Below are 60,073 nucleotides of genomic sequence, written 5' to 3'. Positions count from 1 at the left end.
AAGGCCAGGCTGTCCCCGCTGGGGGGCAGGAGGACGCCTGGTCAGGCGTGACAGTCACGAGAGGGTGACACAGGCCCGGCTGCCCCTGAGCTGGCCTCCCCTCCAGCCAGCCACATCCTCTTTCTTGTCCAAGTCCCCAGCCCAGCACTTCCCCTTTGTCCTCCCAGCCAGACACTTCCGGTGCCCACACGGGTCCACACAAGCCCAGGGCTGAGGGGTGCAAGGAGTCAAAGCCAGGAGGGACCTGCACACCTAGTACACACCCATTGGTAGGAACAAGGGGACTGAGTGGCCCCCGGTCCCACAGCAGACGTCAGAATTCGCTTCCTCGGCCCGAGACTCCAGGAGCCCCTTCCCCAGCGGCATTTCCAAAAGTGTTTTGCAAAAAGCCAATCTCATATAATGCCTTTTGCGAGGGAATAGGGTGGATGTGTGGACAAGGGAGAGGACCCACTGGTCAGTCCAGGAAGACCTGGGGCTGATACCCCTGTCTCAGGACACCCCTTAAACGCTGAGGACTAAGGGGTGAGCAGGAACCTCAGGGAAGATGAACCCAGCAATGCCTGTGTGTCTGCCTCACTGGGGTGCCAGGGAGGGCTGCAGATGAGAGCCCCCCTCAAGGGCACACAGGAGAGGGGGCCTCTAGCCAAAATGAGGCTGGCTTGGGATCCTGTCGCCTCTCGTGTCACTCTTCCCAGACAGCAGTCCTTCGGTGACGAGTGTCGACAGGAGACTTGTCCATAGATAGGTAGAGCATTCGAATCCACAGTAGGTCTGAGTGAAAGCAAACCCTGGCTCCACCTCCCACGTTTGTGCACCACTGTTCACCGGAGCCTCGAAGTGGGGACAGCCCAGTGTCTGCCCATGCAAGGCAGGAAAGACTGCCACAGGCTGCCGGTGAGCCAGGGAGCACTGAGCTGAAAGAGCTAGTCACCGGGGTGTCTGGTTTGACCCTTTTGTAAGGGCTGTCCAGAAGCCAACCCTTGGGAGCTGGGCCTGGGGCAGCAGGGACTGGGGTTGGGTTAGGGGCAAAGTCGGTTCTGACTAGTAGCAGCTCCACCACAGCAAGACGCTAGCCGGTCCTGTGCCATCCGCCCCTTTGTTACCTTTGAGCCTTCTCACTGCCCCGCTACCAACATGACACTCCAGGAACTGGACGTCGGATGCCATGTCCAAAACACCCAGGCGAAGTCTTGCCATCCTTGTAAGGAGCACTCTTGGCTGTATGTCTTCCGAGTCAGCCGTGTTCTCGTGGCGCTCCAGGGCACTGCTAGTGACTCGCCAGCAGCATCATTCAGGTCATCGACCGTTCTTCAGTCAGTGCCCAACCTTCACATGCCCATGAGGCAATGCAGCATCCCAGGCCTCGGGTCAGGCACACCGTCTTCAAAGTCCCGTCCCGTCTTGCTCTTCAACACCTCTAAGAGGTCTTGCGCAGCAGAGTCACCCAGTGCAACGCATCCTTTGGTCTCTTGGCTGCTGGATCCCAAGCCAAACGAAATCCTTGACAACTTCAACCTCCTCCATTTATCACGATGCGACCTATCGGTCCAGTTGTGGGGATTTTGTGGTGGTTTTGATTTTTGGTTTGTTTTCACTTGAATTGTGATCCATACTGAAGGCCTAACATTTCATTGTCAGGTGATGGGAAATGTTGCAGCAGCAGATGGAGGTGGGGGTTGACCACCACTGAGAACACATCAAAGGGCCCCATACTGCTTCCTTGGATAAGGTCTCCTTCAGAGGGTGTGAATTTCTCCGGGTAACAGGGGACCCGTCCTGCTGTGATAACCTGTCAGTTGTGTGAGCTGGAACACCATTTTGAAATAAATAGAAATCTATCTTCACATGTCTGAAAGGTATTGAGCACCAGTGTCCCAGGCCTCCCTGGAATTGGCGCCACGAGCCCCTATCTGCCATTTGCTGAGGACCCTCAGCTTCCAGCCTCAGCCCAGCTGCCCACCCTGGGCTCCCTGTGACCCCGCGGGGTCAGGGATTCACAGAGGTGAGGGGCAGCCTCCCCGCTCTGTTTTCCAGGGGTGCCGGCCACAGTTCAGGCAGATGGGCCTAGCTGAGCCCCGCACTTCCAGTGCTGGGCCCAGGAGCCAGGCCACACTAACAGCCAACTGCAAAGAGGCATAGAAGGGTCACCCCGGCCCTAGGCCTCAGGGTGCTGGGGCCCCTGGATCCCTGCCAGCTCCCCATCCCCAGTGGTCAGTGGGAAGTGTTGTGTACCCTCACCTCCCCCAAGAGAGAGGGGATGCTGGAAGTAGGGAGGGTGCTGGGGAGACGCATGTATCCTACTGTGTGGGTGGTGCAGGCCTTTCCCCTACCGGGGTCTAAACGGGCGCCTGGCGCTGGCCACAGATCTGCACTCACACCCACGCCAGGTCACCCTGGATGGGGTGCCCCGAGCGGGCTCCCAGCGTCCCCAAGACGGGCTCCTGAGGGTCAGAAACACAGGCACCTCCCCGGGTCGCAGTGCAGCTGCTTCCTCTGGAAACCTCGACTTCCTGGTGGGGCGGGGCCGGGGCGGAGGGCGGGGCCTTGGCTAGGGGCGGGGCGGGGCCCGGCCGGGCCGCTGGGGGCGGGCCCTGGGCGGTGCAATCCCGGCTCGGCCCCGCCCCGTCCCGTCCGGCCCCGCCCGCGGCCCGCAGTTAGTTGTGTGGGCGGCCGCCGCCGGGAGCACCCAGCTAACTGCCTGTGGCCTGGCCGCGCCGAGGGGCATCCTGGAGCAGAGCGGCCCCGCGTGCTGCCGACCCGAGGGTGAGTGTCCCCTCTGCACGTCCCCCGCGGCCCCCGAGCTCCAGGAAGCAGATCCGGGCGACCCCCCTAGTCGGTGAATGGGGATGCAGCAGCAGCGCGGCACCACGCCTCGTGGGGGGCCCGAGGCGATGGGGACCAGGAAAACGGAGTGATAACCGCAGGGAACAAATACTGAGCCCAAACTGGGGCGCTCCGCAGCCCCTGTTGACCCATTCTACAGATGAGGAAAATAGGGCGCATGCAATAGGAAGTGGCCGAGCCTGAGACAAGCTGGGCCACCAGATTCCAGCGCCCAGGGGACCGCGTGGGAGGAGAGCGCTTTGGGGTGGGCTCCCGAGGGACCAGGAAGGGAGGGGCTCAGGGTGAGGAGGGTCTGGCGGGACCCTGTAGGACCTAGGCACCTGCACCCCATGCTGCGGAGCGGATCCCAGGTCAGGTCCACCTCGTGGTACTGAGTTGAACTCCACTGGGTTTCAGGGAAACAGGTAGCCCGGCCTTTCTTCTGCCAATCTTTAGGGTAGTAGTGCAGTCCGAACTGTTTGCAGCCGATAAGGGACGAGGTGCTTTCATTTGCTCTGAACCTGGCTGGGATGACTGACCTCTGGCTCAAGCAGGGGACAATAGGGGAGCCAGAGGAGAAGGGAGAGGTGCCGAAGGCCTGACCTGCAAGGGAGGGCCTGTGGAAAGGCCTGGTCCCTACACAACCCATGCCCATCAGGGGTTGTCCCACTCTTGGGGGCTGCCAGAATCAAGGGGAGCCAGCCCGATATCCCTGTGAATCAGACCCTCTGCATCTCACGCCGCTTCATTTGTCCAGCCAGCCCTGCAAACCACCGGGGTCAGAAACAGGCCCTTCCCCGGCTCCTCCCATGCCCGGGGCTCCGGAGCCTGGCTTGGTGACCTGTTGTTCATGTGACTTCCCCAAGTCTCAGTGAACTTATCTGTAAAATGGACTGTAGTGCCCCCCTCCCCCAGGGCTGTGATCAGTGGTTAACAGATGGCGCTGATGGCAAGATTCCTGGGGGCTCTGGGTGGCCAGCCCCGTTCATCCAAAGAGGAAGTGGAGTCCTGGAGAAGCCAGAAACTTGCCCAAGGTCATGGCTGCTTATACCCCAGCAGGACCCAGAGCCCAGGTCCCTGGCCCTCTGCTGTGTGGCTCCAGCCATGTCTTCAGCCAATGGGACCTGGCTCATCCTGCCCAAGGTCGTCCCCGCTCCACCACCCAACTGGGCTTTCACCTCTCCCAGGCTGGGGTCAGGGCTGCGGTTCTCTCCCTCTCCAGAGTGAGGTAACCCGGGGCCCAGGAGAGGAAGTGACCCGCTGGGAAGGTCCCAGCTGGCCCAGACAGCAGGCTAGTTCCAAACATCCCTCCACTCTTGCCTGCACCCCCTAAGGAAACTGCCTCCAGAAACCCAGAGTAGCTTGTCCTGGGTCCTGGGCCCCCGGCCTCAGGAGAAGGGCCACCCATGCAGGCACTGTCCCCGCCCTCCCCGCCTGCAAAGCCTTCCTGGTCTTCCTGGTTTCACTTTCCCATTTCGACACCTGGGAGGCTGCTTCCATTCTGACAGCAGCACCGTTTGCTCACGGGCACTCCTCCCTCCCTGCCTTCCTCCTGGGGCCTGAGGCCAGCCCCACCTCCTTAGTCACACAGACCCCTCCCAGCACTGTGGTCTCTGATTGTCACAGCCCCTGGGTGGAGTAGAACTGGGCCGTGAGGGAGGGGACCGGCTGAGGACCATGTGAAAATACCATGGTGGCAGCCCAGAGCCGATGGATCCCAGTGAGGTAAAGGCCAGCCCCTGCTCCAGCCTCTGTACAGAGCCGCCTCTCCCACAGCACCCCCACTTCTCTGCTGGGGTCCACAATTGGTGACTGGCCACACTGAGCCCCAAGACCACACTCACGACCTTGGGGTTTATTGTCCAAGCCTCAGGGTACAAGTCAGGCCGGGGATGAAGTAACAGGCATTTCGGAATACAGTTCTTACGTAAGGACAGTTTCCTCTTAGCCTCCATCACGGGCTCCCAGCCCTCCACCCCTGGCCTCTGCCCTGCTGGGTGCCCCACTCTGCCAGCAAGCCTCCTGCACAAGGGCACTCAGCTGCCTCACCCGGGGGGTGGGCACACCTTGCCTGCTGGTCCTGTGCCCCTGCCCTGGCGTGCCGTCTTCACTGTTGCAGCTCTGTCTTGAAGAAGTCCTGCTCTTGGGTGGAGTGAGGGCCCTTCCAATATCTGGGATTGGCTCCCTGGAAGCCTAGTGGGATGGCAAAAGTGACCAATCCATCCAAGGGGTCCATGCACCTCATTTGCATGAGCCAAAACTGCCCCATCACCTTGGTGAGGCGGAAGTACTTTATTTGCATAGTCCCACCCAGTCTGGGTTTTTTTAGGAGTCATAAGATCATGCCTCTCACTGACATCAAGTCAATCCCAATGCGGAAGGACCCTACAGGACAGGGTAGAACTGTCCCCTGTGCGTTTCCTAGATTGTAACCAAAGCCCCATCTTTCTCCCGTGGCTTCAGACTTCAGACCTTGTGGTTAGCAGCCCATTGGGTAGCCACTAAAGTGACCCATTGCAGTCTCCATAATGTGTGGAGGTAGGCAGAGGGCCCAGGCACAGTGAGCTGGGGAGAGAGGGGGAGGCTGGGGTCTGTCAGCCCAGCCCCACGCCAGCCTGGGTGGCCCTAGTCTCCCCATCCATCTGATGGGCGTGGTGCAGGGCTTCTTACCGAGCTGAGGTGTGGGATGCCTCTGACTGAGCCCCCTCCCCACCTGCCCACAGGACCATGGGTGCCATGTTCCGGGGCGAGGAGGTGGTGCTGACTCAGCTCTTTCTGCCCACTGCTGCGGCCTACACCTGCGTGAGCCAGCTTGGTGAGCTGGGCCTCGTGGAGTTCCGAGATGTGAGTAGACGCTGCCAAGCTGGGCTGGGGGGCTGGGCTTCTCCGCGGTGTCCCTGCTGAGACCGACCAACAATCTAATCTGAAGGTGGGCCCCTGTGTAGGCCGGGGAGACTAGAGAAACAAATCCAGAGACACTCATATGTGTGTGATAGAGAACTGTATATCAAAGAGTCATTGTATAATAAGAAAACATCCCAGCCCAGTCCAGATGACGTCCATGAGTCTGATATTAGCCCATATGTCCAATGCCAATTTATAAGCTCCTCTTCAGACTCATGCAACACATGCAATGATGCCAGATGCAGGAAGATCACAGGCCGGTGGGTGGACGGTCTTGTGGATCCAGTGGTGGTGGAAGCATCTCAGCGCTGGCATGGGTCTCCACTTGGCCCCTCCAGCTCCAGGACTCTGGTTCCCAACGGCATAGCTCCATGTGGCTTGCCAGCAGGAAAACGAAACAGAGTATGGGTCTGGCCTCCAGTGAGCTATTTCTCTCCTTAGCGCAGTGGTTCTCAGCCTTCCTCATGCCACGACCCGTTCATACAGTTCCTCATGTGGTGGTGACCCCCCCAACTATAAAATTATTTTCGTTGCTACTTCATCATTGTCATTTTGCTTCTGTTATGAATCGGGTAACCCCTGTGAAAGGGTCGTTCAACCCCCAAGGGGGTCGAGACCCACAGGTCGAGAACTGCTGCCTTAGCACCTCCCAATGAGGTCATCATGCTGCGACCTGATTGACAGGCTAAACGTCACCCCTTCGCTCTTATAGTCTCAAGTTGACACCAGATGATGTAACTACCACAGCCCCTTCTGCAGAGGCCACCTCCCCAATATTGAAGGCCCTCTGACATCCACAGTGAAGCATGTGACGACCAGTCTAAAGATGGGCGGTTCAAACCCACCGGGGGCAGCTCAGAAGAAAGGCCCGACAGTCTGCCCAGAGCCCCAGGGGGCGACTCTGCTCTGCACCAGGGGCGGCCCCAGGTCAAGAAGTTTCTCGATGGCAACTGACAACTGTCCCTTGGGGCCTCCAGCCCTGCTCGAATCAGGCAGCCCCTCCCATCAGGGACTCTGTTCTTGGGACATCCAGAGGCTACCCTGCCCTGGCCCCAGCCAGCACAGAGGGCTGACCACCCCTCCAGTTGGCCGCCTGGACACTCAGCATCTTGCTGGAGGACCTGGCCGAGGCCTGAGCAGAGACACACCCCTGCCCCCTCCTGGGTGCACTGACTCCTCTCTGTGGCCCGCGCAGCTCAATGCATCCGTGAGTGCCTTCCAGCGACGGTTCGTGGTGGACGTCCGGCGCTGCGAGGAGCTGGAGAAGACGTTCAGTGAGTGGAGGCCAGGCGGGCTGGTCGGGAGAGGGGCTGCTTAGCCAGCAGGGAGGTGGGGCCCTCTGGGGAGCGGGGCAGCCTTGAATACCTGGAAAAGGCCTTGAATACTAAGAGGGCTTGGACTTTGTCCCATGCAGTGGGGAGGATGGAACCTCCGTCCCTGTCCAGCCCCCCTAGGAGGAGGCACTGGCACCGAGATAGAGCACCCACCTGGTTGGTCTAAGGAGCCCTGGGGGAGTGAGCTGTAAGCAAGCGCTCAGCTGCTTACCGAAGGGTCAGGAGTTCGAGCCTGCTCAGGAGCTCCTCGGCAGTGGGGTCCAGTCAAGATTTCAGTCAAGGAAACCGTCACCCCTCCTTATGGGCGTGGGGACCAGCTCAAGGGCACCCAGCAAGGAACTCACTGCAGTGGGGTCCATTCAGAGTCCGAGTGACCGTGGTCTGAGTGGGTGCAATACTGTCTCTGTGTGTTTGCCTGTATTTCGGGACTTGCTAGTCTGTGCCTTGGGTGCCGGTCACCACACTGTTTTAATGATTTAAGTTTTATAAGATGTTCCTTACACTTTTATTTTATTCACATCTTTTTAATTCTGGAAAATTCCGAGTAGTACAAATAGGACACATTCCTTATGTCTCTTGTCACAAATGGACACGCATGTCAGGGCCGGGATAAAAGCCATGCCCAAGCCACACCCACTGCGGTTGAACTGATAGGGATTCTGATGGAGCCCACAGGTGAGTTAGGGCAGGACAGAGTGGCCCCGCCCCTGTGGGTTTCTGGGGCTGTAACTGTTTTAGGGAGCAGAGGCCATAAACCAAACCAAACTCACTGCCACTGCGTCATTTTCCAACTCAGGGCCCCTGTAGGTTTCCGAGACTATCACTCTTTACTGGAGCAGACAGTCTCATCTGTCTCCCACCAAGCAGCTGGGGGTTTCGAACTGCAGGCCTTGAACACAGCCTGACACGTAACCACTATGCCATCCAGGCCTCCAAGAATCAGACTTGTTAGACATGCTCACCCTGGGCTGCCTGCTCGGGAGACTCGTGACAGCTGTGGGCCCTGGGCCTGGCCAAGCCATTGCCCGGGGGCTGTGCAGAGGGAAAGCCACCCCACCGGAGCCCAGAGGGACGGCAGGGGCCTCCTGGGATGGAAGTTCGCCCTGTGAGTTTCAGGGCGCTCTGACTTGTAGCCTTAGTTGACTGGAGGCAGATGGGAGTTTGAGGATGAGACTTGGGGTCCTCAGGGGGCCCACTGACCCTGTTCTCCGGCCCCCCAGCATTCCTACAGGAGGAGGTGCGGCGAGCCAGCCTGGTGCTGCCTGTGCCCGAGGGGAGACTGCCAGCGCCCCCGCCCCGAGACCTGCTCCAAATCCAAGAGGAGACCGAGCGGCTGGGGCAGGAGCTGCGGGATGTGCGGGGCAACCAGCAGGCCTTGCGGGCCCAGCTGCATCAGCTGCAGCTCCACGCTGCCGTGCTGAGCCAGGGCCACGGCCCCCCGGTCCGTGCCCACCCAGGTGGGGGAGTGGGAATGGGAAACCCCTGCACCCAGCTCACAGTGCCTTTCACTCCTAGGCCGAGGCCTCCCAGCCTGAGGGACTCTCGGAGAGGGTCCCACTGCTTCACTCCTCCGGGGGGCCACACCAGAACCTGAGGGTCAAGTGAGTGGGGGCAGGCCTGCCAAGCTGGCTCCTGGTCCAGGGCTTCCCCCGCCTGCAAGCCCCTGCTCTGGGGCTGCTCTGTCCCCCCTGGGCCCTGTCCCGGGTCTTATTCTCGCCCTGGGGGCCCTCTGCTTTGGCCCTGGCAGGGCGGGTGGCATGAGCAGTGCCTCATCCTTGCAGCTTTGTGGCGGGAGCGGTGGAGCCGCACAAGGCTGCTGCCCTGGAGCGCCTGCTGTGGAGGGCCTGCCGCGGCTTCCTCATCGCTAGCTTCTTGGAGGTGGAGCAGCCGCTGGAGGACCCGGTGACGGTGAGTGGCAGGGCTGGCGGTGGGGCTGGCTGGGGTGGGGCTCAGGTGGGTGTATGTTGAGCGAAGGCTGGGGTATGTGGGTGGGCCAGTTGCCATGAGTGGTCAGAGTGGGGCGCCTGGGACTCAAGATCAACCTGAACTGGCTCTGGCAGGGGGAGCCGGCCACCTGGATGACCTTCCTCATCTCCTACTGGGGTGAGCAGATCGGGCAGAAGATCCGCAAGATCACCGATTGGTGAGTCCATGCTGCCTTCTGGCCAAGGATGTTCAGAGCTCTGTGCAGCCAGGCACCGGTCTCTGGGGGACGCCATCGCGCCCAAGCCCTGCCTGCCCACAGCCTTGGGCACAGACCACTTCCCCAACCCAGAATGCAGCTGGCCCAGGTGCCCTCAGCACCCCTTGTCCCCGCCAGCTTCCACTGCCACGTCTTCCCGTTTGAGGAGCAGGAGGCAGCCCGCCGTGGGGTCCTGCAGCAACTGCACCAGCAGAGTGAGGAGTTGCGGGAGGTATGACCCTCCCGGGCTGGCGGAGCAGGGTCCCCTGCCTACCGGCCCCCCTCAGCTTCTCCTCCTGACTTCCGGTTCTGGCCCCAGGTCCTGGGCGAGACCGAGCGGTTCCTGAGCCAGGTGCTGGACCGCGTGCAGCGGCTGCTGCCGCCCTGGCAGGTGCAAATCCGCAAGATGAAGGCCGTGTACCTGGTTCTGAACCAGTGCAGCGTGAGCGCCACCCACAAGTGCCTCATCGCCGAGGCCTGGTGCCCGACGCGCGACCTGCCCACCCTGCAGCGAGCCCTGCAGGAAAGCTCGGTGAGCACCCGCTCTGCCCGCTGCCCTACCCACTGACCTCCACCCTCCCACAGCACACCTCGGGCCCGCCCCCACACCTTTGCCTATCCAGGTCCACCCGGGCCCCAGCCCCAGCAAGCTCTGCCACCCCGGACTTGGAGCCGCTGGGGCGGGGTCAGTCACACCTGGGGCTGTTGAGGCTGTGGGACAGTCAGGTGAACGGGTTTAAAGCCGGGCTGTGAGGGCAACCTTGGGGCCCCAGGTGGGTCCTGGGTGCGCATTGGTGGTAATGGGGCGCCCTCTCCTGGACACTGACTTCCAACACCTTTTTGACGGGGTCCCCGACAGGCAACTCAAGTGTGTGTCTCTGTCCCCCCCCTCCCTGTGCCCTCCGGTGCCCCAGAACGAAGTGGGTGTGAGTGCCGTGGCGCACAGCATCCCCTGCCGCGACATGCCCCCGACGCTCATCCGCACCAACCGCTTCACCGCCAGCTTCCAGGGCATCGTGGATGCCTACGGCGTGAGCAGCTACCGGGAGGTCAACCCTGGTGAGCTCCCCATGTCTTGGGCCATGCTAGAGGCCCCGCCCCGCAGGCCCATCTCCTCATGTGCCTGGGGGGCAGCTGGGCCATCAGACCCACTGTGGAGCATTGTGGTCTCCGTGGGCCAATTGTCCCGTATTCCTGACCATAGCGCCTCATGGGCAGGTCACAGCCCATCTATCAGTTGACGCTTGCTTGTGTGTGGCTTTGATACCAAATGTGTTCCAAAGTGTTCCCAGGGTGAGACGAGGAAGAAAGTCCTGGAAACACCTCAGGACCAATAATGAGAGTAGCGGTACCAGGAAGGGAAGGGGAAGGTGGGGCAGAAAGGGGGAACCAACTGGTCACAATGATCTACATATAACCCCCTCCGGGGGGGACAAACAACAGAAAAGTGGGTGAAGGGAGACAGCGGTCAGTGTAAGACATGACAAAAATAATAATTTATAAATTATCAAGGGTTCATGAGGGAGGGAGGGAAGGAGGGTGGGGGGAATGAGCTGATACCAAGGGCTCAAGTAGAAAACAAATGTTTTGAAAATGCTGATGGCGACCTATGTACAAATGTGCTGGACACATTGGATGGATGGACGGACTGTGTTAAAAGCCCCAACAAAATGATTTTTAATAGTAAAATAAAATAAAGATAGCCCCCCCCCCCAAAAAAAGAGAAGGGCTGGCGATCTGCTTCCAGAAGTCTGCACAGCAGGAAGGAGGGCTGTCCACAAGGGCAGGTTGGAAAGCTTGCTGGAAATTCCCACCTCAGTGTGGATCCCCCTCTGCCTGTGGTCCGCGCTGCAGCGGGAGGCGCTGCGGCTGGATCCTGGCCTGGCCCCACAGTGCAAGGACTACTTCAGGAAGACTGCAAGGCCCACGGGCGCTTGCCTTCCCACGGGGAAGTACGTTGACAGGGTCCCAGAGTTAGAGAAAGCGTGAGCTATTGCAAAAGTGCGCCAACTGACGCGGCGACAGGGAGTGAGCACACACGCAGCTGGGAAGATGGCGCTGGCAGGGAGTTGTGGGCACACGCAGGGTCTGACGAGCACCAGGAAGTGCAGTGACCTGAGCTATGCCTGCCTGTCCGTCCATCTCAAACGCACCCAGAACCGAACCGACGCTGTGCGGCAGAGAACGACCCGTAGGATTTCTGAGCTGTGCTCTTAGCAAGCAGACGGCCCATGGGGGTGTGGATGGGTTCCAGCCATAGCGTGCTTAACTGCTGTGCCACCAGGGCCCCTTTTAACTCACTACCATCGAGTCCCCGCCCACTCATGGCGATGACCCTACAGGGCAAGGTAGAACTTTTTACAAGAGTAGAAACTTGTCTCTCTCCCTCTGAGAGGCTGGTGGTTTCGAATTGCTGATCTTGAGATTAACAGCCCATAAATCCCTAGCGACTGAGGCAGCTTTTAGAGGGAAATGGCAGAGAGCTTAACGAGGGAGCCTAAGTTCACCCAGCTGCGAGTGGTGGGCGATTACAGGCCGGCGGCCTCAACATGCAAACGCCCCTCTGCACCGTCTGGGGCCTTAGACCTCGTGCCCTGGCATGGACCCACCCGGGGCCCAGCTGACTGCCTCTTCCGCCCCCAGCGCCCTACACCATCATCACCTTCCCCTTCCTCTTCGCTGTGATGTTCGGCGACGTGGGCCACGGGCTGCTCATGTTCCTCTTTGCGCTAGCCATGGTGCTGGCCGAGGACCGGCCTGCGGTCAAGGCTGCGCAGAACGAGGTGAGGGTCTGGCGGGGTCCCAGGGGCGGAGGGGCGGGGCCTGGCAGTCCCTCTTGGTGCTGAGCCTTCCCGCACCAGATCTGGCAGACCTTCTTCGGGGGTCGCTACCTGCTCCTGCTCATGGGCCTGTTCTCCGTCTACACCGGCTTCGTCTACAACGAGTGCTTCAGCCGCGCCACCACCATCTTCCCCTCCGGCTGGAGTGTGGCCTCCATGGTCAACCAATCGGGTTGGAGGTGAGACCATGACACTGCCCCATGCCTGCACGGTCCTGCCCTCTGCCCCCTAGGCCTCTCCGCAGCCCCATAGCTCCACCCTGTGACTCACCCATGGGCTCCATCCAAATCACGCTTGCCCACAGTGATGCCTACCTGGCCCAGCACCCACTGCTCACACTGGACCCAAACGTCACCGGCGTTTTCCGTGGACCCTACCCCTTTGGCATCGACCCCGTGAGTCCTGGGCCTTCTGAGGCAGGTGGTGCCGCCCGAGGGCGGGAGGAGCCTGGGGGCTCTGGACCCACAGCTCTCCCCCTTCCTCCTCTGCTGCATCTCCTGCTGGGGACTCGGGGGCCTTTCAGGCCACCCCCCACTCTAGTGGAAGGAGCAGTCCTGCTATCAGTAACAGATACAAGACACAGTGTGTGTGTGTGTGGGGGGAGGGTTTGTATATGATGCTTGCTTGTAAGGGCACTGAGTGAGGCCCAGGGCTGCCAGGCAGGGAGGCAGCAGGTGGGTGGGCCTGGTGTTGCGGGCACCACCGTGCACAGACACGGTGAGGAGTGCCGATCCTGCCCCACCAGATCTGGAGCCTGGCCGACAACCACCTGAGCTTCCTCAACTCCTTCAAGATGAAGATGTCCGTGGTGCTCGGTGTCATCCACATGACCTTCGGGGTGGTCCTGGGAGTCTTCAACCACGTGTGAGAGCCAGCACTGCGGGTGGTGGGCCAGGGGGCCCTGGCCCAGCAGAGCTGGCACATGTGACCTGCTTCCCTTCCGCCCGGCCCAGGCACTTTGGCCAGTACCACCGGCTGCTGCTGGAATTCCTGCCCCAGCTGATCTTCCTGCTCGGGCTCTTTGGCTACCTCGTCTTCATGGTCACCTACAAGTGGCTGTGTATCACCGTCGCCAAAGCCGCCTCAGCCCCCAGCATCCTCATCCACTTCATCAACATGTTCCTCTTCTCCCAAAGTCCTACCAACCAGCAGCTGTACCATGGGCAGGTGGGTGGGGGCCGAGGAGCCAGCCTCACACCCCTCCTGGGTCCTGTGGTCTGGGCCCCACTCCGAGATCCCGTGCCCGTGTCTGAAAGTGGGCGGGAACATGGGTCCGAGGCCCTGAGCTGTCTTCACACAGGGAGGGAACCCCAAAGCATAGAAGGTTCTAGAAGGCTGAGGCTTCCTTGGTGCATGTTTAAAACGAGGGGCTCTGGGGGCGGGGATGCAGCACGGGGGCCCGAGGGAGACCTGCTGTAGGCCTCTGCCAGCTCTTCCCCCACCCTCACCCTGCCCACCGGCAGGAGGCCGTCCAGTCCACGCTGGTAGTCCTGGCCTTGGTCATGGTGCCTATCCTGCTGCTGGGAACACCTTTGTACCTGCGCTGGCAGCACCTCCGCCGCCACCGTCGCCACCCACCCAGGCAGCCATCTGGCACCCAACAGGTCAGTAGAGGCTTAGAGGGCAGGGGGTGCTGATTGGGAGATGCACCCCTAGAGCTGTGGGGGTCACTGATGCTGCTGCCCTGCCCAGGACGAGGACAAGGCTGGGCTCCTGGAATCCGATGGCCCCATGTCCGTGAACGGCTGGGGCTCCGATGAGGAGAAGGCAGGGTCCTCTGGGGCCGAGGAGCACAATGAGGTCAGTGCGGGGCCTGCCTGACGGGGTGGGGGCAGCCAAGGGCCTCGCCGTCCCCTAACTGTGGTCCCTGCCCTGCTGCAGTTCATCTTCTCCGAAGTCTTCATGCACCAGGCCATCCACACCATCGAGTTCTGCCTGGGCTGCATCTCCAACACGGCCTCCTACCTGCGCCTGTGGGCCCTCAGCCTGGCGCATGCCCGTGAGTGGCCTGGCCGGGGAGGACTCTTGGTGGCATCCCCGCTCTGTGCTCCTGGGCAGGGCCCTCAAGGGGGTGGTGGGCAGTGAACTCAGGCTGGCAACTCTGTGCTGTCCCCAGAGCTGTCCGAAGTGCTGTGGGCCATGGTGATGCGCGTGGGCCTGCGTGAGGGGCGGGAGCTGGGCGTGGCGGCGCTCGTGCTGGTGCCCGTGTTCGCCGCCTTCGCAGTGCTGACCGTGGCCATCCTGCTGGTTATGGAGGGGCTCTCGGCCTTCCTGCACGCGCTGCGGCTGCATTGGTGAGTGCCGGCGGGCTGGGGGAGGGGACTGGGAGGGGGGTGAGGGGAGGCCTTGGGCCACCTGATCCTCGCCTCCGCTGCCCTCCCCTCCAGGGTGGAGTTCCAGAACAAGTTCTACTTGGGCACTGGCTACAGGCTGAACCCTTTCACCTTCGCCCGCGAAGAGGAGTAGCCCGCACGACACACACACACACACGTTTCCCCTCCCGTATCCCGATGGAGGAAATAACGGAATAAAGAGCCAGGTCCCTGAGCGGCCCCCAGCCTGTCTGTTCTGGGGTGGTGGGGAGTCCTCCATGCACCTTGGGTTGGGGTAATGCTGTGGTGTGGAGGTGCCGCAACAGCTTCTGGGTTCAGAGGTGAGGGCAGCCCAGGGGCAGACCTAGCAGGAGGAAGCTTCCAGCACATTCCAGCCAAAGATGAAGTTTCTTAGGCAGCCAGTGTGGAGGAGCGAGCTCCCTCTGTGAGGTGTGCAAACTGGCTTTAAGGATCTGCTTGGGGTGCCTCTTGTGGATCCGGCGGATGTCTGGGGCTTGACCCCAGCTAGGCACAGAGGGCCCTGCCTGGGTACTGGTGATCCCAACCAAAGGCCTGAGGTTCCAGGGATGGGCAGGCCTACCCCCTTGCTGGGTGGGCTCATGTGCTGCCCGCAGCGCCCCTCCTGTCTGCTGGGGCTTTGCCACTCTGCTCATGGCCAGGTCTGAGATGGGCTGTGGAGGGCAGTGAGGAGGGAGCGTGCCAGGAACCATGGCATTTTGCGGGTATGAGCATATGGGATCAGGTGAGGGCAGCCTTTGACAATGTCTCTGGGGTCTCTGGGTGTCTGGCCCTGGTGTGAGCTCACCTCAGCGACTGGACCAGGAACAGCCAGGGTAGCAGGTAGAGGCTGAGATCTTGGTCAGTGACCCATGATGGCCGAGGCCTGCTCAGGAGCCAGTGGCCTGGCCAGGTGGGGTGGTTCTGAGTGGGGCAGGGCCTCGGAGTGGTGCTGGCTGCTGTACTGCCTGCATAGGCTGGTGGGCGGAAGCTCCCTCTCACCTGTCAGCATCCGGGCCCTTGCATGGCGGCACCAGGGTCCCCCTTTTAAATTGGGATCTTTTTGTTCACGTGTGAGAACGCTGGCAGTTTTAAGCAGGAGTAAGGGGCTTTTGTCTTGTGCTATTTGGGTGTAGAAACACCTTTATCTACTGACACTGTTTACGTGGTAGACAGTCACACTGCCCCAGCCACTCTGTCCCCTCTTCTACTCAGACCCCAGCCACCCAGTGTCCCACTGCCTCAGCCGCCACTGTTCCCAGGCCATTGCAGTCCTCAGGCTCTGCCCCTGGGGGTGGCAGGGCTAAGTGCTGGGTGCCTGCTGGGTGGCTCACAGACGGAGCAGTCAGAGCCCGAGCGCGGCCTCCCAGATAACCCCCTGGGAAGGCCCCAGAGAATGACTCAGGCCGAGGGCCAGCAGGGAGAGGTACCGCACGTCCCAGGACACATCTGAAGGTGACGGCGCAGTGGAATGTCTTTAAACATTTTTATTGTCATATACCCAGTCTCCGTGGGTGCAGGAATGTGTGACAAAAACAAGTCAAATCAGAATTCAGAGTCGAAAGAAATCTAGGCTTACCCCAATGGGCACTTATACATACAACTTCTCACCTGTTCCTGCACACCATGCAGGCCTCTGGTCCCCCGAGTGACCACAGAAGGGCACTTCGGAGGAGGTCACTCGAGAGGCCAAGCCCAGAGAACCCCGAGGCGTGCCTCTGAGGTCCTCCCAACCTGGTCCAAGTGTGGGTGGGAGGATGTGGGCGCGGGGTCAGCACGGCCGGCTGCCCTGAGGCTGGACTTAGCAGGCCAAAGCTTGAGCCAGTCAAATCCGCCTGTAACCAGACAGAAGAGCCAGGGGCGTAGCGTCCAGCCCATGACCGCTGGTGGCAGGCCCAGGGAGCCAGTCCGGGCAAAGCCTCGCAGTCAGCGGTCTCCCACCCCCGAGATGAGAGCAAGCCTTGTCAGGGTCCCAGCACGCTCATCCAGAGGGGAGGAGCACTGCCCACAGGCTCCCAGCCCCAGGCGGTGGGTGCTAGGCTGGTGGGCACAGGGCTTCTGCAGCCCCAGCTCTTTCCCGGGGCTGGTGAGGTCGGGAACAGGATGTGAAAGAAAGGCTACTCCGTTTGAATACAGTCTTTAGTATCATACACAGCTGGGCGCTGGAGCCAGGCCTCAGCAGCACCCTCTGGCCGCAGGTCCAGACAGTAGAGCACAGGGGCCCTGCCCAGCTGCCTCGGCAGCATGTGGTCCAGTGGTGAGGGGTGGCAGGGCCACCCCTGGTCACACCCCGAGCTTCCTCTTCTGATCAAAATAGGCATCAAACCTGGCCTGGGCATAGTCCTAGGAGACAGCACACAGAGGGACAGCTCAGAGGGGGTCAGCAGACCAGGCTTTCTCCCCCTGGCAGCCTTTTATCGGCCCTGGCCAAACAGGTTAAGACCCCTCCCCTACAACAGCAGAACACCCCCTCAACTGCCCCCATCCCCAACTTGCCCCTGGAACTACAGGGGCGCCAAGCCCTGTCATTCCGCCCCAGCGTGGGGAGGCTGGGCTGGGTGGGGACTCTTGGGCAGCCCTCAACCATGTGAAGAAGAAAACCACTGCTCCTGACCCCCAGTGACCCTGCAGGGATGAGTGGGGCTGCCTCGGGCTGGGTGCTTGCCCAGCCCCTCACACTGCTGCCGTCACCTGCAGGTCAGGACCGTGCTTCGACAGCTGGCGTGTCGTTTCCAGTGTGCAGATCTCGCCCACTGAAGAAAAGACACTAAAACACCTTCCCCACATAGTTCACGTGAATCAAAACCACTGTGAACACAACTCAAGGAGCAGCCCCAGCCCCGTGGTTACATGCTGGGCCGCTCTAGAGACTGAGCCTTGACCCCTCCGCTGTGGCCCCTCCAACAATGAGAGGGGCTTTTCAATCCTCATCGGCCCGGGGCTGGATGATGGGGTGGGGATCCCTGCCTCCAGCTCATGGCGGCAGGGCTGGCAGGGGCAGGATTTCTGGAGCGCCCACTATACAGCGCTGGTCTGAGGCGGTGAGGCGAGGTGGGCCCTGCTGGCTCTGGGAAGAAAGCACCTCTAGAGCAGCAGGCAGCCCGGGGTCACGTGCTCACAGGGCGGTGGGGCCAGCACCCCGTGAGTCCAGGCCGGGGTGGGCAGAGGAAACACCTACCATGTAGCCAAACTCAATGGACGAGATCTTGGCCTGGATGATGGACCACAGGCCCCAGAAGAAATGGGACGCCAGGGCAAACCTGCAAGCACAAATGGCAGTGTCGTCCACGGGCACGCAAGGTGTCCGCCAGACCTGATGGGCACCAATGAGCCTCCTGGGTAAGTGGGGGGTGGGGGTGGGCCCTTGTGTTCTCCTGCCCCCACTTACCTGTGGCCAATGGCAGACAGACTCCCAGATGGAGACACCCACCGCCTTCTCATTCCCGGCCACACTGGCAAGTCTGGGCTCTGCCCGGGCAGCAGCGCTATTACTCAGGGCACACAGCATCAGCCCCATGACCTGCAGTGCCTGTGTTGGGGGGGCGGGGGGGAACCTATTCGACGTTCCTAAGAGCCCTGACCATTCCCACATAAACTACTTCATGTCACCGACGGTCCCATACCCTCCACTCCGTTTCTGACCCCATCACACAAACAACCCTTTCCTGGTGCTGACCGAATGACCCGCAGTGGCCGATGACTACACGGAGTCTACATGTGCAGATCCAAGTCCGGGACTCGGGCACATGCATGAGGGCATGCTGCCGGCATGCCTGACCCAGAAGGGCTGCACCCCCGCCCACCCAATGTCCTGTTTCTGACGGAATCCAAGTTCTAGAGTCACCTGGTGATGACAGAGCCCCCAGAAGCCTCCTTGCCCACACCCATGCATGCTCCGCCGCGGGGTACGCTGGCTCTACCGTCAGCGGCACCATACCTGTTGACCTCCAGTAACATGGCTTCTTCTATCGCTGACTTCTCTTCGCTGTTGACGGTTTCAAACTCCTCGTGGAAGACAGCCAGGTAATGGGAAATAAAGTGGAGCTTCGGGGACAGAGCAGAAAAAGGACTGTGTTATGCTCTGCGCGGGGCCACAGCGTGTGTCCCACCCATTTGGAGCGGCCTCTCGGAGCGCGCCTGGAAAATGAGGGACGCACATGGTGAGTGGGCCCTGCTGCTCTCCACGGGTGCCTGCGCGCAGGGCTCGCCCCTAAGTTCGGGGCAAACACTGTAGGAGGCAGTCAGACATGCTGGCGGGGACGGCCTGAATGGCCCTTCGGAGTGGGGTTGGTGAGACTTTATCTCACAGACTGTGGCCTGTGTGGCTAAGTGTATTTCAGCAACAAGAGCCAGGGTGGGACGAGGACCTACCTGCTGTCTCCGGGTAGGGTAGTGCAGGAGGTTGGCATGGAAGAATGGGTACTTCTCGTAGGTGTAATCATACATCCACTCACAGAAGTGATTGCCAATGTCGAAGCCCCTGCAGTCCAGGTGAGGGCACAACATGGGTGGGGGTGCGTACAGAAGGGCCTCCAAGAACTGCACCCATAAGGTTGCCACCTGTCCCCCCCGCATGCAGGGCTGCCACCAAGTGGGGGAGGGTTTCATCAAGCCCCTGGGCTTTCCCACCTCATCGAGGGGCCCAGGCTCTGCCGCCCCTACCTGTAGTTGTAGCTGCTGTACTCGAAGTCGATGAGCATCAGCCGCTGCTTCTCGGAGCCGCCCTGGCCGTCCAGCAGCAAGATGTTACCTGAGCGAGGCCGGCACCACATCGTGACTCTGGGCTCTGACCCGGAGGGCACAGAAGAGAGCCAGAGCCCCTTCCACATTCGGCCACCACTTGAGCCAAGCTCTCGGGGATGGAGAGCCCACCTCCAGGAGGGCAATGCCCAAAGCCACAGCGACCGCGGCGTCCTGCCTCCTAGCTCCGACTGCCTGCTTATCATCAACTGGGGACAACTCTAGAAATGACAGGCACAATGGTAAGCCTGGCCGAGGATAGGAACGCAGTGGTGGCAGAGCTGAGCCTCACAGGGTGGGGGGACACCTGAGGGCCGGGGTCAGGCGGGGACAGTGGGGCCACAAGGACATGGGCGCTTTCTGGAGCAGAGGGTCCCCACGCCACCATGAACACAGGGAGGGGCACAGGGGAACCTTGTGACACAGGCAAGCTGCTTTCTCACTGGCTGGCTGGCTGGTTGGTTTTTCAGATGGACGCTCAAGGGAAAGATTAAATCTAGGAACCATCAGACTCCGAGAGCGGGAGCACCACTGCCAGGCAGGCTCTGCCCGCCCGCGCTGTGAATCCGGATTTTACAAAGGGGCCGGGACTGGCTTTCCCCTAGCACGAGGGGCTCCTCCTGCCACATCCAGACAGCAGTCCAAGTCTCCAAGAGTGGGCCAGCCTCCCGGGCAGCTGCGCACCCTGACTGCCTGCCACTGCTCGTGCACACCAGGGCGGCCACAGGGGCGGCCGGAGCAGGACCGGAGCGGTTCTTACCTTCCTGACAGTCGTTGTGACAAAACACCACTGGAGACGGAGTGGATTCGAGCAGCGCCCTGGAAAGCAAGGGCAGCCTCTGGTGACCCACCCAGACATGGACCCAGGCCTGGGCAACTCTGCGCCCAGCAAAGCCCGTGCCACATGTTGGTCACCGTCAGTGTTTCCAAGTTCTCCCATAATGTCCATGCCCGCCTCGTTGACCCGAGTTCATAGTCTTTTATACACACCAGAAAACTCATGAGCATGCGCGCGTGCACACACACGAGCCCACCCACCTTCTGCTCAAACCCATGTGGAATCCCAGTCCCGCCAGGAAACCCGCTGACTGGCGAGAGGGAGTAGCGCTTGCCTGTGTGTAAAATTGGCTACAGGTGACAAAAAGCCCACCGTGCAAAGCCACGGGCAAAGGTCATCACAGGACAAGTGGACAAAGTGTGTCCACATGGGTGAGCAGAAAACTGCTTGGCTCTGGAACCTTGCACCCAGACCACCATACACACACACACAGAAGAAAGGAGAAAAAGCGTCAACACCCCCACTCCCAGTGAAACGCCACGGCCGAGGCACCGTGCAGAGCGCGGGTGCCGGTGACGGCGGGACTGCTGCGGCATGCACGCTCACCTCAACTTCCCCATTTCCACAGGCAGGTTGTAGCTCAGGAGTCGGTGCAGTTTTGCTTTCGAGTCCCCCGTGAAGTTAATTCTCAGCACTTGATTGAGGTATCTGCCGAACGGCGAGGGCAAAGGGTCAGCAGTGTGCCCCGCCGGTGATTCCAACCCTGCCAACAAGTCTTCCCCAGCACCGTGTCCCGGGAACCACTCACGAGCCCCACAAAGCCCCGCCTGTCCTGGAGCCCCCAGGGCAGGGCCCTCGGTGCAATGAGCGGCCCCCCGGGGCTGACCCTGCTTACTTTTCCATGGTTCCAAAAAGCCACTTGGGCTCCTTGTTGAAGGGCATCTTCATGCCATGAAAGGTGGCCATTTTCTCAGCAATGTCTGCAGAAATGTCTGGTAAACTTAACTCTTCCGTGTCTAATCGTCGGCTCTGGAACGAAACACGCATTTCCCTGGGGCACAGGGGCCAGTGTCTGAGGGGCAGGGCACTGCACTCCGCCCCCGCTCCCCTAGGCATGGGCAGGGCCCAGGGGTGGCTACATCAAGGGCCTCCTGCTGGCGCTCCCTCATGCACCACGCAGGCACACATGCAGGGTGGCCAGCGGCACTGAGGCCTGGGAGGGAAAGGGAGCCGGCACATTCGCTTAAGGCCCAGTGCTGCTCATTGCATCTCGGGGCTGGGATGGCAGGGACACTCGGCTCCCCATCAGTGTCACAGCAACACACTGGCCAGCAGTTAAGGAATCCCGACTTCCTGAAATGGGGATTCAAACTAAGCTCTGAGCAGGGGTGAGGGAACACGGGGCGGGATATCCTCCACTGCGGGGCAACTTGAACATGTGCGGAGAGTGAGCATGTGTGGTGGGGTGTGCCCAGAGATGCAGCGGGGAGGGAGGGGCGGGCTCAGCAGAGGATAGGCATCCAAGGGCCCGGGCAAGGTGGGCAGCATCAGGAGACCCTGCCAGCAACTTCAGCAAGATGGCATCGGGGGCCTGGGGCCGTCCCAGGACTTACTGGAATGAACTGCTCCAGGCGACCCTGGGGGAAAATCCCATAGAGCTTGGGGCCCAGTGCCCGCTCAGCGAGGATGGCGAACATCACGCTTTCCAGGACCGTGGCCTCGGCCCCCTGCAATGACAAGGCCGTTTCCTGTGGGTGCTGGGTGCCAGATGCCCGTGCCCTTCCTCGGTGGGGCAGCCGCGGTGGCCACTATAGCACCTCAACTCACTCCTAGGAAAGGGAGCCCTTAGCACAGACCCTGTGACTTGTGGGCTTCCCACACTGCCTGGTGCAATGGCGGCACAGGGGCCTCGCTTCTGAAAGCAAAGAGTATCCTCATGGTTGGCGAGGGCCTTTGTGCCTCCACCAGATTCGGCGTCACGTCACGGCCGCGATCTGAAGGACTCCCGCCTGGCAGGACTGGTACGAGAGCACTGGTGCAGGGGCCTCTGGCTCTTGGGTGGGAGGAGCCCTCTCTGAGGTTCCAATTCCCACCTCCACCTCATCACTTGGCCTCAGGGTTTCCCGAGTCCCCCTGGGGCTCCCGCTTGTCAGCCTGTCCCATCCTCCTTCCTGGAGCAGCAGGCTGGTGCAGCCCCGCTTCCCCGGCTGCTGGGGGAGGGCTGAACAGGCCGCAGGCCCAGCTCATCAGGCGAGGAGGCACAGTTGGGAGACAGCGGTGCTGCCAAGGCCAGCAGCCGCGAGACCGAGGGCACTCCAGGCGTGTTCCGCGGTGTGGGTGATGGGACAGTCTGCTGGTGGTCCCATTATGGCTTTATTTACTAGCTGGCAACATGGATATGCCAGCAACCAAACTCATGCCCCGGAGCAAGATTCCGTACTCGACAGGCGTGAGAACCTTGGACTTCATGGGAGCTTCCTTTCTTCTCACCCAGAGCCCCGTTGCCACAGGACTGCCACAGGACCGAGATGAAAGCATGGCCCCGACTGCGGCGTCTGCAACACTCGGCCAGGTGCACAATCTCCCACCTCAGACATCCAACTGTGTCCCCAGGCATCTCCAGCGGGTGGGGTCTTGGGACCGGGCACCCAGGGTTCCGCAGACATTGCCGTGCTCTCAGCTCCCTTCTGGGCAGCACGATGAGGCTGCAGGGCCCTGGGGCTGGCCAGACACAAGCTCGGAACCGAGACTTATGTACTTATCACTCACTACGACCAGGACAGGCAGGCCTTGAAGACACTGCGGGTTCCGTGCTAGGTCACCACCATCAAGCCTACAGTGCAAGTGTGCGAGCCGCACGTTTGTCCTGGTTTCCCGGTGCACGTGGAGTTAGGTGACTCTCCATGGCTGTCATCTCGGAAGACTGACCAAACATGACAGAGACAGGAAGCCAGCGTGTACTGCTGGGCAATGGCCACCACGCCTACAGCACTGCCCAGACCTCCGGTGGAATGAGTTGTGCAGGTTGCACAGAATGTACTAGAACAGCCCACATATCAGCGATGGGGACACGCTGGAATCTTCTAGCTCTTCCGGGTGCAGTTGGGGGTGGGGGATGCAAAACTGAGGGGCTGGAATCTGCAGACCACAGGGGACAGTGGCAGGAACACAGCCCTGCTTTCTCTGCAGAGAGGATCAATAGTGTTTTCACCTCGGCATCAGAAGTCCAGCCACATGCTGGTACCTGTGCCAGGTGCCTGGGAAACGAGTGGACAGAGAAGGCCCCCAGCCCGCAGAGAGCTTACATTCCGGAAGCCCCCACACCAACAGCCCTGGGTGGCTGTGGCAAAGGAGAGGTGACGGGGCGGGGTGTGTGGTGGGGGCAGGAGGGGAGAACGCCTGGTCAAAGGCACAAACCCTGGAGTCCTGGATGAGGTCACCTAGGGAGAGGGTGGCTGAAGAAGGGTCCAGGACAAGCGACCGGCTTCGAGCACAGATGGGTGCTGCTGCTAACCCTCCACACAGCCGAACGGGCCAGGCTTTGTTTCTCTCTACGCTTCTCCGAGATTCCTGACTGCAAAAGGGGGTATGGGGTGCTCGAGCACCCTGTGTGACACGTGCTGACTGCCTGGTGTCCATTATCAATCGTCAGCCGAGCACGATGCTCTTGGAGGCACTGTCTCATGGGGTCAAAGCAACAAGAGCCACTCAGAAGATGGGCCCGGTCCCCCACCCCCACGGCCAACGGAACCTTGGACTTCATGGGAGAGTGACCGGCCAGCAGGGAAGGACTACAAGGAGGAGGAGGAAGAGGAGGGTGAAAATGGCAGCAGGAAAGTCAGCCACAACACTGGATGTCCAGTAAGAGGCTACTGAGCTGTGCATGTCTGATTTGTGACTGACAAAATCAGTCACATTTAGAAGGGAAAAAAACCCCAAACCACCAACCAACCAGTTGGCACTGGATGCCCTCCAAGGGGAGGGGGCTGCCCACCACACTAGCCCCAGTGGGGCAGCTGTGAGAGGAGCCGGGAAGAGAAAGGAGCATCTTTGTCATAAGGATGGATGGGGGTCCAGGGCCTGCAAGTCAGGTGCTGGTGAGGTCAGGGCAGTGGGGGCGGCTGGAAGGGAGGGAGCTAGGAGGGGGCTCCTGTGGAGGGCTTGTACCACCAGGCTTCAGTCACACACTCTATCAGCACCATGGACCCCAAGAAGCCACTGCAGCACATCAAAGATATGCAACACCTTCCTCCCAACTACGAGGATGCAGCCGAGAGCCTGGAGCAGAAGGGCCAGGTGACGAAGGAGGAGAACCAGTCCCCTCGGACACTGACGTTGAAGGCCACCAGCCGCTGGCAGGGGTGCGATGGCAGCCTGGGACGGGCCGTGAGGCAGTGCCATCTGGCTCTCCAGGCTCCCTACGAGTGAGTCAGGAGGCTACCCGGCAGCAAGGTGCTTTCCAGTCAAGATGAGCCAGCTAATTACGTCACGGGAGCCTGGGGACGTTTCTGGGGATGGGGGCATCAAGTTGGGTCTGCGGTGTGGTTGTGACCCGAGTTTGATCTTGGTCCCACTGTCACGTCTGAGGTCACTAGGGGAAGGAAGCTCGGCAGGGGGAACGCCATGTCCTCGGGTTTCAGGCCATTCTCGTTCCCTGCAGGGCCGGGGTGCTCTCTCTGAACTGCTGTTCGGATGCCTTCACCCTCGAGTAGCCAGCTCCTTCCCAAGTCCCCCTTCCCCCAGCCCCAGGCTGAGCAGGTGTGCCTAACAAGCCCCTGGAAGGCGGGCTTGCTTTGTCTCCCTGCTAAGCTCTGGTTCGGCTCTGGGGGAGGGGGTGCAGACTGAACAAGGCTCTCCCCACCCCAGCCCCTGAGCACAACAGTCTGTGGGCGACGTCACGGCAGGGAAAGCAACACACCAACTCAGAAGCATGAGCTCTGAAAGCACGCTGCTGTTGTTAGGGTCAACCGAGTCACGTCCAACAGAGCGACGGCCAGCGCGGTCCTGCGCCATCCCCATGACGGACACCGGACTTGAGCCCATTACTGCAACCACCAGGTCATCCACCTCTGTGAGGGGCTGCCTCTTTCCTGGCGACCCTCGTCTTACCAAGCATGACGTCCCTGTCGACAGACATGTATCTCTCCTGATAACTGGGCCTAAAGTACAGGCAAGACAGATGTGGTCCTTTTTCTGAAGGTCCGTGGTATGTCCAACAGTCCGTCTCCCCCCCCCCCGCCCCCACTGCCATGCAAAGGCATCACCCATTCTTTGGTCTTCCGGTTCACTGCCTGGCTTCTGCGTGTAGCTGAGTTGACTGAAAGACCCCAGCTGGGGTCAGGTGCCCCTCAGTCCTCAGAGGGGCATCTTTGCTTTTGAACTTTAGAGAGGTCTTGAACAGCAGACTGGCTTTTATTTTTTAATCTTTAGTATACCATTACTAAAACCATTGGGGGGGGGGTGGTGGTGGTGGCAGCGGCAATGGTGGTGGTGGTGGTGTGTGTATGTGTGTCCTATGAGTGTCTTAGGAGTCACTGCTCCACTGCCCAGACACCACTCTGGGCCTCCGTAAGTGGTCTGGACCCTCCTGTTGCTCTCCCAGTTCAAACCTGCTACCTTTTCAGCGACTGGGGTTGCTCCAGCTCAGGAAACAAGGTTGTTCAGCCAGGGAAGAAGCCCAATGGGGTCCCCAGGGAAGAGAGCAGCTGGGCAGTGACCCAACTTTCTCTGCAGGGCCCGAATACATGAGACACCATGTACCCAGAGTGTCCATTTCTGAGCATCCCAGATGTGATGCTGTCAATGGCCAGCAAGACAGGCGGCCTCAATTGCCCAGAAGGCCCCCGCTGTCCACCCTGCATACACTGTCCGTTTCGCGGCGGTGGCTCCCTCTACGACTGACTGGGAGGGCTTTCCCAGGGCGGCAGGTGCAGAGCGGGCTTTGTTACTTACTTGAAACTCATTTTCGCTCTGAGCTTGCTCGGATTCCTCTTTATTACAGGACCTCTACGGACGAGAAAAGCAGACACCCCTGGTGAGACAGGGAACATGCAGGTGGCAGCAGCAGGGCAGTCAGGGCTTACAAACACACCAAGCCCACGGGCAGGACCGGCGGCCAGCTCAGGACCCTGTCCATCTCCACCTCGGGTACCGACACCTCAGAGATAGCTTCGCTTCTTTGGGGGAAAGGGCTGTGCCGGGGGACCAAAGAGGAAGCTTCACCAGCCACCCCGTGTGCCACGGAGCAATTTCATTGCAGGAGGAAAGCAGGCAGAGCACATTCTTCCCAGCAGTCTTACAGCAAGATGGCCGTGCTGGCTGGCCGCTAACAGCCGCGTGGTCCTGCAGGCCAACGCCGGCCCAGGGGCAGGGGCACACCTGGGAGCGCCATGGCCAGTCAGGACTCAGCCAGGCAGGCTGGGTGGACTAGCTACATGCCCAGGCGCTGGTTCGGCCATCATCACGGACTACTTAAAAAGCCCCGCCACCAATAAAGAGGATTGTGTGCACACGTGAATCCATGGCGGGACTCACCTGCATCACTTTCCTCAATGAAATTGCAGGGTCCTGGTAACCAGGGTTCGGACAGCAGCCACCAACTGGATCGCCCACCCCCCACCCCCCGAAGGGCTTCAAACCTCATACAATCATTAAAGATAAGGGAATGGGCAAATATTTAGAGCGTGTCAAAAACTGCATACGTTAGCATTGCCTCTGAAAGGAGGGTGGCTCTTGGCTACAATTAAAGTCTGTTCAAGTCAGACACATAAGGGAGGAGCCTCTTAAAAAGCGTTATGGTGATACATTCTTGAACATTCCCTTAAAAAAAAAACAACAAACAAAAACATACCTTTCCACTCCACAGCTTTATCAAAAATACCTGTGCCGAGGGTGAAAAGTGCGGACAGGGGAAAACCGCCTCGTTAAGCAACACCAGCTACTCTAGCACCGTCCGGAACGCCGAGTGGCTGAGAGCAGCCAGTCCCCACAGCAGATCCGGAGCCCCCAGCCCACAGACATATCGGGGTGTTGTGACACACACAGGCTGCGGGGGTCCGTCCCGCTCAGGACAGGGTCAACAGAATCAATAACCCATGTCCGCGGAGAAGCTATCTGCAAAAGGCAATGATTAATGCCTGCATGTAAATGACCTTCAAAGTCTTTTAACACACAATGAAGTACATTGGCACAGAGTACAGCAAATACACATGAGAGGATGCTTTCACCTGGGTCTCCTGCATTTCTCTCATGAGAGAGGCTGCAGGTTAAATCCCGTTACACCAAATGCCATGACATCAAAGTCTCACAAAACACAGTTGGGCCTTTGCTGACGGCTGGGTGGAAGCCAGACGTGGCCCCAGGAAGGAGTAGCTGGGCAGGCTTTCTCTTCCTCCGCTCCAGTCCGCTCCTGGCCACGTAGACGCTAGGCGTCACGTCTCCACATGGTCCAGGAGCCCCAAAGGACAAGGGGCACCACCTTGTTATCAATCCCCCAAAGCACCAGGCAAATGCTGATGCTGAAAGCACTCAGGGCCATGTGGCCCAAGGCCAGCACACTCCAGGGGCACCACAAGACAAGGGAGCACTTACATCCATGATCCCAGCCCTGGGAACACCGGCAACGCTGTTCAATAGAACGAGATAGCAAGATTAAAATGCCCCCCCCCCCCCAATGCCATCCTTTCCCACACTTCCCCTCCCTGCAGGAAGATTAAAGGAGGCTCTGCAATTTGATATACATTAACCCTTGCACGTTAACACATCATCTGAAACGTGCTGTAACGGGATTTGACCTGCACAACACTCTGCACGCCCCTGGCTCTACCCAAGCGGCCCCTCCTCCAACTGTATCCTCTTAGGCAGATACAGTTAACGGGCCACGTAGCCAACAGAAGGCCCTCTCCCCATCTGATGGTGCTCTTGGAAGAAAGCCGCGTCACAAAGTGACAAACGGGTCAGTGCCATCACCCCCCCTCCCCTTTAACGTCTCACAGAGGACATGTGCCCCTGTGTCATGTGCCCGGCCCGCCCCACCCCTCGGAGAGCACCATCAGGAAGGTGAGGTGGGCTTCTGTGTGATCCACACCCTGGTCTGTTTCCTCAGCAGAGAAGGCACGGGTTCCCTAGTGCCCTGTCTCTAACAAGGGTGAGAAGTGGAGGGTCTTGGGACGGGAAGCCCTGAGGTGAGGCGGGAAGGGGCTGGATGGGAGGTCAGGTCATGAGAGGAACCCAAAGGCGCTTGGGAACCGGTGGAATGTTTGTTTCAGCGTCACGTCTCCCTTTTCTCGGCCTAGCTCTGTCATGACCTATTCAATCATCTCCTGCGGGAACGGAAGTAGCCCTGAGTGAAATGACAGGATGGTGGGGAGGTTTCAGGAAATACTGGCGGTGGGACGGGTTAAGTATCCAGCATTTTCAACCCAGCAGCTGCCCCCATCAAGACTCATTCTAGACCAGCTCTCCTCTGCCCCCCAGGGCCCACTGGGAGGGGGAGTCGCCTCGATGGAGTGGGTATTTGTTTGGGGAAGTCTGCTCCCTAGGAGCCCCAGGGGAAAAGGGGAAGGGTGGTGGGGAGTGGATACCTGGGGGCATTAATGACCTCTTCTGTCCACTTTTGTATGGGCCTCACATTCCCATAATTCCTTTTTTTTTCTCAATCTAAAATTAAGCATTGAAATATCAAGAGTGGAGAAACCAAAACGCTTGTGTAAGATGCTGGAAGTCACTGGCCTGCGTGGGTCAAGTGTACAAATGATACGGTAGAAGTCACTGGAGATGATCTTCCCTCCGCCCATTCTCCCGAGATCTGGCTCGGTCCCAAGAGGAGCCAAGCACTCGCAGCTGCTGTGCAGCAGGACAGGGAATGGGTGGAAGGGGGACAGTGCCACAGGGGGTGTGGTGTTTCTCTCTCCACTTTTGTTTTTAAAGCTACAGGCAGTTTCTGAAGTTAAGTTTGTTTTGTGTGGTCAAGAATCTGTACAGTAGAAACTTAAGTTTCTAAAAGTCTAAATTCTATGACTTATCAAGGCGATTTAGCACCTTGCTTCATAGTGCATGTCAATTTCACTGTGGTCAGTACACTTGGCACCAGGTTTCCAATGTTCCTCTTTCTGGCAAAAACCACGGTGAAAGGTGCTGGTTCTTGAGACCAGGTGATGAAAGTAATCTTCCAAAACACCCCCTTGCTTTGGAGGCAGGAATGAGAAAATAGCACTGAGTTAAATCGTGTCCCACACAGCTCTTGGTTTCGACAACATGCCCTTCTAAGCAACCCGCTGTACCTGAAGCTTTGGCCTCCGGGCGTCAAAGACACCTGACACACTCAGGTTTCATTTTCCCAATCTGCCTCTGCCAGTCGGCCTGGGAAACCCCCGTCACCCGACCAGCCCATTAAGTCAGGAGGGGAACCAAATGGGACACTAAGCTCCACCATGTGAGAGGACATCTCAGCTGTCCCTAGAATCTGTGCCCGTCCACGTGCTCAAGAAAGACTGCTTTCATGCAGAGCGTCTCGATTCCAAAAGCCAAGCTCAGTGCCACCGAGCTGAGGCCGATTCACAGCAATCCTGCAGGACACGGTGGACCTGCCGTGGGCTCTGAGACTGTAGCGCCTGATGAGGGCACTGGTGGTTGCACACTGCTGACCTTGAAGTGAGCAGTCCTACGCAGAACCACATCAGCAGGGCTCCCACGGCTAACTCAAAGACCATCAGACACATCTGTGAAACCTGAGGGTTACTGTCAAGGTCTCTGTAAAGATACTGTGCCACTGGGTCAGGCTGGAAGACATGCGGAGTCGGCTACAAAACCGACATGTCGTAAAAGAAAATGCCATTTAAGAAAGAAATCACCACCAGTCATAATGTTGTACTATTACTGTGACAACAGAAGTATAATACTACAAATAAAGAGTGTCCGTAGGACCTTATGTGACACTCTTTCCCCGCAAAAAAGAACCAAGCGGTTCAGTCGATAAATTGGCTGTGGTCTTTTAAACACCTTAGAAGTCACAAACGAATGACTAAAGAACTAGGCATGGGTGCGAGAGAGAAGCCCCCTCTCCCCTCTGGGCTTCGCCATCTGAGAGAAGGCATCACCCTAAGGTGACGGCAGCATGTGAGGTCCTGCTGGGGGCCGAGAACCCCGCTATCTTCCAGCCCTCACTGCAGTCTGGGTTCTCGGCAGGGGAGGGACCCTGTGTGTGCTCTGCCTTGCTGGCAGCTCTCTGAAACTCTTCCACAGCGCGTGAGGAAGGATGGCCCGGTGAGGAAGGATGGCCGGGTGAGGAAGGATGGAGGGAGCTCTAGGAACAGCAGTAACGCAGTCTTTCTGATCCTGGCCATCTCAGCCTTTGCCTCGAGAGGAAAGTTAATTACCCAAGGCCCGGCCCACCCTAAAGTAAGTCGATGCTTTCAACTCTCTGGAACACAGGCAGTGGTTTACTGGATGGGCGTCACTACACAGGCAGACTAAAACCACGAGCACACCCGGGCGCGTGGGAGCCCAGCAAATAGGACCTCCCCAGCTGGCTATCCCACGGGGTCTCCGCCCCCCAGTGCTGACATGTGGGGGTGGCATGCACGTCCCAGGAGTGTCCTCACGTCTCAGGCCCTCGGTGGGACGACAGGAAGGTGACGAGCACCCACTGAGGCCTGGGAGAGGCATGAGTTGATGGTGAGGAGGAGGTGGGCCCATTTCTACCGCAGACAAGCAGCCTGTGCGCCTAAGTAGTATCTCTTTAAAGGCTGAAGTCCCTAAGTACATCCCGTTGGATTGTAGAAGGCCATGGAGGACAGTGGGACCCCGGATTCCATCTGCAGGGTTCAGGCTCATGCATTTCTAAAAGTACTAAACGCTCGTCATTTTCTACTGAGGAAACAGAAGTGGGGGGATCTGTTTTGCTTTGGCTAAAAATAGAAGAAAAAAAGGGCAGAAATAAACACCCCAAAAGAGAGAGATTCAATCTGAGTAACATCTTGACATCCGTATCACAGTACTTCTTTTTAAAGCACAGCACAGAGTGTAGCTGGTGCCACTTAACAAGCATTACAACTGTGTCTGTACGAAGCATTTTGGGGCCCAAGGACAAAAAGGAAAAAGACCAACAGCTGTAGAGGGGCTCCGCCTCCCGAGGTCTCATACTGTACCGTGAATCGTGTCTGTCACCTGGAAACCAGAGTGCGCTAGGCACGATCGCATGGGTAAGCCTGCAGCAGAGAACACATGCACAGACAGCTAAAGTGGTGCATCACCCACACCCTCACGCCACCCAACACAGACATTCCTCCCGGGGGGGGCCAGCTGCGCTCCGGTCTGCGCTCCAGGGACCAGAAGCTGGACCCCCAGCAAGACTGAGGCATTTGGAACGTGTCCAAAGTAGAGACAATCGCCTGAGGTGGATTACATTACCAGAAGGCAGCATCAGGTGGGCACGGAAGGATGGCCCGCGGCCTTTGGCTAGTGCTTCCGGAGAGTAGTTGCCAGAGAAACACTGGGTAGGAGCAATGGGATCAGGTGACACTAGACAAAATGTGTAACCCCTGCCTGGGAGGGCTGTTTGCTCTACTTAGAAACCTGGGATCGTGACGCCGTACTCCAAATACAAGGGGATACGAAAGGGTATTTTTAAAAAGCAGAATAAACAAAAACAACGTCAACTCCCAGTGACCTAAGATCAGTGAGAAAGCGTCTTCCCGCTGCAGGCAGCCCCCGGCTAAACGTGCCAGACTGCAGTCACAGCTCCTTTTCAGCCTGGCCGTAATGTCCTGGCTGCACAGCGGACTGGATGCCAGCTGCAGTGTGAACCCGCCGCCTGCGCCCTGGAAGAAAGACAAGGCGTGGTCTGCTCCGGTATCAATGACTTGAACGGGTGGGTGTGCCCTCTCCTAGAGGGCCGCTCTGAGATGGAGCCCACTGAAAGCCAGTGGGCAGAGCGTGGGTTTGGTGCATGGGGACTTCGTTAGCCTTTCCAGTGAAGTACAAGCACAACGCATGCAGTAAGCCCAGGGGATTCTGATGAAGACTCTGCTTCCTGGAGGGGGATGGGTGGTTTCAATCCTTTCAAAGTGAGGACCAAGTCACACACAGCCTTTCAGGGTCAGTTGGAGCTGTAGCCGGGACTGCCTGTCACCTTTCAGAACAAGGCACCCTCTCACAGCCTCTGGGGACGTCTCTGGCAGGGCTCGGCACATCTGTGCACACCCAGTGTGACCTGGTTTCTACAGGCAGGCTTTGTAAACAGCAGTATCACTGTCACTGAGCTTTCTCTTCTTTAGTTACACTCCCCCCCCCCCTTTTGGGAGTTCAGGGAGAATGGGTGTGTGTGTGTGATGACACACGTCATTTTGTTTTCTGCTTTCTAAACCCAAATTTTCTTTCACATTATCAGTGTCTGCACTGTGTCGCGACACCTTTCACTTCTGTGTGGTTAGTACTCAGACATGCACGAGTGTTAGCCCTTCCACAGCTCACACCCACCCGCCACCCCTCGAGGCGTCAACGCTTTTCAGACCGCGCTCGAGGGAGGCCTTCAGTGCGTGTGTGGACTCTCACGCCTATGAGCACGGTGAGCAGCCAGGCCGGGTCTCCGCAGTCATGCTCAGTATACCTGGCGGACAAACAAGCCTCCGAGCCGTTGGCCAATGGGCACAGGTCACCAGTGAACATAGGTGCCGACGCTGTATCTTCTGCCATCGTGGTAAACAAGCAAGCCAGCTACGCACGGGCAGCCAGCCACACTCAATTCCTTGCAAAGGCGGCTGCGTGGGCACTGTCGGGTGCGGGCTCCTTCCCGGTGTCGGAGCGGAAAAGATCCAGTTACACTCACAGCTCAGCCGACAGCTGCAGGCTCTCTTCCAGGAATGGCCTCTCCTCCCGCAATGGCAAAGGCCGAACTATCACTTCTCAGAACGTCTTCGAAGAGGCCCTAGTTTAGTGAGAGGTGATCTGCAGGGTGGAGTTCATCAAGAAATAATCGCCTTACGAGATGGACACGAGTCTGTGTGAAACAGACCCGTGTTAGTGCGTGATCAGAGCGGCAGCTGCGTGTGCAGTAACAGCATGCACCATGCACTGGATAGATGGCGCCCAGCTGTTTGAGAAGCCATTGTCTTCTCCGTGCTGATTACAAAGGACTCGTTCATCCCTTGGTGGGACCCAGGATGTTTCAATCAAATCAAACCTCCAGCCGCAGGGGGAAAGTCTGCCAGGTCTCGTCTTATACAGTAAGCACAGGGGCTGGCAGGCACACATTTGGGGGGGGCAGAAACTGAGCTCAGCCCCATTCAGAAGGCTTTATGTGGGTGGCCTGCTACTAACCCTGAGGGAGCTAAGCCGAGAGCAGTCACCTCGCTGCTGCCCCCGCTAGAGGACCCTGGGGCTCGCAGCACCTCAGTGAGAAAAGGAGAGGGGACAGAGGATAAGGAGAGCCCATGTGCTCCATCGTGAAGCCGCACACTGTCACAGCATAGCCGGGCCTGTCCTTGTGTGCCGTCGCGAAGCAGCGGCACATTCTCTCGTCTTAAAAGCTGCCACTGCCCTAGCCGATGTGGCTGATCTGGGGGGTGAGGGGGTCCCTGCTACACTACCCCATGGGAGCCCACACGTGCATGCAGGGTTGCCTGCTTGTGAGGCCAAGTGAGGAAGCAAGGGGGCAGGAAGACAGATGCCGCGCTAACTTTACTTCCACCTGAAACCTCACCGCGGGGCAAACCATGTGGTTCCCTCTCAGGGCTCTGCACTGACCCTTCTGGCCACCTCCTATCCAGTCTGGCCTTTATGTGGTGGCTGTATAAACTACTCATGTCCCTTCCTCCATTACAGGTTGAACCGATTCCAAACAGTTGCTCATAAATCAGCAAATGATTGCTCCACGCCCTCTTCAAACAAACAAACAGAAATGGTGTTTCAGGCTGACTGGGAGCCATGTGGAAGGAAGCTGGGGTGGTGATGTGACACAGGAGGGTCGGCAGGGTCGGTCCTCTCCACTCCTTCCCGCTCTCTCACCCGAGCCTTCCTCAGCAACCTCTCCTCAAGCGCCCCGCCGTCCACCGACCTCAATGCCTAGCTGACAGCTGGGCTGAGGAAAGGAGAAGGAGAAGTGTGCTTGGGCTCAGGGCTCAGGGCTCCTGCTGCTGATTCCCAGTGAAAGGAAGCAATGGCGGATTTCTTCCTTCAGTGAAAAGGCGTCTGCTGCCTAGTTAACCGGGTGATGGTTAGACATTTGCCTATTTACTCACTTAGGAAACTTTTCATTTCATTTAAGGAACAAAATCTATCCAAGATGCTTCTGCCAGCAGGGCCCAGGCTTCGTCAGTGGAGGGGCACCAGGAAGAGAGACTTGGTCAACATCAATCTGGCAAAAACACAACTGGGGAGGAATGCGCCCAAGAGCCTGTCGCTGCTCGGGGAGCCAGTCGTGCGAGTTCAATCCATCTGAAGCGGCTTCGACGATCCTATTTCCTTTTCCCAGTTACTCGACTGAGTCTGGTTGGGGGAGGAGCAAAAATGTGCGTCCAGAGAGAGCTTCCACTCACGGTCTCTGGGTCAGACTCCCACGCCACAGGCTCCATCGCCTGCACTTTCAGCAGGGGGCCACTGACGGCTGCGGAAAGGATTGCTTAAATGCAAATGAGCAGAACCAAGACCGTTCTCACGGAAAAGCCTTTGCTCATTAAAAGTACCAGCGGGACCTCGTGGAGTGTTCTTTTTCAAAGGCTGCGCACTAAGTGCAACTTGATGACATGGAAACCCAGGCTGGCAGGGTAGCTGAACTTGGCATCTTCTGCTGAGCACCACCACAGAGGGGCCAGTGGATGCAAAGCAGTTTCAACAGAGACCCTGGCCCTGGGCCAGGTGGGTGGACCTCATGACAGCATGACCCCGGCTTTTGCAGTAAGACACACATGGCTGTGGAAGAGCTATGGGACCTGTAAACATGCTTGACGGGGTCCAGCACAGTCCAACCTTTACTGCTTCCGTAGCCTGACACAGTCAGGAAGAGTGAGACACGGAAAGGCTCATTCCCATGCAGCTGATTTACACCTTACGATTTCTAAAGATGAAGTCGAAAGAATCCAGGGTGTGGACATAAACTGCTTTGTGGGTGCAGGTGAAACAGACTATTCTTGTAAACAATTAAATCAGACACCGATCAACTCTCCTTTATGGAGCTATGCGGGGCCCTTGTAAAGAAGAAAACCGGCATTAATTTCTGCCACAGAAATACCAAACCAAACATTTCCACATGGTCAGTAAGTTTATAGCATAGTTAACAACAACAAACTGGTTATTTAGGGTATCCTATCAGTGATCTGATTAGGCAATTCAAATGATCTACTTAAATGACAAATAAACTATATGAAATTATTTAAGCCATATCAAAGATTTTAAAAGATTGAAAATCTAACATGCTAAGACTTCAAGAAGTCTCCAGGGGAGGGTAATCATTTACTGGGAGCCTACTTCCTCCAGCAGGCAGTGGCCCCGAGGAGGGCGGCGGTTCTGCTCTCGACGCAGTGCCTTCCGTGCGTACGACTGGAGATGCTAGGTCTGTGCTGAACATTTCAGGGCAGTCTAACGAAACTCAAGCATCAGCCGGCAAGAGCTCCAAAGATTTCCAGAAGAATCCTGATCAAAAAGGGGGCTAATGCCAAACAGAGTATCTCAATTTCTCATGGACTCTAGACTTTCTGGAGGCAGAGTGGGTGAAGTCCTCGAACTATTGCCCTGAGATAATCTTTACATCTTAAACCAGAAATACCTGCTGAGGTTCGCATAAGCCAAATAGTAATTCAATGACAATGGCCTGCCATGAGCATGAAACTCTGCTACAATCTCTGTGGGATCAGGGAAGGATGGGATGGGAACCTCAGGGGGGCAGCGAGCTTATGCTCCTGGGAGAGCTTTTGGAAAGAGGGGGTGAGAATGGCTAGTCAAGCAGAAGAATGGCGTCTGGTTTTATGTAGAAGCTGTTAAGATTGGTGTATGTCTTGCTGTGTTTATTCTCACCAACTCGATACAATCGAAAGGAATGGGAAAAAGAAAAAGCGAGTACTAAAGATTTAACCAGCAATATCTCCTTTCTGGATATAAAACCAGGACCATGTCTGTAGTGATTTACTTAATCCGTGCGTTAGAAACAGGAATGGATTTAGGATGCGAAATCGGGCAAGCTGCGCAGCCCAGCTCAAATGACAGCCGCGCGTTGCAAGACTTCAGTAGCATCAGTCAGATACACTCACTCTCTTCCCAGACATTTTAGGGGAAAGGATGATCCAACCTAACACGGGCCCCTCCCACTCCCAAAGCCGCGCAGGCGCTCACCATTTGGAGAATCGCTCCATAGAGCCGGAGCAGCACGGTCCGGGGCTCGTCAGCAACGGTGGCCATCGTGTCAGGCAGGGAGCACTGGAACAGCATGTTGCTGAGGCCGCCTCTGCCGGAAACAAAGTGGCGGATGGTCAGTCAGGGTCCATCGGAGCCACAGCAAAAAGGAGGACCCCGAGTCCCCCAGAACTTGAGAGGTGGGCGACATCACTCTTCTCAGGTAAGGGGAGAAGTCACAATCACCCAGGGGTGTTCTTGATTTCGCCTCTCAGAAGACTCAGAACATGAACGATTTAAGCTCAACACCTTCGGATTAATTCTGAGTCATGCTAAACACCGTCTGTCTGTCTGGACGAGAGCTGTGAGCGGGCACAGCTGCATGTGTGCACCCTGAGGAACCTCTTCAGAATGGCTCCCTCAAGCTCACCTTCTTCTAGAACCCAAAGTTCTCACTGTCTTTCCATAGCTAACAGGTAGGAATCTTGGGGTGATCTCTAAGGCTTCTCCTCCAGGGCTTTTCACTCAGTGAGATTCCCAACCAATTCTGACTGAGAACCTGCTCAGAGCACTCGGAGCACCATTAACTGCTTGTGGACACACACGAAAGGCCTCTACCCTGAGGCGAGCCACCGAGGACCAGACGTGGCCTGCTGAGGGGACACTGAGTCAGTCCTCACAGCCCTCCCGAGACTGTCTGCGTGCCGTCTTTGGAGGCAAAGCGCGGCAGGTCCTTCCTCCGGTGGAGTGGCTGCTGGGCTCAGAGCACCGGTCTTTCGGTCCCCCAGGGCTCCTTGTTGGAAGCCTTAAACCCAGCAAGCCAGCTCCCACTCCAGGGAGTCTGAAGCTCGAGGCCGGTGCATTCACACTGCTGACCCTGCCACTGGCTGCTGCCCAGTGCACAGCCCGCTGTGCCCCAGGGCTCCCTGGGAATGGCAGGCTTCCGGAAGACCGTGAACGATAACTAAGTGCTCACCAGATGCCCGCGCTGCTCTGCACCAACGTCACACAGCTGGTGTGTGGGGCCACTGCTTTCTAGACAGACACCATCCTAGCCGGTTACAGGAGCCCCGCACTCTGGCCCTGTGTCTGCTCGTGACCATCTGGGCATTGTCAGTGTTGCTATTAGTACCAGCGTAGAAACCAGGGTCTGATGTGCTGCCTCAGAGCCTTGGCACCCTTCTCAGCCGGCTCTGCCACCATGGGCGCCGTCCCTGCCAGCCCCCTGCAATGGCACCACCTCAGCCCCCAGCCCCCCTCCGAGGTGTGAGGCACAGATCTTTGGGGCCCGTCCCTGAGCTGCCATGCTCTAGTCACCCCATCTCACCTTGGTGTTCCTTTTCCCCGCTAAATTGCCAATTCCCTATCCACAGTACATTCTGTGAAATAGGATGCTATGCGACCTGACTGTGCAGACATGCCTACATCGTGGGCAGAGTTATTTGCTGAATTTTCCCTTTGTTTTGTTCAATGATCTGTTTCACTTCCAAACAGGTACTTCTGCTGTGCCTGCCTCTGCTGCCATGGGCACTGGGTGCTGCCTCTGGAGCACAGTGCACTTCACTGCGAGAATGCTGCAATGTGTAAGGGATTCGAGACTGGGTGCTGCTTCTCCCGAGTGGACAGGAAACTTCTGACCCCAGGAGGGCACCTCCACATGGACACACTGACAGACCTAAGCCAGGGGCATGGGCTTTCCTACAGGAGCCATGGGTACGGCATGTACCCCCATACCGCGGCAGCCGTCGTGAGGTGCACCAGAGACATGAGGCACACGTGTTATGTGCAGACAGCTGTGTGCAATGACCAGCATCTCTCAACTCTAGTATAGCCTTATGGGACCATGGACGCTGCCTCAATGGAGGCTGCGTGGCCCATGACTGACTGAGACACCAGGGCCTGCTCCATTTCCTGCCTGGGTCCTGCCTGCCCTAACTGGTACAAGAGCTTCAAGAGCACCTGGGAACACAACAGATCACATCCCAGGAATGGCAGAGCTGTTACCTGAAAGGGGTCCAGACCCTCATCAGCACCCTGAAGGGTCCACAACAGCTGATGTCCACACTGGCTAACCCCACCCCAGATATTCCTACAGAGTGTATGCCAGCTACCGTGTCCACATCAGCTAGTCTTATAGCGTCCCCGTCGTTCTGTCTACAGCGTCCATACCATCTGTAGAGGCCACAATGGCTACCCCTCCACATCACCTATTACTAAATTGTCCACACTGGTTACCCCCTCTACTGACCATTCTTTTTTTTAATCATTTTATTGGGGGCTCATACAATTCTTATCACAATCCATACATCCATCCATTGTGTCAAGAACATATGTACATTTGTTGCCATCATTCTCAACACATTTGCCTTCTACTTGAGCCCTTAATATCTGCTGCTCATTTTCCCCCTCCCTCCCCACTACCATTCTTACAAATTTCCATGCTGGCTCCCTGCACACCAGCTATTCCTAGAATGGCTACACTGACCATACACTGGCTACCCCTCCCCACCAGCTATTCCCAGTGTTCACCCTGGCTAACCAGCCCCCCCCCCAATTCCCCACTGACTATTCCCACAGTGTCCACAACGACTATGCTTCATGGTGGCCACACTGGTCATTCCCAAACTTCTTTTTGAATGAACAGAAAATAAATGTCTTTTGTTTAAGTCACTCTTAGTTTGGGGTTTTCGGTTGTAAGAAAAGTGAACACCAACTGACCGAGTAGCTTATCACCACGTCCACCGGCTTGCATTCTCTCAATCTGGAAGCCCCTCCTCCCCCACCGCTATCTGAAACAACCTGCCCGCCCAGTTCACGGGCCAACTTCCTTGGCGAGGCTTCCACGGTCTCTGTTAGCTCCCCGACGGCAGCACCAATGTCAAACCCAGGGACCGAGGCCAGCACTGCTCCATAAAGATGTCCGGGAAATGACAACAGCCGCCACCGCTCGGTCCCTGCTCCCAATTTCCAATTATGCTTGGAGGCTGGATGCGTGCGGCTCCCTACTGCCACGCCTGCTGGGCTGGTGCCCACTCCCAGGTGCTGTGCCCGCTCACTCTCAGAGACAGCCCCACACATGGCCGCAGACGCCAGGTCGGCAAAATGCATCCTTAGTTACTGAAATCTCCCGATGGAATTCCATCTAGGCGGGGAGGGGTGCAAAGGAATAAACACACCACCGGACGACTCCAGGACACAGAAGAACACGATGCGGCTCTGACTGAGCTAGTTAAGGGTCCATGGACAAGCAGTGAGATGATAACAGGCACAACATCCACCAAGCTCTCCACGCACATTCTTGGGACACTCATGGGTCCTAGTCTTCAAGTTGCATACTGTTCCAACCGTTATGTACCGTTCTCAAGTTAAAGCGCACAGTAAGGAAAAGCCCCCTCGGGGCACCTGGCAGCCAGACGTGGGGTGGCGGAGCTGAGAGCACCTGAATTCCCCCTGGCATGCTGCGCCCCAAGTCCCCGGCCCACAGGGTCCGCAGCTGGCCCCGAGGGAAGGAAGACTGTGCCACCTTAGCGCACTTTGAGCAGCCAAGTTACAGTCGGAAAGTCAAGCCAAACATCAAAGAATGTACTGGGTTGCTCTGGGGAGGTAGAAAAGGATTAGCACGGCATTCAATGCCCACGACTGTGATACAACGCCTGTAAAACCCCAAGGAAAACCGTGTCACTCAGCGAACATTTTCAAGCCGTGTGAAAACACAGGGGCACAGCATCTACACGAGGGAGCGTCAAAACGTTTGTGGAAAGTGGAATGAAAGATCATGGGACTTCCCCCACGGCCACCATGATGTATTGATCTGCTACCGGCCATGCTTGTGACCGCTTTCTTTCACCTCCGTGTCTTCTTCAGAGCTCTGCATCTCAGCAAACCCTTGGCCCCCACTTTCACCACAAGCTAATAGGCTCCCTCAGCTGAATGATGCTTCTGCAGGTTTTTAAAAACATTTTAAAAATCATTTTACTGGGGGCTCATACAAGTCTTATCACAATCCATACATACGTCAATCGTGTAAAGCACATTTGTACATTCATTACCCTCATCATTCTCAAAACATTTGCTCTCCACCTAAGCCCCTGGCATCAGCTCATTTTCCCCTTTCCCTCCCTGTTCCCCACTCCCTCATGAACTCTTGATAATTTATAAATTATAATTTTGTCATTTACTGTCCAATGTCTCCCTTCACCTACTTTTCTGTTGTCCACCCCTCAGGGAGTAGTTTATATGTAGATCCCTGTAATTGGTCCCCCCTTTCCACCCCACCCTCCCTCGACCACCACTGGTCCTGAAGGGATCATCTGTCCTGGATTCCTTGTGTTCCCAATTCCTATCTGTACCAGTGTACATCCTCTGGTCTAGCCAGATTTGTAAGGTAGACTTGGGATCATGATATGGGGGAGGGGGAAGCATTTAGGAACTAGAGGAAAGTTGTGTGTTTCATCATTGCTATACTGCACCCTGATTGGCTTGTCTCCTTCCGTGACCCTTCCTACAGACGGCCTTTTGGTCCCCACTCTGCACTCCCCCTCATTCACAATGATGATTTTTTTGTTCTTTGATGCCTGATACCTGATCCCTTCGACACCTCGTGATCACACAATCTGGAGGAGAAAACAATAGGACTGATGTTTGGGGAGGAGATGGGGGAAAGAAGTGGTGTCAACAAACCCAGAGACAGGGAAGAACAAGTGATCCAAATCGGTAGTGAGGAGGGTGTAGGAGGCCTGGTAGGGTGTGATCAAGAGTAATGTAATCGAGAGGAATTACTGAAACCCAAATGAAGGCTGAGCATGATAGTGGGACAAGAGGAAAGTAATGGGAAATAGAGGAAAGAACTAGGACGCAAAGGGCATTTATAGATGTCTAAATAAAGACATGTACATATGCAAATATATTTATATATGAGGATGGGGAAATAGATCTATGTGCATATATTTATAGGTTTAGTATTAGCAGATGGACATTGGGCCTCCACTCAAGTACTACCTCAATGCAAGAATACTTTGTTCTATTAAACTAGTATTCCATGATACTCACCTGATCGCTAAAGACAATGCCGGTGCATAAGCAAATGTGGTGAAGAAGGCTGATGGAGCCCGACTATCAAAAGATATAGCATCTAGAGCCTTAAAGGCTTGAAGGGCTCTCTCCACGAGGACCACCAAGTGGGGCTGAGAATAAAGCTGATGGAGTCCCTTTAGAAGGATGCAACCACGTTTAGAGAAGATGAACGACAAGAAAGAAACGAAGGAACCACAAAAGCTTAACCATGATTCTGTTTCCAGATGGCTAACACCCCGAAGAGAAGGGCTGCTTATGTTTTCACAGGCAAAGGAGATAGGTGGATTTCTCTTCCGCCAGCAAGGCCCAGAAGAAAGGAGGGAAGCTGATGCGTGACCTTACCCTGTCCTGCTATTAAAGTTACTCAAAACATCAAGAAGACCTCACAGATGCCTGAGAATGGCAATCGCTGACTGCTGAGATAGTTTTTCCATTGCTGACGCTGTCAAAGGGACTCTGGGACTCTATCTAACTGAACACTTTATTCAATAGTGACTGGACTATTACAACAGACTGTTCTTTTGCTGAAAGATCAAGATTTTGGACTTGCCAATTAATGCTATAATGTTACTGGAATGTTACTGATTTTTTATAACCCCATACCCATATAATAAGACATTGTATGATTGGGATTTGATCAGGAAACATTTTCATTAGCTGTTGATCAGCTGAAAAGGGATATTTTCCATACACTCAAAGACAAGCTTGAGGTGTCTCCTGGCTCTGATATGATTAAGCAATTGGTGAATGGCATGGAAGGGTTGGCTCCTCGAGCTTGGGCTCAAAGTATCACACAGAGCTTACGTTCCAGTCTGACTGTGTTGCTTATCATCATCATTTTGATGCTCGCGGTCTCCTGTCGCTTCTATAGGAAACTGAGATATGAAGAGAGACCATGTTGCCTCCGTGACACTATTAAATCTTAAACGTAGTATAAAAGGGGGAAATGTGGGAAACTAGCACTGAGGGAAACAGGACTGGGACTCATTCCCTGACTGGTATGGAGGGAATCTGGAAGATTAGTATTCCGTGGCAGGAAGACCACCACTCTGGTGGTTGGAGATATAGTCCGAGTACGTTTCCCTGTGGCAGTCTATCATTTCCACAGTTTCTCCCTTAAAGCTGTGCTGCCTTAAAGTGAGCACATGGTTGATTCTGTCTCATGATAGAAGCAGACATTCCTACTGGCTCTCTCTCTTCCCGCCGCGGCATCCAGCCCCTCTCATCCCTTTCCCCAATAGCAGGTGGGCATAGGGAAGACTTTATCCTCCGTGCCTGGATTCAAAATGTTTGCCATAAGCCTGACTTTTTGGCTTAGCTATATTGATTTGGTCATTAAATTTGTCTCGACAGCTTTCAATGCATAGCAAATAACCATGTAGCTACTGTGGCTCTTTTCAATTTTATAAATAAAACAAAAGGGAGAACTGTGGGAAACAAAAGGATTTCTCCCATGTTGTCTCCCCCAAATAAATGCCAAACTTAACTGCTTGCTACACATGGCAAATGACTATACACTTGGAGGTCACCAGGAGTAGGTCAGGGGTCATTCTCCCTAAGGGTTATCAGCCATCCAGAGCAAGCAGTCACCACTGTTGATCCCACAAGTAGGACCCACTCCTTTCTGATAAGGATGGTAGTTGTCTGTTTCCTTGTAGGAGACCCAAGGGTGACCAAGGTTAGGGCGCCATCATAAATCTGGGGTCCACCCTTGTTGTCACATGTACACCTCTAGTCCCTCCCCTTCCTATGTACACACCCCTAGCTGATCCCCTTCCTGTCACGCTCATGCCTATCGTACACCCCCTTCCTATGGTGCGTATGCCTATTGTACTGCCCCTTCCTGTGACGTGTGGTGACCTGTAATCACGCCCCCTAAGTAGTTCTAGCCCTTGGTTAGAATAAAGTTGGTCTCTCCTGCTCTCGCTCTCGGGCTCTCCCCACAAGGATCACCAAATGGGTCTGAGGTGAACGTGCTACCATGAAGAAAGAAAAAAAAAAAAGAAAGGCTTGAAGGTAAACAAGCAGCCATGTAGCTCAGAAGCAACAAAGCCCACATGGAAGAAGCTCCCGCAGTTACCTTGTCCTTAATAAAGAGGTGGGATTTTCCGACAAACTCTTTGAGGTACCCTCTAGCTGTTTCAGTCCACAGTGGCCCCATGTGGCAGGTGTAATCTTCCACAAGCTCATGCTCACCTTGACCAGGACACATTGTCAGGTCTTTCTCCCGTGGAGTCCTGGGTAGCTCAAGCGCCAACCCGCAGCCAGCAGCCAAGTGCTTCACAGCTAGTGCCAACAGGGCTCTGACAAACATCCGTTCAAAAGCACCACGGCCAGTAAATGGATGAAGGTGGCACTTTGCCATCTCCTTGTGAAAGGTCGCCTGGATTCTCTGTGGGAATGGGATGATGTTTCCAGGTAGAAAATTGGTGAGCGTTACCTGAATGGTCCTTTAGTTTGCAGTACGGACAGTGCTGAACACCCAGTTTGCAAAAACAAAACAACTCTTTAAACACAACACTTGGCTCTCGAAAGCTGGTCTACGCAGGCTTCAGCACACCACAACCGGTCACTAAAAATAAAGCCAAACTCGGTGCCATCGCGTCGGTGCCCACTCACAGCAGCCCGAGAGGAGAGGGCAGGAATAGAAAGCCCTGTCTTTCTCCCACATAGCGGCTGGTCTGGTGTTTAGCAGCCCTGTGCAAAACCACGATGCCACCAGCCTTCCTTAATGGCACTAAAAGCACTTTAAAAAGAAAAGGAATTTTAAAAAATGTTGTGAGCGTAAAGGTTTATTGTGCCAACCTGGCCAATGAACACAGGTGGGATTAATTGAAGGGCAAAGAGATAAATGGCTCGGCGAGCCTTGCCTTTCTGTCTCTTGCTCTCTGGTGGTCGGACCAGGGTGCAGCTGCCTTAGCTAGTTTCTCTGCCTCAGCTGACAAGGCTCCCTGAGAAGCCACATGTACCTACCCTGATGCAGCTCTGGGTGCTGGAGCAGCCACGTGGAGACCCCTGCCAGCGCTGGGATGCTTACACAACACTGACTCGGCGTTCCTCCTGCAGTCGGCGTCATTGTGTGTTTCATGAGATCGATGTCGGACGTATGGGCTAATGTCGGACTGGGCTGGGATGCTTTCTTAAGGTACACTTACCCCTCATATAAAACTCTCATACATATATGAATTTCTGTGGATTTGTTTTCTCTAGTCTACACAGACTAACACAAATGTATTATTGACCATTCAACACTCAAATGTTGCTTCTACACTTGCGAATTTCCCAAATTTTTTCAAAAAGAATCATGACTCATAATAGTTTTTTTCCCATAGTTTATTTAAAAGGGTAACTACTGTGCATATCTAGAAACTACAGCAAGAAGAAGCACCTCTATTTTCCCCGAAAGCAAGGAGGCATCTATGCTGGGTCCAGGACGCTGGCGGTGCAGTGATGAGGCTCGCTGAGAGAGAAAGGCCTGGCAGCCTGCTTCTGTGAAGGTGCCAGTGAGACTTGGCCAAGGGGCGGCTCCCCTCTGTCCTGTGCCCTAGAGGGCTACCACGGTTGAGAATCCACTCGGCGGCAGGGAGCTGGGTTGGGGGTGGGTCATGCTAGCTCAGAACAGGGAGAAAAGCAACAGGAAAACTCTTGTTCCCCCACAGTACGGCTCGGGTAAAGCCGAGGGAAGGCCGAGGGAGAAAGCCAGGGCTGTTGGAGTCACCCGGCCACATCCGGGCACAATCCCCGTGGCTCCTGGCTCCGGAGCACCAGGCCAGGCCTTGCATCAGAGGCAGACGCCTCGTTTTCCTTCCTGTCACATCCTCGGGAGGGCCGGGCAGCGGCAGCGCAGACAGATGAGCTACTGTTTCAGATTGTGTAACCCAGTACTCCCAAAGAGAGTGGCGGCCAGCTGGGCAGGAGTCAGCCCATGGCCTGGCAATGCTTCGCCTGCTGGGTTAGCGAGCCTCAGTGGGCTTCAGGAAACTGCCCGTGGGGATGGGGGTGGTCGTGGTGGTGGTGTGTGTGTGAGTGATGAATGCAGCAAGGTCATTGATATTGAAAATCTCCCGAGCACAGTCAGCTACGTTCAAGTCTAATGATCCAAGTAGGAAAATGACTGTACCGTAGGAAGGGGAAGGGGAAGGAAAAGGGGGTGGGGGTGGGGTGGCGCAAAGCCCCAACAGTCCAATCTGACAAATAATTTGGCAGAATGGCCTCCACCAAGCACATCCTCAGGCACTCAACATCCTCTGAAACACCGGGCTTACTGTCCCGGGCCCAGCAGCTTTACAGTAACACAGGAGTCTCTGAGGCGGGAGGAGCCAGGCCTCACGACGGAACCACCACAGCACACAGCAGTGGCACATGTACTTCACGTTCCAGCAACAGGCAGGAAACAGCAGCACAGGAAGTCATAGCTGGTGGGAGCAGTGACTCCCCCCCACACACCCCCTTATGTGCTGCTCACTAACTTCCTCCCCAGGTCCTTCAAAGCAGAGCCCCTGGGAGACCCCGCATGAGGGAGAGCTGCCCCAGAGAACTATCACCCCTGTTTCTCTTGGGATGGGGCTACTCAAGAATTAAAATTAGTTTTCATTAACAAACATTAATAAGCTTGATAAACAATAACCTGACAAATGGCAGGCCACACCCAGAGCAAACCCAAGGGAAAAAACAAAAACACAAAACAAAGAAACCCCAGACAGAGACCCAAAGAGCCCAGTAGCCAGCCGTGGTTAAAATGCCAGTCTCTGGGAACATGGAGGGCGCCAAGTGTCACAGGCAGGCTCTCGACAAGACCCCGGGGATGCAGCAGTCAGCCCTTTTATGACCTGCGGGACACACAGCACCCACCTACATTTTAGGCCTCCCGGTTTTCTTGGGAAGCTGCTGTCCCAGTGTAGGCATGCTGCTCAGCCTGGCAGACGTGTCTAACCACATGAACCTGACCAAAGGGGCCTTGACTCACCCCTTCTACCCCAGAGCCCACTTGGGAGATATGTGTCCCACATCACGGTTTCAAAAACCCATGGTACCTCAAGGAGCAGCCTCCCCTTTGCTTTCAGCGTGTCTTCCATGACTGAAAATACCTGGCACCCACAGAATCTAAAGCAGGAGTTAAGCTCCCCGCTTCTAACTGGGCAGGTTGGTGGCCTGAGGCCACCAAGCAGCTCAAGAGAAAGACTTGGTGAGGGGCTATCTTATAAATAGTGGTTCTCCACTTTCCTTTTTTTTTTTTAAAATAAATCATTTTATTGGGGTTCATACAACTCTTATCACGATCCATACATACATCAATTGAGTAAAGCACCCTTATACATTCGTTGCCCTCGTCATTCTCAAAATTCGCCTTCCACTTGGGTTCCTGGAATCAGCTCATTTTCCTTTTTTTCCCTCCCCACTCCCCCAGAGGTTCTCCACTTTCCTAACACGTGACCCTTTCAGACAGCTCATGTTGTGGTGATCCCCCTACCATAACATTACTTTCGTTGCTACTTCATCACTGTCATTTTGCTTCTGTTAGGAATCGGGCGACCCCTGTGCAAGGGCTGTTCGACCCCCAAAGGGGTGGCAACCCCCAGGTTGATAAAGATGCTGCTGGGGTCCCCGCTGGCTCTGACTCGGCGTCCCTATGTCCGCTCCCACACCACCCGCACCACTGTAGAGACTGCAGCCTAGAACACCGTGTGGGGCGGGTCGTGCACTGTTGGTGGCAGTAGCTACAAATAGAACATTTACTCCATGACCTCTACCGCTGACAACTTTTATCAGATTTTGCCTAAGCAACTGGAGTAGACTGTTTCGTAGTATGCCTTATATGGTTTTTCCAATTTAGAAAATATGTTCCAAAACAAATTGCACTCCCACAAATACTGCTTGCTGTTAAGGGATGTGGTAGTTACATAATCTGGTGTCAGTTTGAGGATTCTGAGTGTAGGGGTGGAATCTAGCCTGTCAATCAGGAGATAGCCACTGAGGCCTTGTGTGGGCATGGCCTTCTCCTGAAGATTGTGGGAACTCCAGTATTTCCTCTCTCTTGAGGCTCATGCCCTGCAAGAAACTCCTGTGGAGAAGACACATAGAGAAAGGCTGATAGAGCCAGACCTGTGGAGTCAGAGAAGCCACGTGGAGACCCCTGTACTGTCTCCCTGTCAGCGCTGAGATGCTTACGTCACTGGATCCACAAGATTTCCCACCCACTGGCCTGAGATCTTCCTGCAGTCGGTGCCATTGCATGTGTTGCGTGAGTCTGAAGAGGACTTTATTGATTGGTAGCGGACATATGGGCTAACATTGGACTTATGTACTTGATCTGGACTGAGCTAGGCTGTTCTCTCAATATTCAATTGCTCTTATATATAAAGTTCTTTTTTACAAACATATGTGTGTCCATGAATTTCTTTCTCTTGTCTACCTGAACTCACACAAGGGCCAAGCTGGCTCCAACTCATCGCAACTTTAATGCACAGTGGAACACAACCCGCAAAGCCCTGCGGCAGTCGCACCACGGCTGCTATATCAGCCACTGTGTGAGTCCATCTCACTGAAGACTTTGTCTTGGTCCAAGACCCTCTCCCTTCACTTCAAGCATGACCTCGCTGTGTGAAGAGAAGCCTCACCACCCTCGCTCTCACAAGCACTGTGCCTGTGTACTTCTGACACAGGTTCAGCTAATGAACGCCTAGCGTCAACTGTTACATTGCATTTAGGACGACTTCCAGTTTTCCTAGATTTATGCTTTGTGCATTCTACATTCTGATTGTTCATGGAGGTTTGCAGCTTTTATTTTTCTCCTCTCACTTTGAGCCATGCAAAACTGGATACAAAAGCTTCCCGTGACATCAAATAAAACTAAAGTTTCCCTGATTTTAGGTGCCCCGATGGCATAGTGGTTGTGCCTTGGGCTAAACGACAAAGCCGCAGTTCAAAACCACCAGGGATTCCTGAGATGAGGCTGTCTGTTTCCATAGTAGAGAGTTCCAGTCCTGGAGCCCACCGGGGCAGTTCTACCCTGCCCTCTAGGGTCGCTGCGGTCAGCCTTACTTGACGGCAGTTCTGTTTCCTTGCCAATTTCCAAGGCTACTTCTCCTGTATTTTTTAATCAACACTCTGATAATGAATATACTGGCTTATAACGTTCCTTTCCCACTTACAATGGGTTCATTTTTCATCAATGAGCTTTAAAAATCGTGATTTTAGTGCCTTCATAGTTTGTTTGTTTTTCTTAAAAATATCGATAGCAATGCTCCAGAAGGTTATGACTTTTTAAAGCAAGTCACCAGGCCTGTGTCCTGGAGCTCTCCTCTACACCAAGGCTTCTCCCCTTCTTCACGCCGCGACCCTTCCTACAGTGCCTCATGGTGACCCCAACCATAACATTACTCTCGTTGCTACTGCATGACTGTCATTCTGCTACTGTGATGAATCGGGCGACCCCGTGAAAGACTTGTTCAACCCCCAAAGGGGTCGCGCCCCACAGGCTGAGAATCGCTGCTCGAGGAGATCTGAACCGCCAGCCTCCTGACTAGTCATCAAGCCCTAGCGACTTACACCGCCCAGGACTGGCTGTGCTCCAGCCGCTGTCGCAGCCACTGTGTCCGTCTATCGTGTTGAGGGGCTCCCTCTTTGTCGCTGCCCCTCCACTTTACCGAGCACGATGTCCTTCTCCAAGGGCGGGTCTCTCCTGACCACACGTCCAAAGTGTGGGAGATGAACAGACCTGTTTGTTCTTTTGAAAGGTACTTCCCCTACGTACCAGCACCGCGATCCAAACACACTGCTGCTTCCTTGGTGTTACTTGTTCAGTTACCAACTTCCACATACGTAGCTGGTGACTGAACCCCCCTGGCTCAGGTCAGGGGTGCCTTAGTCCTCGAAGCAGCACCCTTGCTTCCAACACTTCGCAGACGTCTTGTGCAGATGTCAACTGAACTCGAACTGGCCCCGCGGAGCAGCCCCTGCCCCACTGGTCCCCGAGACTGTCTGTCCATCTTTAGGGAAGCAGACTGCCTCCTGCGTCTCCTGTGGAGCAGTTGATGGGTTCAAGTCACCAAACTTCCACTGAGTGGTCTGACGCTTAAGCACTGCGCCACCGGCTCCTCAAAGGCCACTGACGTTTGACTCTTCTCCTTGCAGACTGCCCAGGAGCTCACAGGTGGCTCCAGCTCGGTGCCGTGCAATGTGCAATGCTGTCTCCCTCCGGGCCTGTCTCTACACCAGCTCCTCAGCCCAAGTCCCGGCCTTCAGTGACACAGCACTTCAGTGAAGTTACCACTATCACCTACACCAGCAGTGAGCCCCAAAACACGCGCACCTGGCAAGGTACAAAGTCCTAACACTGCTGCTAGTGCTGCGTCACTGACATTTAGCCCCACGGCGCCATTAATTTCCAGGCTCAGCAGCAGTGCCAAGACTGCCGAGGAGGGAGGCGGGGGCGGAAGGGAGAGGGAAGCTAGGGCGGCAGCACCACTGGCGGGGTGGGGTCAGTGTACCGCTTGCGGAGGCAGCTGTAAGAAAGGCGCCTTCCACCTCCCCACCTTCAGGATGCAGCCCACATGCCTTCCCTCTCCTGCCAGAAAGCTGCAAGAAGGAACCGACATCGCCTTGGCCCAAGAAGTAGATAGAGGCAGGGCCTCGCCTTCCGACTTCTCCCTCTGGACAGACAACCCAGCGGCAGTGGGCTAGGGCAGCCAGGACTCGAGCTCTGAGCTAAAAAGAGCCTGTGGGGGTAAATGTTCCCTGCATAGAAGGAAGTCAGCGCTGAAATCAACAGCTTGGTCCAGCAGATGCCGCTTGCTCTGCCCCGAAGGCAGCATGGAACCCACTTCCACCCGCAGAGCCAGGCTCTGAGCACCCACGGCGCAGCGGGCACCAGAGTTCCACTCCCTTGGCTGAGGAACAGAGCTTAAAAGACTGGGAGCCCCGGCAGACAACACTCTGTCCTGTCACCAGGGCTCCTTCAGGTCTACCCAGGTTGCTTGGTTTCTGTTACACACTCGAGAGAGAGAGCATTCTGAAAATGGAAGTGCCACTCTACCGGCTCCAGCAACCCGTGGATGCCCCCGCCCCTTCCACCCCCACCTGCCAGTTTACAGGTTAGAAGAGCATCCATCCACACAGCAGACCCCAGGCCAGCTCCAGAAACCCTCCCTTAACACAAAGACCACCACCAGAAGGCAGTGAAGCCGGTTACGTGTGCTGCAGGAGAAGCGGGGCAGCTTTCCTGTGCTGTCCTGTCCTGCCGGGCTGCTAGGAGGTGGAAGGGACTCAGCAGTGGCAGTGGGATTTCAAACCAAGACCAGTCGTCCCCTAGTCAGCTTCATAAGTTGACCAGCTGGCTCAGAGGAAGAGCACCCACCGGGCTTAGGCAGCTGCGGCGTTTCCAGGCCCCTTATCTGGAAGAAGCCAACAGTGAGTGGAAAAAAGAAAATGCACGGTCCACGGGGCTGGGCCCAGGGGAGAAGAAACCAGCCCAAACCCAAGTCCTCCCTGTACTCCGTGACCCCACCCCCCTCCTATAGCCACCACCTCTTCCGGCAGTTACTGCCAGCTCACAGCAACCTGACAATCTTCCAAGGCGCTCCACGTCTGATTCCAGGTTGGCGGCCGGTGGTCAAGGCTTCAGTGAACAGAAAGCCAGGAAGGAAAGCCTGGGTGTCTCCCTGGGGACTGGACAAGAGAGTGGCCCCCAGAACAGGGGAGGCAGAGGGCAGGAAGACTCCCCACCCAAGGGGCTACTTTTCACAGCAAAACACAAAAACAAAACTCACATGTGAAACCAAAGACACGTGTGTCTAATGAGGGCTGGCCAGAGAAAGTACTGCTGGTGGGGCTCCAGTCCATTCGCATGTGGTTGATCCCTAACACACGCACATGCCATCCACACATGGCTGCCAATGAGCGCTCTGGTCATATACGGAGCAGACTGCACCCCGAGCTTTCCTTCCAAGGCAGGAAATTGTTATGGGATACGACAGCCTCATCTTTCTTCCTCAAAGCAAGCAGTGGTAGGATTTGGACTGCTGACCTTGGGGAGCCTTGACTGCCCAGCTCCTGACACATCACACTACCGGGGCCAAGCAAAAGCAGTAGCTTGGAGGAGGGATCTGCTGGGACAGGTCCAGTCAGAGTAGGGAGGTCAGCGCAGAAGGTGATGGCCACTGTGCTTTGGGACTTCTACGGGTCTTCATCTGGATAGATTTCTTGGAAGGAACCAAGGTAGTCATAAGGGCGCAGCAGAGTGAAGAAAAGTGAAAACTATCTTGGTGTAAAAAAGACCAGGCAGTTACTCAGGAGAACTCATTCAAGGGAGCAAGGGTTGTCCTCTATGGGGAAACGCATCCCATCCACCCTGCAGCCCGTCTTGTTCTTGTTCCTTCAGACAAAATGGCCAAGCCGCCACTTGGCTAGAAGCACAGAGGCTTCTCTGAAGAAACACCCCCTCCAGGGGTCAACAGAGCTTACTGGAGAATGCCCGGAAGTAACAGCTTCACTTTCCATCATTCCGTTTCATAAAGGTTCCTGTGATTTGGTAACAACTCTATTTGTTTGAAACTAACTTGTTTGTCACAATGAATCCAAGTCATTTTCACTTTTACTTTCCCCCTTTTGATAACCACTCAGACCAATGTTTAGGTCTGATGGGTAAGGGGTCTGGAGGGTAGCAATCCTTTTTTTTTTGCTCTTACCCCTCACACTCACCCTAAGTTATAAAGGCAGCTAACTGAGCACGGTATCAGGGAATTGGTATAACTCACAGGCCTGCCCCTAGGGTCTCCTAGTCTCTGCTTGATGAGAGCAGACAGCCAGGCCTTTCTCCCTGGGTTTGTACTGCCAACCTTTGAGATGGCCACTGAGTGCTTAACCGTTGAGCCGACAGGGGACCTAAACTAAATGCCCACTAAGGCTTACACTGCAAGCCACATCGACATTTTGGCCTAGTTTTTGCCAACACTATGATGACCCCACAGGGCACATACACTCCGTATTTGACTCTACCTACATAATTTTACAAAACCATCCCCAATTAGACCAGCCTTTCCCAAGGTCTCCATCTCTGAGAACGATGTCATCCCACTTGTCTGTGTCCTGGAACTGGCCTGTCAAATCTCGCACGCTCACAAACCTCGCACGCTCACAAACCTCCGCCTCTCACCGGGCTTCATGAGGTTGCCCACCATGCACAGGCTTCGCCGCGTCATTCACAGCGCACGTGACTGTTCTCTCGAGATGCAGGGAGGGGCCCTGGCAGACGCTCAACTGGCCAGGGCACTAACAGACGCTGGGCCGAGGCTCTTCCGTCACCGCTGATTCCTTCCAGCCACACACAACTGGAGAGACAGATGCAGGTCACCAGGAGTCTGATAACAAGGAGCCTCATCCACACCAGGAAGGCTGAGAAAAGGCCAGTGGAAGCCAAAGAGGACAACTCCTCCAAACATTTACCCTGGGCCCTGTACGGGCCAGGCCCAACGGCAGTGCGGGGAACACACAGCCAACGAGCAGTGCCCTCTCGGACGAGGAAAGTCCTAGTCATGAGTAAAGCCAGCCCAGGTGTGGTGGGGTACCACACAAGAAATAGGCACGTCACATGAGGCGGGGGAGGTGGCCTCTCTTGGAGCACGGCCTTGGGGGAGGAGTCAAAGTCATAAATGCAGAAACACCAAGAGGAGAAACTCGGCCAAGGGCAGGGCGGGAACAAAGGACGGCCTGGCCACCGAACACCAAGCTCCTTCAGAAATGGCAGCATCTGGCCAGCAGCTAGCTGTGAGTCCCTGCAGGTGGGGAAGGCCCAGCTGCGTGTCAGGAGGGAGAGCCACTCTGGAAGAGGCCTGGGGCCATGCAAACAAGTCTGACGCCAGAGCCGCCACAGCACCCATCTAGGGAAGGCACCTAACAACTGGCATAGACTGGATCAGTACAGGAGCATTGCCCTAGGGCAGTGGTTCTCAACCTTCCTAATGCTGCGACCCTTTCATACAGTTCATGTTGTAGTGACCCCACAAGCATAACATCATCTTCATTGCTACTTCATCACTGTCATTTTGCTACTGTAATGAATCATAATGTAAATATCTGATATGCAGGATGTATTTTCATTGTTACAAATTGAACATCATTAAAGCATAGTGACTTATCACAAAACAATATGTAAATATATATTGCGAAATATTTCCTTTTTTTTTTTTAATCCAAAATGGGTTTATTGGAATGGCTTCCCACTCATCTCGACTCAGGGTCTTTTAGTGCTGCTTCCGTCTGAAGGAGCATCCTTCTGGGAGCCTTGCTTTTCCTCCTGTAGACAGTAGAGCAGCCAACACACACAACAACTGTGCATGGCTGAAGACCGTGGTGATTTTATAGCAGCCTGGGCATTTGACATCCATGAAATAGGAATTGGGGTTCTGCACCAGGCGCTGCTTCTTGTGTTTCCTCTTCTCCTCTTTGGGAGAGGGGTGAAGGAGATCCTTTGTGAGAGGCATGATTGTTGGGGAGGTCGTCAGTGCCAGAAAGATAAATATTTCTAATGGCAAATAAATGGAAATTTGTCTTGAAGCATGGTGTAGCATGGGTAATTCTTCACGCTGGGTACTCATATGTGGGCATATCTGCATGTGGGCGGACCTGTCTGGAGGATAGAGGAGTGGTGTCTCGGTTCCTATGACCATCGGAAATGTGTTACTGAAGGTCTCAGGCAACCCCTGTGAAAGGGTTGTTTGACACCCACGCCCCAAAGAGGTCTCAACTCACTGGTTGAGAACTGCTGCCCTAGAGAAAGGCAATCCTGGGCCTCCTGTTCTGGTGTGTGTAGGGGTTGGGAGGACTGTGCAGAAGTCACCCACCAGGAATGCACAGAGACTAGGGGGTAAAGGGGGGTTGAGACTGGCACAAATGAGCCTCGGGCTTCTAATTCAGGTGAGAGGGGGCTACAGGGCTCGTCTCAGGATGGCTAGGTGGGCTAGGTAGAGGTGGCCGGGTCCAGTATAACATTCCACATTAAAAAAAAAAAATTCTACATTTCCATCCCAGAAAACCAAACCCAGAGCAACTGTGGACTATCCAACCTGACTATAAAAGGTCTCCAAGCCCCAAAGAAACCATCACCCACACTACAAATTGCTGAAGGGAAAGAGACGATGTGAACAAATGGTGAGCCCAAACCACGAGCAACACTGCAAACCAGATGGAGGGGGCCCAAGGCTTCCACAGACGGGGAGCAAGCACCCTAGTGAAGCGAGGAGCCACCAGGCCTATAGCTCATCTCCACGAAGAGTGAGAGACCACTGGCCCAGAGCACAGGCTCCCAAACTGACCACAGACTGTGTGCCTCCACATACCGGTAATTATAAAAATTATAAAGCTCCAGGTTAAAGTGTAGGCATCTGTTTTGGGTCCCCTCCTGTGTCATTCTAGCAGCCCCCAGGGGGAGCATTACCCACTTTGGGAAACACTGGCTGGGAGCAAGTGTTTTTCAGCCATTTCACAGATGGAGGATTTCAAGGCTTTAGATGGTCAGCAAAGGCCAGCAATTCAACCACCAGCGGCTCTATGGGAGAAAGCCAGGGCTCTCTACTTCCATAAAGAGTTATACAGTGTTTGGGGGTGGGGTGGGGGGGGTCACAGCCCCAAACCCACAGGGGCAGTTCAACCCTATCTGATAGGGTCACTATGGGTGAGATGATCATGAACAACCTTCTAGCCTAACTGCAAGTTTAGGTCTCGAAACAGAACTTCATTTTAATTAATTAACTAACCAATTAATTAACAAAAGGACGGATTCAGGAGTGAGCTTCTTTTCTTTTTTTTTTTGGCTCTATATCTTTGCTGTTCTTTCCTGGGCTTCCTTCCCAGCACTGCCCCCATGCTGGCAGGTCAGTGACTGCCAGGCCACAGGCGCAAAGAGGAAGTGGAATGTGAACCATTCGCTCGGCTGCATTATGGGCTCGCAGGAAACTGGGGTCCACAGCAGGGGCTGGGGGCTGAAACTGGATTGGGAGGCTAGCTTCGGCACCCACCGTACCTTCCAGACACTGCACTCACAGGAAATAAGCACTAAAAGGAGTGGAGCCCCCAAACTCTGCAGTTAAGTGCTACACATTTGGGGGTGCACCCGCACGCTGATGCGGAGGGATCTCTGGGAAAGGGTGGCAGAGTCGTGGGGTCTTTACCTTTTCCTGTTACGGTGAAATAGGTTCACGTCGCTAGTTTTTGTAATTTAGGCAAAAACTTTCTCAAAAAAAAAAAAAAGAACAAAAACCCTTTCTCTGCCTCTGCGTTCTCCTTCACGCCATCTTAAGTCCTTCCTGTGATCCCCCACACATCGACCATGGTGGCCTTTAACAGTCTTGGCGGGGAATTAACGCAGAGCAAATGACTTTCACTGGAGGGACCGGCAGTGAAAATCTCAGCGGGCCCTTAACATCCCCCCCCAAACACACGCACGCGCGCACACACACACACACACACACACACACACACACACACACGCGCACACACACGCGCACGCGCGCGCCCTACACCCGTATGGGGTCTTTCTGGGCGTGAGTACCAAGTGTACTAGGAGAGACCCCCCTCTGACAAATGCCTGACTTCGAATAAGCCCGTCCCGAGACTCGACATCGATGTCACACGGGTTCAGGCTTTCACCGGCCCACGCCCCTCCCGCCCCCTCCTCACCTCTCCCCAGCAGCCTCCGGGAAAACCCGGGCCGGCCCCGCCCCGATCAGGCCCCGCCCCTCCCCTAATCTCCGCCCCCGCCCCCCCTTGTCACCTTCCCCCTAAACCCCAGCCCCAAGGCTCTGGACTAGGACTCGCCTCCAGTCCTGCTCGGATCCCGCCCACTGCCTCCCTCGGATCCCGCTCGCCCTCCTCCCGCGACCAGTCCCTCACCGGGCAGTGTCACCTGACGGCCAGGCCCGTAGCCAGCACCGCCGCCGCCGCCACGCCCCTCCCATCCCCACCGGGCCCGACCCCTAGCTCCGCAGGGTCTCCACCTCTAGCACTCGCACACCTGCCAGGCCTCTACGCGGCACCCAGTCCTGGCCCGTCGACCCCCACCCCAGGCTCCGGCCCCCTCATCCAGGCCATCCCGCGGTCTGGCCGCGTCCCCCGACCGCCCACCCGCCCGCGGGCCGCACCGACCTGATGATACTGATGTGGAACTGGTCCTCCACGAGGCTCCGCCAAGCGCCGGGCAGGAACTCCTTGCACCACAGATAGGCCCTGCGCCGCGTCCGGGGGTCCGGCTGCTCGTCGGCGACCGGGGGCGGCGGGGGCGGCGACAGGGCGAGGGGGGACTGCCGGCCGCCCGGCTGCTTGGGCTCGCGGTCGCTGGCGGCGTCGCGCTGCGGGCCCACGCCGGGCGCCGGGGCTGCGCTGCCGCTGCCGCAACTCAGCAGCAGCCCGAGCGGCGACGGTTCTGCCTCGCCGCCGTTGCAGAACTTGGTCTTCATGCCGGCCGGGCGGACGCGGAGCCGCGGGCGGCCGCCACGGAGGAGAACGAGGCTCAGCGTGCCGCCGGCGCCTCACGGGGCCGGGGAGGTCGCGGCGGAGGCGGCGGGCTCGCTGGTGGCTGCGGCTCGGGGGGGGGGCGGGCGGCCGCGGTGGTGGGGGGCGCGGGCGGCGGTTATCGGCGCGGAAGCAGCGGCTGCGGGAGCGGGAGCGGTGACGGCGGCGGCGTTCTCAGCCGAGCTTCTGCCGAGCGCTCGCTCCTATACCGCCGCCGCACGAGGAGCGGCGCCTCACGTCACAGCCCGCCCTCGCGCTCGCCGCTGATTGGCCGGAGCGCCGCATCACAACCACCCGCCCTTGCCAGACCGCTTCCCATTGGCTGCGCCGCCGAGATGCTGCGTCCACCGAAGGCGGGGCCTGGGAGGGGGAGGGGCGTCCTGCGCGGCGCTGGGGCCGCGGGGCTCGCGGGCGCTGGGGGCTCGGGGTGGACGCACCCGGGTGCGGGATCGCAGCACGGGCTGCTGCAGTTGCTGAGGTGGCGCTAGCGGGCAGACTCGCGAGCATTTTGGGAGCCCGCCGGCATGGGACCCGACACCTCCTGGGAGCCCTACCGACCGAGGCCGAGGGCTTAGCGGGGCTACAAAAGCGTCCGCAGGCCGCCTCTCTAGGCGCGACCTTGGGGCGCACGCTGTCCGGGAGCGCAGGAGTGTTTCTAACGTTCCTAGCGCCCGCTTTCCGCGCCGGCCGCCACGCCCCGTCCTAGTGGAACCGAGCCTGAACCTGAGAAAAGATTTCTCAGCCAATCGAGAATGGCCTGGTTCCAGGCCAGCTGTTGGTCAAAGCTGCTGGGCTGCACAGCTGGGCCCCCCTAGCTCAGCCCTCCCCCACACCTCTCCCAGCCTCAGTTTCCCTGTCCGTGGTGCTGAGAGTGGGGGGGGCCGTGGGTCAGAGGGGGCGCCCTGAGGCTGCCTCCTGGCTTTGGGGGTGCTGCCACCTCTGCCCAACCTACAGCAACCACCAGGAGGTTAAAGCAGCACCTCTGCCCATGGCAGGTGGGGAAAGGGCGAAGGGGTGTCGCTGGTGTCCCTATAAACCAGCCCCCTGCCACGAACTGCCCCGATTTCCTCGGCCTCGTCTCTGTCTGGAAGTAAGCCAAGCAATGTGGAATCGCCAAAGGTAACTCCAGGTTTCTGGAACCTGGCTGCCAACAGCGCCGGGTGCACAGGAAATGGCCTCTGTGTGGGGCTTTAGTCGGCCGGAAGCAAAAGTCTCTTTTTAATCTTTTAGGCCACGTGTACTTGGCTGAAAGCGATCCCCAGTAAAAAGCACCACACTTCACCTAAGAGGGGCTTTTTAACTTTTTTAAAAACTTTTTTTAGAAGCGGGGCTTTTGACAAAGCCTGTGAGCTTAACCGGGAGGAGCTGAGGACCAGACAGGCACCAAGGGCGACCCAGCTGGCAGCCAGGAAGACCTAAAAGCCAAGGTCTCAAGTCAGGGCAGCCTGTTGAGATAAGGGAGCCAAGGACTTTGTCTAAAAATATAGCCCATAGAGAGGTGGGGCCTTTATCCATGGCCTGCCCAGGTGGCAGGCCCTTTGTCCCACTGTCCTCTGAACCCGTCTGGTCATCGCAAAGGAATCTTGGAAAGTTGAGCAGGGGAAAGCCCCAGTAGAAGTCAGTGAAGGCTGTACGGACAATTCTAAAGATCTCTTCCTGGCCTCCAGTGGTTTGGGCTATGAAAACCCGCATTGCCTTTATGGGATTGCAGTGCTAGCTAGGAGTGGGAGGGAGGCTGGCTCATTAAACAGGAACATTCCCTGGTGGGGGGACGGCGGTACCTGGACAATTTGTAGGGTGGTAGGTGGGGTGGGTGAGAATGGGAACATAAGATGATATCGCTCTGAGCTTTACGTGTTTTGTTTTTAACTTGAGTCCTGTGGTTTTAAGTTGGGGGAAATCTGTGTGATTTTTTTAAGTGTCACGCACATGCATACAGATGATAGGGGCCCCCTCCCCTCCTTCACTTGCCTGCTTCCTGGAGTCCAGCTGGCTTAGTAGTTATGTAGTTAGCTGCTGAGCACCAGGTCAGTGGTTCGAAACCCCCAGGTACTCTCCAGGAGAAAGAAGTTTTCTCCCATTAAGAGTGGTAGTCTCAGAACCCCCCAGGGGCCTTTCTACCCTGTCTTATAAGGCCGCTATGAGTCAGCATCCACTCAATGGCAGTGAGTGAGAGCTTGCCTTCTGCTCATTGGCTTCTCAGAGGCCTTTGAGGATCCATGGGTTGACAGGATGGGAGGGAGGGAGTGCCCACAGCAGGCCCATGTCTTGGGGTGTGGCTTAGATGATCAGAGAGTGACTACAGGCTCATCTGTCACATGGCTCGGGCTTGCCTTCATCGGAATCTTCCCCACACTGGCTTCTCCCCACCCCTCACACACACACTCAGAGTCTGACCACCAGGAAATTCACTTGAACGTGGATGTTGGGCAAAGCAGCTTCCCTTCGCAGGAATGTAACAAACAGGACGGGGAGGGACTGGACACAGCCGCTCCAGAGCTCAAGTCCATGATCTCTAGCTAACAGGGAAACTGAGTTTCAGAGCAGTTAAGCCATGGCCACCCGGTGACTGAATGGCAGAGCAAGGGGCTGAGCCCAGGTAGCTTGGCTACAGAGGTGAGCCAGTTTCACCTCATCCCACCTCATGAGCCTGATACCCTGGAGCTGCAGGCCCATGTCACCAACTCCAAGCTATTGCTGTTCGGTGCAATCGATTGTGTGGGCTTTGACCCATAACGACCCTGTGCACAACAAAACAGAACACTGCCCGGTCCCGCACCATCCTCACAATTGTTCCTGTGCCTGAGCCCGGTGATGCAGCCGCTGTGTCCGAGGGCCTGGATCTTTTTCCCTACCCCTCTACTTTACCAGACATGATGTCCTTCTCCGGGGACTGGACTGCATGTCCAAAGTACGTAAGAGGAAGTGTCACCATCCTTGCCTCTAAGGAAGGAGCACTTCAGCGGCCCTCCTTCCGAGGCAGGCTTGTCCTTGCAGCAGTGCATGGTGATTTCGATCGTCTTCCCCAGCACCACAATTCAATGCATCGATTCTTCTTCGGTCTTCCTTACTCAATGTCCAACTTCCACCTGCATATGATGCAATGGAGAATATCATGGCTTGGCTCAGGCACAACTTAGTTCTCAAAGTGACATCCTTGCTCTTCAATACCCATCAGAGGTCTTGTGTACAAGCGTCTCCAACACCCTTACTGTCAGGCAAAGACCACTGTGACCTTG

At 56.4% G+C, this 60,073-nt stretch overlaps 2 protein-coding genes and 1 non-coding gene across 5 annotated transcripts; 1 reads left to right on the top strand and 2 right to left on the bottom strand.

Annotated features, from left to right (window-relative positions):
• The first annotated feature begins 2,643 nt into the window (after positions 1-2,643).
• On the top strand, positions 2,644-14,633 carry TCIRG1 (T cell immune regulator 1, ATPase H+ transporting V0 subunit a3). The gene is made up of 20 exons (XM_075545262.1): positions 2,644-2,766; positions 5,550-5,670; positions 6,926-7,004; positions 8,285-8,505; positions 8,580-8,665; positions 8,846-8,972; positions 9,125-9,207; positions 9,385-9,478; positions 9,566-9,778; positions 10,161-10,305; positions 11,890-12,029; positions 12,108-12,265; positions 12,391-12,481; positions 12,832-12,950; positions 13,040-13,253; positions 13,550-13,690; positions 13,779-13,886; positions 13,968-14,085; positions 14,203-14,380; positions 14,474-14,633. The coding sequence occupies exons 2-20, from the start codon at positions 5,554-5,556 to the stop codon at positions 14,550-14,552; spliced, it is 2,511 nt and encodes an 836-aa protein (XP_075401377.1). The 5' UTR covers positions 2,644-2,766; positions 5,550-5,553; the 3' UTR covers positions 14,553-14,633.
• A 1,255-nt stretch (positions 14,634-15,888) lies between these two features.
• Positions 15,889-57,019, bottom strand: CHKA (choline kinase alpha). 3 transcript variants are annotated; one of them, XM_075545263.1, is made up of 12 exons: positions 56,469-57,017; positions 36,258-36,369; positions 25,887-25,940; positions 21,548-21,661; positions 20,830-20,963; positions 20,541-20,642; positions 19,917-19,975; positions 19,079-19,166; positions 18,788-18,896; positions 18,354-18,460; positions 17,595-17,676; positions 15,889-16,759 (listed from the first exon to the last, which is right to left on the bottom strand). In XM_075545263.1, exons 1-12 carry the CDS (start codon positions 56,777-56,779, stop codon positions 16,700-16,702), a joined length of 1,332 nt encoding a protein of 443 aa, XP_075401378.1. In that variant the 5' UTR covers positions 56,780-57,017; the 3' UTR covers positions 15,889-16,699. The 3 variants fall into 3 exon arrangements, with proteins under 3 accessions (XP_075401378.1, XP_075401379.1, XP_075401380.1); XM_075545264.1 differs by lacking the exon at positions 25,887-25,940 and having other exon boundaries at positions 56,469-57,019; XM_075545265.1 differs by lacking the exons at positions 15,889-16,759; positions 17,595-17,676 and adding an exon at positions 17,759-17,945 and having other exon boundaries at positions 56,469-57,019.
• Positions 51,870-51,989, bottom strand: LOC142447705 (small nucleolar RNA SNORA61). The gene has a single exon (XR_012784365.1). It is a non-coding gene; the product is annotated as a small nucleolar RNA SNORA61 (small nucleolar RNA).
• Positions 57,020-60,073: the final 3,054 nt, after the last annotated feature.

The sequence above is a fragment of the Tenrec ecaudatus genome, chromosome 4, assembly GCF_050624435.1.
Source record: "Tenrec ecaudatus isolate mTenEca1 chromosome 4, mTenEca1.hap1, whole genome shotgun sequence".
Classification (NCBI taxonomy): domain Eukaryota; kingdom Metazoa; phylum Chordata; class Mammalia; order Afrosoricida; family Tenrecidae; genus Tenrec; species Tenrec ecaudatus.
This window is presented reverse-complemented; position numbering and strand designations above follow the sequence as displayed.

What these genes read in the sequence shown, in the direction of transcription:
- TCIRG1 (XM_075545262.1), top strand. Translation starts at nt 5,554, where the DNA reads ATGGGTGCCATGTTCCGGGGCGAGGAGGTGGTGCTGACTCAGCTCTTT. An exon ending in GAGCCCTGCAGGAAAGCTCG is followed by an intron (nt 9,779 to 10,160) that starts GTGAGCACCCGC and finishes CCGGTGCCCCAG; the next exon opens with AACGAAGTGGGTGTGAGTGC. An exon ending in GGGCCGAGGAGCACAATGAG is followed by an intron (nt 13,887 to 13,967) that starts GTCAGTGCGGGG and finishes GCCCTGCTGCAG; the next exon opens with TTCATCTTCTCCGAAGTCTT.
- CHKA (XM_075545263.1), bottom strand. Translation starts at nt 56,779, where the DNA reads ATGAAGACCAAGTTCTGCAACGGCGGCGAGGCAGAACCGTCGCCGCTC. An exon ending in CTTTTTGGAACCATGGAAAA is followed by an intron (nt 20,643 to 20,829) that starts GTAAGCAGGGTC and finishes GCCGTTCGGCAG; the next exon opens with ATACCTCAATCAAGTGCTGA. An exon ending in TCACAACGACTGTCAGGAAG is followed by an intron (nt 19,167 to 19,916) that starts GTAAGAACCGCT and finishes GGCCTCGCTCAG; the next exon opens with GTAACATCTTGCTGCTGGAC.